The 72,089-nt window shown below is 39.7% G+C and overlaps 1 protein-coding gene and 1 long non-coding RNA gene across 13 annotated transcripts; both read right to left on the reverse strand.

Moving 5' to 3' along the window:
• Positions 1–6,452: 6,452 nt before the first annotated feature.
• Positions 6,453–48,693, reverse strand: LOC131243239 (uncharacterized). 12 transcript variants are annotated; one of them, XR_009169954.1, is made up of 11 exons: positions 48,393–48,693; positions 47,704–47,770; positions 44,683–44,794; positions 43,551–43,628; positions 21,144–21,220; positions 16,518–16,573; positions 10,406–10,463; positions 8,902–8,985; positions 8,555–8,657; positions 8,021–8,098; positions 6,453–6,660 (listed from the first exon to the last, which is right to left on the reverse strand). It is a non-coding gene; the product is annotated as an uncharacterized LOC131243239 (long non-coding RNA). The 12 variants fall into 12 exon arrangements; XR_009169953.1 differs by lacking the exons at positions 16,518–16,573; positions 21,144–21,220; positions 47,704–47,770 and adding exons at positions 10,584–10,639; positions 11,196–11,272; positions 14,867–14,929 and having other exon boundaries at positions 6,454–6,660; XR_009169956.1 differs by lacking the exon at positions 47,704–47,770 and having other exon boundaries at positions 6,455–6,660; positions 8,902–8,964.
• Positions 48,694–64,765: 16,072 nt separating this feature from the next.
• LOC131243240 (signal recognition particle 43 kDa protein, chloroplastic) lies at positions 64,766–66,319 on the reverse strand. Its single transcript, XM_058242437.1, has one exon. The coding sequence runs from the start codon at positions 66,207–66,209 to the stop codon at positions 64,971–64,973; it is 1,239 nt and encodes a 412-aa protein (XP_058098420.1). The 5' UTR covers positions 66,210–66,319; the 3' UTR covers positions 64,766–64,970.
• Between the last annotated feature and the right edge of the window lie 5,770 nt (positions 66,320–72,089).

Consider the following 72,089-nt stretch of genomic DNA (forward strand, 5'->3'; position numbering starts at 1 on the left):
TGCCAAGTGAACTACTAAACTACAGGAAGCAGTGAAGATTGAACACTCACGGTGGAAAACTTCTTGAGGTCATACAAGGTTTGGATCAAGCTAATATTTATGTTTTCCCTTCATCCAGATCTATGTGACCTTAAAACTTCTTGAGGCCATAGAAGGTTTGGATCAAGCTAATATTTATGTTTTCCCTTCATCCATCTCTATGTGACTTTATGAACAGGTTGGATGGAAAATAAACATAACGATCGGCAGCCCTAGGAAAGTTTCAACGGTACGCACCACATTGTCACCATTGCTTCCTGTGGTGTGGTCCACTTGAACCTTTGATTTGCCTTCTTTTTAAGCTTGTTAACTAAAATGATCTGTAAAACTGGATGAACGGTGTGGATAAAAAAAACACAGCCAGTCAACAATAGCCAGTGGTCCACATTCAAATTCAAAGTTTGCCCCCAAAATTTCTACACGACCATCCTTTTCTAACGGCCATCGAACGCCTAATGAACACTCCAGATGTGAGCAGAGAGTGTTGGGCTCTCTATCATTCTTAGGCGCTGGACTCAGTTTTATTTGTTTTGGCCCATCTTATTTAGAAATCATAAAAGTTAGTATGGAAGACACAGGAGTATTCAATCCAATAACATGAATAAAAAATCTACAAGTTTAAATCAAATTACCAAAGATAAGCAGGTCTTGTTAGACATCTCTTGAGAGAGATTGATGTGGCTCACATAGCCATGTCAACCCACTGCATATGGTTTTTGAATTTTTTGAAATAATGTAATAGTTCCCTCTAGATTTTAATTGGTTAAGACTTTATGGATAATGTTTATTAGACAATTATCCATCCATCGACACACCACCACATGATCCAACCTGGAAAATGTGTGCAAGATTATTTTCAGCCATTGATCAGGTGGTCCCTCATAATACCCATTCCAAAAAATAATAAGGTCATGTTCCAACATGTAATGTGGGTACAAGATTTTAAAGCCATCGATCAGGTGGTCCCTCGTACCCATTCCAAAAACTAAGGTTGGACTACTCATCAATTCAAATGCTTGGGCCTACCTGGTGGACCAAACTGATGATCTTTTGGTTTGGGGATTTACATGGTAGGACCAAACTGATCATTTTCTTTAGTGTGGCCCACTTGAATTAGAGGTTAGCCTAATTGTTTTGCTCCGGTCCTAATGTGCGATTACACATCTAATGTTCTGAGTGGATTACACATCACCCTTGAATTCTTATGGGGCCCACCATCATGTGCATGTGAGATCCACTCGGACTATTAGATGTGTAATCCTACATTAGGCCTATGGCCAAAAAAAAATAAAAAAATCATGCTGCCTGTGATTTGAGTGGGCCACACCAAAGAAATAGTTGGGAGAGTGTAATCCCACATTAGGCTCGGGGCAAAACAATATAAAAATCATGCTGCGTGTGATTTAAGTGGACCACACCAAAGGAGTTGTTGGGAGACACATCCATCCTTGATTTTCAGAGGGCCCACCGCCATGATTATATGAAATCCACTCCAACCATTGGACACCACATCAAAATTTAGGCCGAGCCTGGACCTTAGGCCCATCTGTGATTCAAGTAGGCCATACACTGTTTTCAGTCATGTGGTTCACATCAATCATGAATGGGGTTGATTTTGGGCCCTGGGCCTAACATGGGGGTGACACGCCTTGTTGTTGGGATGGATTCACATAAAAATCATGGAGGGTTCAATATGCATGGCTAGCTAATCCCTTTGTTCCCACAGCCAACAGAAGGTACCCATTGATAATTACTTAAATTAATACCATACTTTATTGAAAATCTTTTGAAAATGGTATGGAAATGTAATTATATAGTGCCCAACCCAAGGTTCCTCTACACCTTGGATTAGGAATTCTCAACCCAAGCCCAATCAAGCGGGCTTAGTTGGGTTGGTCGGTTGATACATGCTAATATTTTCATTATTACATTAGTCTATCATACTTTCAATACATGTCTTAATTTTTTATACCTATGATTTTATTAATTATAGATGTAGTTATTTATTATAAATAACTTTATTTTTTCTAAACAAACAAGCTAAAATATAGGACTACTTTAAAAGCCGTATTGTGTAGCACACAATCTATTTGGAAGAGAGAAGTCCCACGTATCTCGTTAACTTGAGTCATCGGAAGTAAAGTTGTCCAATGAAACCCCATGGCATTGGAATTTCTTGTGCCTTCAACACAAATGATCCACACTGAATTATAATTTATAAGTAACTTATATATCAATCGGGTTCGGGTTGGGTCAGGCAACCCGAGACCTCAACTCGAGCCCGACCCAAGTTTTATTGGGTTGGTGTTTGTATAGCCCAAGCCCGAGACCGAACCGATACATCGGTTGAACCCAACCTTACTGTCAGCCCTATTTAGTGTGGAGGGTGTGGCTCCTGAGCATTACAGATGTACACCACACGGACGCGGATTGCATACTAACCCCGTCTGTCTCTAGCCACGAACAGGCAATTCTGTGGGCGGGCCCACCGTGGTGTATATGCTTATCAATGCCGTCCAACCCTTTTCTCATATCATTTTAAGGTATGAGCACAAAAATGAGGCAGATCCAATGATCAAGTGGTGCAGACCTGACCACAGATGACTCTTGCATTTAATGCTTAGTGCATTTAATGCAACCCAAGCTTATTATTTGGTGTGGTACACATGAGCGTTGGATCTGTTTCATTTTTGTGCAAATATGAGATTAGGGATGAACGGGTAAACAGATACTTAACGGTGGGCCTGCCCACAGAACTGCCCATCCACACGGGAATTTATTCTACACCATTTATACAGTATTTACTGCTTTCTTTTCAAAAAGTTTTAATAAACTACCCCATTCATGGAGTAATTTTCATTGGAGGTTTGGGTAGGCCCCAATTTAAAAGTTTACGAGAAATCCACCCAACTATTAGGTATGTCATCCCATGTCAAACTTAGGGCCCAAAAATTAACCCCATACATGATTCGGGTGGACCACATGATTGGAAATAGTGTGCAGGCAATGCTCACCCTCCACATTGTTTCTCGTTAATGTGACCCATTTGAATAACGTATAGGTTTGATTTTTGGGCCATGCGCCTAAATTTTAGTGTGGAATCTAAAGGTTGTAGTTGCAGTGGGCCTTATAAAAATCAAGGGTGCATGTCCTACCTCAATCATACGTCAAACTGATTTTTTGTCACTAGGCCTAACATTGGATTACACTTATAATGGTTGGAGTGGATCTCATGCGCACCTCAAGGTAGGCCCCATAAAAATAAATGGGTGAGCGTATAGGTAAATTCTCCCTTAATAGTGAAAATTTAGGAATAGTTGGGAGATAGTAGCCTACTATTGGGCCACCATAATGTACATGTGAAATCCACTCTGTCCATTACACTCAATGCCAAAAAATCAGGTGGGCCCGCTAAAAGGAAATCCGCCCTTGACGTTTATAGGGCCCACAGAGGCCTAGGCCCAAAAAACCAATAGTTTTGAGGGTGAGCCCCAATACCCTGTTTTCAGTCATCTGGTCCACCTAATGGAGTAAGACTTTTGATCCCTGGGCAAACATTGGGTGATGCACAGGTCCTCTTAAGCCACCCGCTCCTTGCTTGCATGTTGAACCTCAACTTCTATTCAAGAATCTTCCAAGTGGGCTCGGTCCGGTGATACATGCTAATATTTTATTTATTAAATTAGTCTATTATAATTTTTCAATACACGTCTTATTTTTTGTACCTATGATTTTATTAATTATATATGTAGTTATTTATCATAAATAACTCAAATTTTTTAAACAAACAAGCTAACATATAAGAGAAACGTTATACACTCAACGTATTTGGGAGAGAAATCTAACATATCTTGTTAGCTTGAGTCATTAGACATGATGTGGACCAATGAGACCCAACGCCACTGGAATTTCCTATGCCTTCAACACATATACACACTCAATTATAATATATAAGTAACTTATATATCGATCGGGTTTCTGTTCAGGTTAGGGTTGGGCAACCTGAGCCCAACCCAAGTATTTGTATAGCCCAAGGCCAAGACCAAACCCAATACATCCTACCCAAGCCCAACCCAATGTTGGGTCAGGTTTAATCGGCCCAACTTTCAGCCATGGACTTAAAATCCAGGCCTATTTTTCAATTGGCCCCACCATGAGGATCACCTATAATCTTCCTATCCACTCTAAAAATCACGGTGGGCCCAGATCAGTTCCATAGGTTAAAAATTGTGAACACCTATTTGGGGGTGAGAAAATCGTGAGCCGGTGTCATCCTTTTTCTTCTCTCACCTGTAAATGTACTGCACCAGCAAGCACCTAAATTTCTTGACGTGTGAAATTTACATGGAAGCTTTATGGTGCCATAGAAACCTCACTGTTGGCCCTAGGAAGGTTTCAACAGTAATTCCTTCGACGTGGATCAAAGATAATGGACGGCACAAAATACTTAGATGGGTATGGTGAGGCAGGCAGGCCTCACCGTGATGAGTCTGTGGAATCCACTCCAAACATTAGGCATGTACTAGAAATTTAGTTAAGACCCATAAGTGATTTATGTGAACCACACCTAGTGAAAAAGTTTTGATGGTGGCTGTCCACTACACTATTTTCCCTCATATGACCCACCTGATGGCTGATTTTTTAGCTTCATACCAAAAATTTCGTCACTCACCTTACATTCAGAGTGGATTTCATATATATTCATCAACGTGGGCCAACCCGCAAGCAGGGACCTTGCTAGTTGGTGCTCGTGGCCCCCACAAGGATGTATTTGTTTCATTCATGCTGTCCATCCATTTTTCCATCTCATTTACGCCATTAGCCCAAAAAAAGAGAGGAAGATCCAAATCTCAGGTGGACCACACCACAGGAAAACAGTTGGTGATTGAATGCCTTCCGTTAAACACTTCCTAGGGTCTAATGTAATGTTTATTGGCCATCTAATCAAATTGATTATGTCATACAAAACCTGGATTAAAAGGGAAATACAAATTATCAGCTTGATACAAAACTTTTTATGGCTTCCATGAAATTTTAAATGGTGGTAGTTCAATCAACACTGTTTCCTGTGGTGTGGTCCACCTGAGGATTGGATCTTTCTCATGTTAAGGCTTATGCGCTAAAATTATATGAAAAAATGGATGGACGTCATTGATAAAACACATGCATCATGGTGGGGCCCACATTGCACTTCCAGCACCAATCAGTATGCTCTGCTGGCAGGACGTCAGGTCGGCAGCAGGAGATGGGCCGGGAGAACCAAGAAGGGCTGGCGGTGGGCCCCACCGTAATATGTACGTGAAATCTGCTTCAACCATATCGTGCATGATTGAGACACACATTACCAGAAACAGTGAGGGACCCACCATCCAAACTGTTTCACTCTATGTGGCCCACAAGAATCAGTTATGGGCATAAATAAACTTTGGTTCCCATATATGAATTTTCACAATGTAGATACTGGTTGGAGTGAATTTCACATAAACATCATGGTGGGCCCTATATAATTTCAATGGTGGTCATCCCCCTCCCACTGTATGGCACACTTGAATCAAGAATCTGCCTGACTTATGAGCCCTATGCTAAATTTCCCTCATTGACCTAGTGGTCGGAATGGATTTTTTAACGCAACATGGTGGGGCCCACCGCTAGCCCTTCCAAACTTTAATTGACTGGGCTGGGCTTATAATCCATTGTAAATGGTCCAGACCAGCTCCTATTTGAAAATGAGGCTTGAATTTTAAGCCTAAGCCCCACCCATAGTAGCTAGACCCAAAAGCCCGACGGGTAAGGTTGCAAATGGGATCGGTCAGGTCGGGTCTAGGGGCACCTTGTATCTAGACCCGACCCATATAAGAATCCACAGAGTTTTGAATTTACACCTGACCCATTAAAATTAAGGGCCAATTTAGGTCAGGTCGAAATTAAATAATGCACTTGGAGTTTTGGACCTAAACTTGACCCATTAAAATTCAGGGCCAATTTAGGTCAGGTCAAAATAAAAAGCAACCGACTCACTAATTTAATGGGTCGATACTGGCCCTCTATCTAAATCTGACCCGTTTATTACACGGGTCGCATTAAGGTCGGTAGGGATCTCAATGGGTACGTGATGAACCCAACTCAATTTTAAGGAGCTCAAGTTCAATATATTGGACCCAAGAAATCAAGTAGAGTCCACACTCTGTTTTTGGTTATTTTATTTTGGGTTTTGGGTAGAGTCAAGTCGGGTCATTTGGCTCAACCCATTAAAAACCTATGGGTAGGCAGGGTTCAACCCAAGCCCAGCTCGAACACGAACCACTACCCAATTAGTTTGGCCTGAACCTACCTCAAAATTAGGTTGGGTCAGTTAACCTGGAAGCCAGCCTGACCTAGGTCCAAGGCCAACCCATTTCAAATCAGAGCTAGGCCTGTCAATGGGTCTATATTAGACCCAAGCCCAACCCATTCAAGTCAGGAGCCAAAGCCCACATGATAATTTGGCTTATTGATTGCCTAATGCAAGGTACAATTCTTGTAAGCAAAAAAAATAGCAGGCAAAGTTCAAAAGTAAAATGTTTTCCTTACCTTCGTTAATTATTTCATATCCCGTTGTCTTCATGTTCTTTGGTAGAGTAGCTGGAAAAGAAAAAAGGAAAGAACGCGAGAGTTAAGCACGCAAAACCAAGAATATAATTTGGTAACTTTGCATGAAACTTCTTGGGCAATTATAGGGCTCCAGCTCTCAACAAGTGCAATTTTCTCATGTGTACACGTGGAGCCCATGTTTTGATGATCTAGACCATCAATCTGATGAACCCCACCATGAATTCCAGATAGAGTGAGCAAACTGGATTATGGGTCATTGCAATTCACATTGCTATTTTTAGTGACCCACTATCCAAAGAACCAGGATCTCTCCATTTGGAAGACAATCAATGGCCTAGAAATTGTATAATGAAAAGCTACAAGAAAGGTCCAAATTCAATGAAAAATGGACCAACAATTGAACAATTACAAATATTCCAATATGGGAGGCTCTCGGGGTGCCCCAAATCATGGCCTCACACAAGGAATCTTGATAAATTTTTAAAAAAATAAAAATAAAATAAAAACTGTATCTTGTGTGACGTGTTTTAGGTGAGAAATGTGTTTTAGGATAAAGAGAATCATGCATAATCAATGCATCATCTTTAGGACTTGCACCATATCCTTAGCTTATAGTTTGTGCAAGGGGAGCCCACTGATCACTAACCCAAAACATTCATCAAAAGGGGCCCAATGTGTATATGAGATTCCCAAAGCATCAACTTGATTGGGAGATTGTACTCATCCAATCTTTGGCATTTTTTGTTGAATGCGGATCACCACAAACAATGTATTTTCTAGACACTGATCAAGGGTGAAGAATATTCTCATCAAAGGGTGTTTTGAGGGGATTACTCATCCATGGTGGGACCCATTAGATGAACCATCTGGATAACCGATCAATGCACTACATTTTTATAAACTCAAGGCTCAAAGCATATGGTACATGTATCATTGCCCGATGATTCTATAATTCCTCAAATTTTCATACAAAAATAAGAAGTCAATTGATCATTTACCTCTTTTCCATGCCCTAATCTTACAAGCAATCAAGTGATTAGAGAGTGCCAAAATCATGTGTGGTTGTTTCTAGAAGCCTATAAGATGGTGCAAAACTTTCAACAAAAGAAAGTCGGGAGTGATCAAGATCTCACTAGGAAGAGTAGTGTTGTCAATAGACTGGGCTTGGGCCACGTGAAATCAAAATTTTGAATAGGTCCAGCCCGTCAGGCTTGGACCAAACAGTTCAAAATTCAAGTTGTAGCCAACCCCAAGCCCAGCCTGTTGATAGTCCTAAGGATGAGTAGGAAGATTGTAATAAAGGAATTTCATAGATGGGAGTCTCCAAATAGCATCTGCCTTCATTACATGAGGGTAGATACAGTCAGTGCACACAATGAATCATTTGTACCTGTGACCGTAAATGTTCAACTTCCAAGAGTTGCTTCTCAAAATTACGCTTTTGTTGTGATGTTTTTTCTTCTTTAGTCTGCATACAAAACAAAGCTATCATCAAAATACAGCGTGGATTTGTAATAATTTTCTGAAATAACCTTGCAACCCAACAAAAATAACAAACAACATAAACAATTATAGAAGGAAACTATAAAGCAGGTCCAAACTCATTGTAACAAAGGTTGGCATTAAGTTCATCAAACAATAGTTGGTTTTAGCTCTCCAATGTACTTGGTCAATAATTTTACTTCCTGAACATGAAAAATATAGTTTTATTTATTTTTCGGTTACAACCAATCAATTTATTGAAAAATGATATGTATAAAAAATATCCATTTAGGCAATGGATATGGATCCCCATAAAAAGCAAACCTGATGAATGCTTCGCTAAGATGGCCAAGGAGTCTCTTGACACATGCTTAAAAGGAAAATATAAATTCAATTGGACTCTTATTTGGTAAAAGGATATCCAATTGACAAAATAACTCACCCCACGCCAAAATCCTATCAAGGCACCATGACAAATAAACAACTCCTCAATCACCCGATCAAAGATATGTGCCAGAGGGAGATAAACAAACATCCTCATTCATCTGTAACAAATTCCGAGAACAAAAATATAAGATACGCTATCAAGACCAAAACAGTGAATAAGCCATACATATCTTTACACTAGTAATGATACAAGCACCACTTAACGCTACAAGTTCAAGAAATCATAGTAAACATACTGAAAACCCGTGAATCTAGATATTTTCCTACACTAGGTAAAGACATCATCAAATTAATAGCATAATCAAATTGTCAAAGATGACACTTATCATGAAAGAAACATACCAACTCATCCTTATATTAGTTATTAGGAAGGCTTTCCTGTTGCCAACATCCACCATCTTCCACCTGCTCCAACTCAGGAGAAAACTGTTGTATGAAGTTGGTAAAAATTCCATCAACACAAAATATAAAACATAGAAAAAAAAATCACTTTGCCATTTGGAGGAAAGTGCAAATGACAATTTTGCATGCTTTAAATCCAACTCTAATACACAATCTCTACCATCCCTCTCTCTCATCCATCAAGTTTTAATACGAAAGTTAATGAATTCGCTCTCTCTTTTATCAGCTTTTCTCAGGATGAGGAGGTGGGGATATAACACTAATAGAGTTGTCAACGCGCCGGGCCTCAGGATGGGTTTGAACCAGGTCTATTAGAATTTCTTTTGCATTTGCTAGGCCTGAGCCAATCGCATTCAGTCCTAAACAATAAGGCTGTACTAAGCAAGGTGAGGGGAAGGGAAAAAACAGAGTGAGAAAAATGGGAACGAATAAATAAAATGGCCTCATTTAGAAGAACTCCGAATCATTATTGGCTCCACAATTTGAGCGAAACCCATCCATCCACTTGGTGTCTAGGTCTGAACATAATACAAAAAGAGCACTGAGAAGGATACTGTTTTCCAGATTTTGGTGCATAGTTAATTCAATTATCATAAAAATTTGGATGTTGCTTTATTCAACATGCACAGCAAGTCCAATGTTCCATAAGCTGGTAAATAGTACAATTTTCTAAAAAGCTTATACCCATGCAATGGTAGCAATCACAAGCAATAGGGTGCAAAATCACATGCAATTGTTTCTAAAAAGCTTATAACCATATGAGATTATGAGATGTTGAATATTCCTCCTTCAAACTAGAGAGATGTCGACTCTAACATTTCCCAAATCGATTCCTATACCGATCGAAGACGTATAGCAGCTCTAAAAAGAAATCACAGGTTTCTGAAAATCTATTCAAGAGAAAATCAGTTTTTATGTTAATCTGAGATTCCTTCTGCAATTTTAATACAGCGGGGGGAGTTGGAGCAGAGATATGAGGGAGATTAGGGCACAGGTTGGAACAAATATTACAAATATGCCCTTGCATGCCCTAATGATAAATAAAATACAAGTTCAGTCCACTCAATCAGTGAAGGGGGCTAATTTTTGCACAAAGGGATCCTCATAATGGAGTGAACCTAATGGATGGGTTGGATGTCTCGCATACATGAAAAGTTGAAAGTTGTCCACTACGTTCAACCACAATATGGAACATCAGAAGTTATTCACTAGGTGTTGGACCACAAGTTACGGTTCATGTGAATGCGAAATACAACCCTTCTAATAGGTTGGGCCTCACCATAAGAATCACCCATTGCCAAAAGTTAAACCAGGCAAGCTACATATAAAACAACATCTAGCCATTGATAAATAGCAAAATACGTGCGGATACGGCTGGTTTTTAGGTGATTGTTATGATTTGAGCAACCTACTGGATGGGTTGGACATTAAGGTTGGAAGTTACCTGCTGGGTGTATGTTAACTACTGGCCCCCACAGGTAGCCTTCTCATTTTCCTCTTCACTGCATCAATTAACACATACCATCATCAAAGGAAAACTTCCAAAGGATAGGCCAAAAAAAAAAGAAAAAAAAAGGATAGAAATATTAAAGACTTTGAAGATGGGAGGTATAAACGCATACTGCATTATTTAGAACAGATTCTCCAAACACCAAAGGTTCATATATGTACCAAGTTCCTGCACATAGAAAGCACAATCCCATGTTGAGATGGCTCACATCAAAGCTAAATCCATGTGATATGCGTCATGAACAACAAAGGTACTTGACAAGACCATCATTCTCAACCACCTAGAGAAAAGCAGAACACGGCTCTCAGACTTATCTAAATGACAAAAATAAAAATAAAAATAATAAAAAATAAAAATTCCAATAATCAATATTCCAGGTAAGTATCAATAACTCCTCTTCAGATATGGAATGAGTAACTCCACTTGGTATATGGCATGAAATTTCAAGTGGCTCAATTCAGATATGTAGATGAGTTTAGTGAAATTGATAGATGCATAGATACATAGGAAAATAGGTTATGTGAATGGGTATAGGTGCACATAACTAGTAGCTCTCAAATGTTTATATATATATAATGTCTATGCGATGTGCCATTTTTCTCATCTCTGCAACCTTCAACAACAAACACAATTAGATTGATACAAGCACATGTAAAAGTAGACATATTAGACAAATAAAAAGACCAAAAAACGAATTGTTTAGGTGAAAAGTAGAAATAACCACCTGTCTAGATCTCTCAACTTCACGCTTTCGCCCCTTGATTGCTTGATTTTCTTGAGAAAAATCTACTTTCTTTGCACCTATACTTCTAGGACACTTAATCAGATATCATGGAATAGTATATTACAAATATGCACATGAAAATTGTAATGTATGGTTCTCAACTCTAAAGCATATGGGTTTTGTAATAATGTATGGTTTTGTTTCCACCTCTAGGTCAAGTCGATGTCGAAATCAAAGCAATCGCCCCATACATTTAATGGGTTGATAATGCCCCCCTAACCCATATCTCACCCGTTTATCACATGGGTTGCATTAGGGTAGTAGGGATGTCAATGGGTACCCAACGCAAAGGATACCCCATGAACCTAACATCAAACCATATATGATTTTAACGATTTCAAATGGGTTGTCTAGTCGAGGAGTGCCTCCTACTTAACTCATGTAAGAATCTAATTGGATTTTTGAAAATAGGTTGGGACAACTCGAGGGACACCTCGTGATCAACCCATGTAAGAATCTAATTCGAGTTTTTGACCTAGACCTGACCCATTAAAATTTAGGTCCAATCAAGGTTAGGTCAAAGTCGAAATCAAAAGCAGCCAGCCCATACATTAAATGGGTTGATAATGGGCCCCTGACCCAAATTTGACCCGTTATCACACGAGTCATGTTAGGGTTAGAAAGCCTATTACCCAATGAACCTAAGTAACATCAAACCCAATACAATTTTACAAAGTTCAGGTCTAATAAATTAAACCAGATTAGAAATTAGGTCTTTTTAGGTCTAGACAATGGATTTATCTATAATTATTTTATTTTATTTTGGGTTTCAGGTTGGGTCAAGCAAGGTAAATTCTCTCTTAGTACTGAAAATTTAGGAATAATTGGGAGATGTTTTTTTTTTTTTTAAAAAAAAAGGGGCCACCATAATGTATATATGAAATCCACTCTGTCCATTACACTTAATGCCAAAAAAACGGGTGGGCCCACTAAAAGGAAAAAAAAAGTTAAGAGATACATCCACCCTTGATGTTTATAGGGCCGACAATGATGATTATAAGAAATCCACACCAATCTTGTTAGGCCTAGGACCCAAAAACATACCTATACATTGGGTGATGCACATGTCCTCTTAAGCCACCCACTCCTTGCTTACATGTTGAACCTCAACTTCCATTCACAAATCTTCATGCGAAAGGTACCCAATGATAATCAATTAAATTAATGGCGTGGCATATTGGAAAACTTTTAGAAAAAAAAAAACTTGCACGCTTTCTTAGTAACCGGACCAGGCAGTATTGCTAGGACTGTCAATGGGCTGGGCTGGGCTGGCTTTGGGTTGTGGTATTTGGCCTGAGGGCCAGGCTTAGACTTAAATAGGGCTGAAAGTCGGGCGGGTTGGGTTGGGTTGGTGCTCAACCCTAGCCCAACCCAAGGTTCCTATATCTCAACCCTAACCCAAACCCAACATAACCTCGGGTTGGGAATTCTCAACCTAAACCCAACCCAAGTGGGCTCGATCAGGTGGATACATGCTAATATTTTCTTTATTACATTAGTCTATTATATTTCAATACACGTCTTATTTTTGTAACTATGATTTTATTAATTATATATGTAGTTATTTATCATAAAGAACTTCATTATTTTTTAAACAAACAAGCTAAAATAGAGAACTACTCATTTAAAAGTTGTGTTGTGTAGCACACAATGTATTTGGGAGAGAGAAATTGACTCGGAAATGACGTGGGCCAATGAGACCCAACGGCACTGGAATTCCATGTGCCTTCAACACAGATGATCCACACTCAATTATAATTTATAAGTAACTTATATATCGATTGGTTTCGGGTTCTAATTTATAAGTAACTTATATATCGATCGGGTTCGGGTTCTAATTTATAAGTAACTTATATATTGATCGGGTTCAGGTTTGGGTTGGGCAACCCGAGCCCGACCCAAGTTTTATCAGGTTGGTGTTTGTATAGCTCAAGCCCAAGACTAAACCCAATACATCCTGCCCGAGCCCAACCCAATGTCGGGTCAATCAGGTTAAATCGGCCCAACTTTCAGCTCTAGACTTAAAATCCAGGCCTATTTTTCAATTGGCCCCACCATGAGGATCACCTAGAATCTTCCTATCTACTCTAAATCATGGTGGGGCCAGAGAAGTTCCATATGTTAAAAATTGTGTTGTGTGGCACCTATTTGTAGGTGAGAAAATCGTGAGCTGGTGTCATCGTTTTCTTCTCTTACCTGTAAATGTACTGCACCAGCAAGCACCTAAATTTCTTGATGTGTGAAATTTACAATGGTGCCATAGAAACTCACTGTTGGCCCTACAAAGGTTTCAACAGTAATTCGTTCAATCCTCAACAGCAATGACGTGGACCAAAGATAATAGACGGCACAGAATACTTAGATGGGTATGGTGGGGCAGGCCTCACCGTGATGAGTCTACGGAATCCACTCCAAACATCAGGCATGTACTAGAAAGTTAGTCAAGACCCATCAGTGATTTATGTGAGCCATGCCTAGTGAAAAAGTTTTGATGGTGGCTGTCCACTGCACTATTTTCACTCATATGACCCACCCGATGGCTGATTTTTAGCCTCATACCTAAAATTTTGTCACTCACCTTACATTCGGAGTGGATTTCATATATTTGTCAACGTGGGCCAACCCGCGAGCAGGGACCTTGCTAGTTGGTGCTCGTGGCTCCACAATGATGTATTTGTTTCATTCATCCATGTTGTCCATCTATTTTTCCATCTCATTTACGGCATTAGCCAAAAAACGAGTAAGATCGAAATCTCGGGTGGACCACACCACAGGAAAACAGTGGGTGATTGAATGCTTGTCGTTAAACACTTCCTAAGATTAAAAGGGAAATACAAATATCAGCTTGATCCAAAACTTTTATGGCTTCCATGAAATTTTAAATGGTGGTCGTTCAATCACCATTGTTGCCCGTGGTGTGGTCCACATGAGGATTTGATCATTCTCATGTTAAGGCTCACACGCTAAAATTATATGGAAAATGTATGGACGTCATGGATAAAACACATGTTGGGGCCCACATTGCACTTCCAGCACCAGTCAGCATGCTCTGCTGGTAGGACGTTAGGTCGGCAGTAGGAGATGGGCCAGGAGAACCAAGAAGGGCTGGCTGTGGGCCCCATTGTAATACGTACGTGAAATCTGCTTCAACCATATCGTGCATGATTGGGATACAGTAGCAGAAACAGTGAGGGGCCCACCATCCAAACTATTTCACTCTATGTGGCCCACAAGAATCACTTATGGGCATAAATAAACTTTTGGTTCCCATATATGAATTTTCACAATGTAGATACTGGTTGGAGTGGATTTCACATAAACATCATGGTGGGCTCTATATAATTTCAATGGTGGGCATCCCCCTCACTTATGGGCATAAATAAACTTTGGTTCCCATAGAGAATGCTTCATTTCACCTCTCAATCTCATTCATAACTGTATTTATTTCAATGAATTATTGAGTGTAAAATCTAGTAATGATACAAGCACCACTTAACGCTACAAGTTCAAGAAATCATAGTAAAATACTGAAAACCCGTGAATCTAGACAATATCAAATCAATAGCATAATCAAATTGTCAAAGATGACACTTATCATGAAAGAAACATACCAACTCATCCTTATATTATTTATTTGGAGGGCTTTCCTGTTGCCAATATCCACCATCTTCCACCTGCTCCAACTTAGGAGAAAACTGTTGCATGAAGTTGGTAAAAAATTCCATCAACACACAAAATATAAAACATAGAAGAAAAAAATCACTTTGCCCTTTGGAGGAAAGTGCAAATGACAATTTTGCATGCTTTAAATCCGACTCTAATACACAATCTCTACCATCCCTCTCGCTCATCCATCAAGTTCTAATACGGAAGTTAATGAATTGTCTCTCTTTTCTTAGGATGAGGAAGGTGTCAACGTGCCGGGCCTCAGGATGGGTTTGAACCAGGTCTATTAGAATTTTTTGTTTTTTGCATTTGCTAGGCCCGAGCCAATCCCATTCACAGTCCTAAACAATAAGGCTGTACTAAGCAAGGTGAGGGGAAGGGAAAAAAACAGAGTGAGAAAAATGGGAACGAATAAATAAAATGGCCTCATTTAGAAGAACTTTGAATCATTATTGGCTCCACAATTTGAGCGAAACCCATCCATCCACTTGGTGTCTAGGTCTGAACATGATACAAAAAGAGCACTAAGAATGATACTATTTTCCAGCTTTTGGTGCTTAGTTAATTCAATTATCATAAAAATTTGGATTTTGCTTTATTCAACATGCACAGCAAGTCAAATGTTCCATAACATGTCCCATTTGAGACAATGGTAGCAATCACAAGCAATAGGGTGCAAAATCGCATGTGATTGTTTCTAAAAAGCTTATACCCATATAAGATTATGAGATGTTGAATATCACACAATTTTCTCCGTCTTCAAACTAGAGAGATGTCGACTCTAACATTTCCCAAATCGATTCCTATACCGATCAAAGATGTGTAGCAGCTCTAAAAAGAAATCACAGGTTTCTGAAAATCTATTCAAGAGAGAATCAGTTTTTATGTTAATCTGAGATTCCTTCTGCAATTTTAATAGAATGGAGAGAGAGAGAGAGAGAGAGAGAGAGAGAGAGAGAGAGATTAGGGCATGGGTTGGAACAAATATTACAAATATGCCCTTGCATGCCCTAATGATAAATAAAATACAAGTTCAGTCCACTCAATGAGCGAAAGGGGGCTAATTTTTGCACAAAGGGATCCTCATAATGGAGTGAATCTAATGGATAGGTTGGATGTCTCACATACATGAAAAGTTGAAAGTTATCCACTATGTTCAACCACAATATGGAACATCAAAAGTTATTCACTAGGTGTTGGACCACAAGTTACGGTTCATGTGTATGCGAAATACAACCCTTCCTAGGTTGGGCCTCACCATAAGAATCACCCGGTGCCAAAAGTTAAACCAGGCAAGCTACATATAAAACAACATCTAGCCATTGATAAATAGAAAAATACGTGCGGATACGGCTGGTTTTTAGGTGATCATCATGATTTGGGCATCTTACTGGATGGGTTGGACATTAAGGTTGGAAGTTAGTTGCTTGGGTGTATGTTAACTTCTGGCCCCCACACGTAGCCTTTCTCATTCTCTCTTCACTGCATCACTTAACAAATACCATCAACAAAGGAAAACTTCCAAAGGATAGGCAAAAAAAAAAAAAAAGGATAGAAATATCAAAGACTTTGAAGATGGGAGGTATAAACGCATACTGCATCATTTAGAACAGATTCTCCAAACACCAAAGGTTCATATATGTACCAAGTTCCTGCACACAGAAAGCACAATCCCATGTTGAGATGGCTCACATTAAAGCTAAATCCATGTGATATGCCCCATGAACAACAAAGGTACTTGACAAGACCATTCTCAACCACCTAGAGAAAAGCAGAACATAGCTCTCAAACTTCTCTAAATGACAAAAAAAAAAAAAAAAGAGAAAGGGAAAAAAAAAAGAAGAAAGAAAAAAGAAGAAGAAGAAGAAGAAGAAGAAAGAAATTTAAAAAAAAATTAAAAAAAAAATCCAATAATCAATCTTCCAGGGAAGTATCAATAACTCCTCTTCAGATATGTAATGAGTAACTCCACTTGGTATATGGCATGAAATTTCAAGTGGCTCTATTCAAATATGTAGATGAGTTTAGTGAAATTGATAGGGAAATAGGTTATGTGAATCGGTATAGGTGCATATAACTAGTAGCTCTCTAATGTTTATATATATATATATATATATAAACGCTCAGTTACGCACCGATTCGCACGTCATTACATGCGAACCTTGCTATCAACCGTTGGATAAGGCTAATGGTCTGGATGAAAGCGCTCTTAGCACGAGTTTGAAAGAACGAGTTTCCTTCTCTCGCACGTCTCTTCACCATATTCTCTACCTCTCCGAAGAACGCGGCGGAAGCCTTTTCACATGAAATTCTTCCGTTAGGATGCCAGTTGGGTCCCACTAAGATGTTAATGATAAATCCACGTCATCCATACATTTTAAAAAATAATTTTATGGTATGAACCCAAAACTGAGGTAGATCAAAATCTCAAGTGAGCCACACAGTGTTGATTGAATTCTCACCATTAAAAACTTCCTGGGGCTATCAAATTTTTAGATCAAGCTAATATTTGTTTCTTTCCATCATCCAGGTTTGTATGACCAAATCTACAGGTTGGATGTCAAATAAATATCACGGTGGGCTCTAAAAAATATTTAACGATGAGAATCATTATCACCGCTGCTTCATGTGGTGTGGTCCACTTGAGATTTGGATCTGCCTCAGTTTTGGGATAATGCCCTAGAATGATAAGAAAAAACAGATGGACGGGGTAGATTTCTCAAAAAATATTATGGTGGGCCCCACCTAGGTTTTCAACACGCAAAAAGCTTAAGGAAATCCGCTTTCGAAAAAACCTCGCTAATAATAATTCTCACCATTGAAAATGTTTTAGGGCCCACCGTAATTTATATTTTCCATCCAACCTATTTATAAAGTTACATAGATCTGGATGAAGAGAAAACACAAAAATCACCTCCATCCAAAACTCTTTGGACCCATGAATTTTTCAACGGTAAGGGTTTAATCCCCACTGCGTAGCCCACATTTGTCTTGGATCTGCCATATTTTTGGGCTAATAGCTTAAAATGACGAAAAAAAAAAAGGATGGACGGGTGTGGATAAGACCCCTACATCATGGTGGCCAGTCAAAGCTCCCGCATGTTCCCAGAGACGGGCGGAGGTAGGACGCAATCTGCGTCCCTCACCTCCCTAACGACGTGCACAGCTTAGCTACTGACAGGTTGAGTAGCTAGACTCCCTAACGAAGTGACGTCACCAAGTTCTTTGGGCCACACCCATGATGTATGTTTTGTATCTACTCCACCCATCCATTTGGAGAGATCATATTAGGGCTTGAGCCAAAGAATGAGTCAGATCCAAAGATCTAGAGGACCCCACCACAGAAAATAGTGGGGAGAGTGACCCCCACCATTAAAAAGTTCCAAGGGCCACAAAAGTTTCCGATCAAGCTAATATTTGTGTTTTCCCTTCTTTCATGTCTGCGTTAACACATAAACAGATTGGATCTCAAATAAAAATCATGGTGGACCTTTTAAAGGTTTCGATGATGGGCGTCACTCTCACCACTGTTTTCTATGGTGGAGTCCACCCCAGCCTTGGATCTACCTCATTCTTTGGGCCATATCCTAAAATGATCTCTCCAAATGTATGGACAGTGGGGATACAACATTTACATCAAGGTGGGGCCACAGAACTTGGTGACGTCACTTCAGTAGCGAGTCTCGCCACTCAACCTATCAGTATCCAATTCGCATCCCATGATGACGCACGTGATTGCCTCCAAGACGGGCGCAGATTGGATACTAACAAGGTCAGTAGCCAAATCGTTACTGAAGTGACATCACCAAGCTCTGTGGACCCCACCATGATGCATGTGTTGTATCCATACCGTCCAACCATTTGTAGAGATCCTTTTATGGCATTACAAAGAGAATGAGATAGATCTAAATTTCAAGTGGACCCACCACAGAAAACCGTGGGAGCCGTCACACCCACCGTTGAAACATTTATAGGGCCCACAGTGATGTATTTTTGAGATCCATCCTATTCATAAGTTAACATAGAGATAGATGAAGTGAAAACAAAAATATCAGCTTCATCGGAAACTACCGTGGCCTCTAAGAAGTTTTGAACGGTGGATGTCATTGTCCCCACTATTTTCTATGGTGGGGTACACTTGAACTTTATATCCATCTCATTCTCTTTGTGCCATAAAACGATCTCTAAAAATGGTTGGACGGTATGGATACAACACATGCATCGTGGTGGGGTCCACAGAGCTTGGTGACGTCACTTCAGTAGCAATTTGGCTACTAACCTTGTCAGTATCCAATCCACGCCCCTCCAAGACGGGAAACAGACTGGTTACTCCCCTGCCACCAGCCAATGGCTGTGGTCAGTGCTCTGTGGGCCCATCATGATGTATGTGTTTCATCCATTCCGTCCATCTATTTTTATATATCATTTTATGGTATGAGACCAAAACTTAGGTATATCCCAATCTCAAGTAGGCCACATGACAAGAAACAGTGTTGAATGAACATCAACCATTCAAAACTTTTTGGCAGGCATAAAAGTTTTGGATCAAGCTGATCATTGTTTTTTTTTTTCCCTTCATCTAGGTATTTATGACCTAATCAACAGATTGAATGTCAAATAAACCTTACAGTGGGCCTTAGGAGGATTTTAATGGTGGATATCCAATTACTATTGTTTTCCTGTGGTGTGTTCCACCTGAGATTTATATTCCTATCATTTTTTGGATCGAGCCTTAAAATGATCGGTAAAAATGGATGAACGGAATGGATGAAGCACACACATCATGGTGGGGCCCACAGAGCACCGACCACTAGCCATGGGGATGGTGGCGGGAGAGTAGCCAATCCGTTCCCCTCCAAGACATCCAGGTTCTTGCTAAGTTCACTAGAAATCTTGGTGGGGCCCACCATGATGTTTGTGAGAAATCTATCCCGTCCATCCGTTTTTTGAGCTCATTTTAGGATTGTAGACTAAAAGTGAGCAGGATACAGTACTTAATCGAGCCATATTGAAGGAAAAAGGGGTAGGGAAATTCCTACCGTTGAAACCTCCTTGGGGTCGACATGGATGTTTACATGCCATCTATATCATTCATAAAATCATTCCTACTGGGACTAGCTGAGAACACAAAGATTATCCTAATTTAAAAGTTTTGTGACCTACGAATATTTCAACTGTGTAAGTTTAATCTTCACGTTTTCAGCCCACTTGAGTATTAGATTCGGCTCATTTTTGTACAAATGTCCTAAAATGATCTCATAAAATGGATGGACGGATTGGATTTCTCAAAAACATCACGGTGAGTCCCACTTAGGTTTCCAGCGTGTGAAAGGCTTTTACAGGAAATCCGCAGCACGGTTTTTTCGAACGCGGATTTCTTACGAAAGCCTTTCGCGTGCTGGAAACCTAGGTGGGGCGCACCATGATGTTTTTTGAGAAATCTACCCCGACCATCCATTTTTTCTTATCATTTCAGGGTATTATCCCAAAATCGAGGTAGATCCAAATCTCAAGTGGACCACAACACAGGAAGCAGTGGTGATAATGATTCTCATTGTTAAATATTTTTTAGGGCCCACCGTGATATTTATTTGACATCCAACCTGTAGATTAGGTCATACAGACCTGGATGATGGAAAAATAAATAAATATTAGCTTGATACAAAAATTTGGTAGCCCAAGGAAGTTTTTAATGGTGAGAGTTCAATCAACACTGTGTGGCCCACTTGAGATTTTGATCTACCTCAGTTTTGGGTTCATACCATAAAATTATTTTTAAAAATGTATGGACGGCGTGGATTTATCATTAACATCTTGGTGGGACCCAGCTAACATCCCGGTGGAAGAATTTCATGTGAAAAGGCTTCCGCCACATCCTTCGGAGAGTTAGAGAATATGGTGAAGAGGCGTGCGAGAGAAGGAAACTCGCTCTTTCAAACTCGCGCTAAGAGCGCTTTCATCCAAACCATCGGCCTTATCCGACGGTTGATAGCAAGGTTTGCACGTAATGACGTGCGAACCGGTGTGTAGCTGAGCGTTCTTATATATATATATATATATATATATATATATAATGTCTATGCGACATGCAATTTTTCTCATCTCTACAACCTTCAACAACAAATGCAATTAGATTGATACAAGCACATGTAAAAGTAGACATATTAGACAAATAAAAAGACCAAAAAATGAATTGTTTAGGTGAAAAGTAGAAATAACCACCTGTCTGGATCTCTCAACTTCACGCTTTCGCCCCTTGATTGCTTGATTTTCTTGAGAAAAATCTACTTTCTTTGCACCTATACTTCTAGGAAACTTAATCAGATATCATGGAATAGTATATTACAAATATGCACATGAAAATTGTAATAAGGTGTTGCACAAATTAGACCACAAACATACCTCCTCGCACTTGGTAGGTTTTGTTTTTTTTCCACCTCTCTCTCTCTCTCTCTCTCTCTCTCTCTCTCTCTCTCATTCTAGGTCAAGTCGATGTCAAAATCAAAAGCAGCCGCGCCATACATTTAATGGGTTGATAATGCCCCCCTAACCCATATCTCACCCATTTATCACATGGGTCGCATTAGGGTAGTAGGGATGTCAATCGGTACCCAATGCCAAGGGTACCCCATGAACCTAACATCAAACCATATATGATTTTAATGAGCTCAAATGGGTCGTCTAGTCGAGGAGTGCCTCCTACTTAACCCATGTAAGAATCTAATTGGATTTTTGCAAATAGGTTGGGGACAACTCGAGGGACACCTCGTGATCAACCCATGTAAGAATCTAATTGGAGTTTTTGACCTAGACTTGACCCATTAAAATTTAGGTCCAATCAAGGTTAGGTCAAAGTCGAAATCAAAAGCAACCAGCCCCATACATTAAATGGGTTGATAATGGGCCCCTGACCCAAATTTGACCTGTTTATCACACGAGTCATGTTAGGGTTGGAAAGCCTGTCGATGGGTACTCGAAGTCGGATACCCAATGAACCTAAGTAACATCAAACCCAATCCAATTTTACAGAGTTCAGGTCCAATAAATTAAACGAGTTTAGAAATTAGGTCTGTTCAGGTCTAGACAATGGATTTATCTATAATTTTTTTATTTTATTTTGGGTTTCGGGTTGGGTCAAGCAAGGCCATCTAGCCCATCACATTGAATCTATATGGGCACCTCGTGATCAACCCATGTAAGAATCTAATTAGAGTTTTTGACCTAGACCTGGCCCATTTAAAATTTAGGTCCAATCAAGGTTTGGTCAAAGTTGAAATCAAAAGCAGCTAGCCCATAAATTAAATGGGTTGATAATGGGCCTTGACCAAAATTTGACCCATTCATCACACGGGTCATGTTAGGGTTAGTAAGTCTATCAATGGATACCTGAAGCCGGGTACCCAATGCTAACATCAAACCCAATCCAATTTTTAGGAGTTCAAGTCCAATAAATTAAACCAGTTTAGAAATTATGTCTATTCAGGTCTAGACAATGGATATATATATATATATATATATATATATATATATAGGTTTTGGGTTGGGTCAAGCAAGGCCATCTAGCTCATCCCATTAAATCTATATGGGCGGGTAGGGTTTTAATAGTTAAAACATAGATGACATAGCTTCTGCTTTAACATTTTTGCTATTTGGAAAAAAAAAAAAAAGTTAAAACATTCCTTAGCCCTCCAGATCTGTGAAGTGAGAAACAATTGTCGGTTAGTGAAAAAAGGAGTGTCACAATGCAACAAGAAATCATAACTTTATTATTAGAAAACTAAACATGTTGAAGTAAGTTCTAACATGAGATGTGCTTTACATAATCGATATTAACGCAGATGGTATATATATATATATATATATATATATATAATAAAAATAAAAAAATTATAGAAAATTGGAAATGGTACATTTTAGTTAATTATGAAGAAACTACAAAAAAATAATAATAAATAATAAAATAAAATACACACCTTCAAATCATTTAGCCAACAACAATCATTCATACCCTCCATTTTAAGATGAATTAGTAATGTCCAACAAACCAATAGTTTCGATTAATGAACCACAGGTTGCCCTTGTTGGGACCCAAATGGCTAGGTTTGGTCAGGTCGAGGGGCGCCCTTTACCTGACCAATTTAAGAATCCATTTGTTATTTTGGACATAGATCCAACCCATACAAATTTGAGTTTCGTATAGGTCATGTTGAAATCAAAACTAGCCGACATATTAATTTAATGGATTGATACTGACCCCTTACCCGAATTTGACCTGTTTATCACACAGGTCGCGTTAGGGCCAACAGGATTGTCAATGGGCACCCTACGCCAGGGGTACCGATAGATCCAACAAACAAAATTCGACCTAATTTTAACGAGTATAGATCCAATAAATTGGACCCATTCAGAAATCAGCTCAAGTTACCATGCAACTAGACAATTGAAGTACAAGAACAACATCACACAAACAAGTTCCTTGAGGTACGTAATACTTTTAGATGAACTCATTAATGGACCATGGGCAGCTAATCAATGCAAAAAGATCATAATTGATATGCATCTTTCAAATAAACTCATTAATGGACCGTGGACAGCTACTCAATGTAAAAAGATCATAATTGATATGCATCTTCCAGATAAACTCATTGATGCACTATGGACAGCTAATCAATGCAAAAAGATCATAATTGATATGCCTGGAAGATGATTTTGGGGTCATTTGAGAGCGTCCATTTGATATGCTTTGGAATCCATATGAATTGGAATCGATGTGAATTCGAATTACAGGGTCTTGGGTGTGTTTTCAAAACAAGAAGCTTTTGGTGTATTTGGTGTGAATTAGATTCCAATTCACACCCAACTACACCCTCCCAAATGCGCTAACCCCTTGGTAAATGGGTCCACAAGCAATAGCATGATGATTTTGATGGGGAAATGGGACATTACAATATAAGACATTGTTCCGCATCCTCAAATAGATTAATAATATACCATGTGAGGTACATTAGCTTGAAGATGTTCAAGCAAGTTAGGGTATTGGGGTGACAACAAATTGTGGATTACGGCCAATCGAGCAGAAGCATAAACAACCCATGTAGTTCTCTATTAGAAGAAATGCCAGTGGTGAAGTAAGTGAAATAAACCACAAACCCATTGACAAACAATGTCATAGAATGACCGACCAAATGAAGGTAAGTAAAATAAGCCACATATCCATTGACAAACAATGAACGTAAGTGAAATAAACTACACAAGGATAACTGACCTACCAAATGAAGGTAAGCGAAATAAACCACAAATCCATTGGTCATAGAACGGCCGAATTGAGAACTCACCTATGCCTCTACCTTTTCAAAGAATGGTAGAGTACTTTTCAGCTAGTAAAATTACTAAAAGGCCCATTTACCCAAAACCTGCAACCCGACCTGACCTGAACTCTAACCCAAGGCGCCCCCCAACCCAAAGTCCTTCATACTTGACCCAACAACCTCAACTCGATTGTGATTACTCCCAACCTAACCCCAATTTGCTCAACATGAACCCAACACGAATTCAAATCATGTTAGTGTTTTCCAACCCAAACAAAACCCCTCACCTTGACAACCTAACCTAACCGGACTAGATTTGGGTAAGGTTACCTGAGGCAAGACAGGTATAGAATCCTAGGCAAGGCAACCAACCTAACCCCAATATCTCCCTTTTTGTTTTTTAAATCCACCTTCACATGCAAGTGTTATAGATCCACAAATAGGGCGAGGTTGGCCCGAATGGGTTTATTTATAGCATCAAACATGCACCCGAATTTAAGCACCCAAAATAAATTTGTGCACCCAAATAATCAGGCCGATCAAACTGGCACATGCACCAACACGTGAATTTACATTTTTGTCTTGGGTTAGTTGTCCATTGTTTTCTATGATAGGCACACCTAATGATTTTACAAGCTAAATTTTTTTGTGCAGGTGTGCTAACCTAATGAAATTGCCGAGGAGTTTTTTCACCAAGTGTGTAAGTAGCATATCACTTCTCCTAATCAAGCACCATGTGGGTCTAACTTTCATGAGATCCACCCCATCCCTTGGGCCTCATCTTTACCAAGAAACCCAAAAATCATGATGGTTCACTATTAAATTTACCCAACTAGACCAACCATAATTTAAGCAGGTCTACTAATATGACCTAATTTCTTAACGAGTAGTAGGGAATCCTTTCTGTTGGATTAGAACCTTCAAACAGTTAAACATCTACCGTTTATATAAAGAACGCATGCCAGACGGATAATCAATATGATCCCCCATGACACCTTTCATCATTATAACTTGGGCCATTTTGGACTTACAAGTAGTAGGAAATCCTTTATGTTAGATTAGAACCTTCAAACATTTAAACATCCTCTGATGAGCAAGAGGAAAAAACGGTAGAGAAGATGGTATATTTAAGGAAAAGATGGAGCATGGAACCAACAATGATTAGAAATGGAATAGAGGAGAACTTGAAAGACAATACCTGCCATCTTTAGACCATTTTTGGCAGGCAACACATCCCAATTCACAAGGCTTGCCTTTCTTTTGACTTCACATGTTGGCTACAAGAAATTTCTGCTAGTCTTCCCCCATGACACCTTTCATCATTATAACTTGGGCCATCTTAGACTTACAAGTAATAGGGAATCCTTTTTGTTGGATTAAAACCTTCAAACATTTAAACATCATCTGATGGGCAAGCAGAAAAATGGTAAAGAAGATTGTGTATTTAAGGAAAAGATGGACTATGGAACCAACAATTACTAGAAATGGAATAGAGGAGAATTTGAAAGATAATGCCTGCCAATGTTTAGACCAATTTTGGCGGGTAACACATATCCCAATTCACCAGGCTTGCTTTGCTTTTGACTTCAAATGATGGTTGTAAGAAATTTCCGATAGTCTTCTCCCATGGCACATTTCATCATTATAACTTGGGCCATCTTAGACTTACAAGTAGTAAGAAATCCTTTCTGTTAGATTAGAACCTTCAAACATTTAAACATCTTCTGACGGGCAAGCAGAAAAATGGTAGAGAAGATTGTATATTTAAGGAAAAGATGGACTATGGAACCAACATTGACTAGAAATGGAATGGAGGAGAACTTGAAAGACAATGCCTGTCATGTTTAGACCAATTTTAGCGGGCAACCGATATCCCAATTCACCAGGCTTACTTTGCTGATGTAGGACATGAAATTCAAGTATGATGTGCAAGATTTTCAAGCTTAAGATCATGTTAGTTCAAAAACAATTACACAAATTTCCACATCCCACATAAAAGTGCAAACACTCGATCAAGGGGAATCTTATGCGGATCCAGGCCTACACATGCTAGGGCTGGATCAATCAAAATTATAAACCAAACAAGAATTAAAGGAGGGTAAATTCATCCACACATGCACAGAAATAATTCCCCGGTCCAAGGGGTTCATAAATTTCAATTCAGGGAACCTTAAGGTTGAAGAAATGGCATGAAATTGGGTTTTTGAGTAATTTAGGGTTAGGTTTAGAGATTTTGGGTGAAAGCGGAGTGAAAGAGAGGAGAGAGACAAACCAGAGAAGTATCGCACATGTGGACAACAACAATGGCCCAGACGCACATGCATGTGATCTCGGCCGCACGTGTGTGGGGCCCACTATTTAGAAAAAGGCCACCTTGGCCTTAGTCGGCCAGGGATAGACTCCAAAACTCCCAAATTGCAGTTCGATCCGATGCACGGTTTATGCGTGGTGCTCCACCGAAGTTTCAACCCTCCTGCAGGGCTAGATTCTGAAAATCTGTTGAAGAGAGGGAATTTGATGCAATAAAGGACAGATTTGTAGCGCAGATGATTATGGGAGATGAGAAGGGTGGATGGTATAAGACGGGGGCAGATTGGGATAGATGTGGCTTCGCACCACGGTAGTTAACCCTTCGATGAAGGGAGGGCTTCGCATCCAATTAAGCTTCACAACTCAGAGAGTAGGAAAACGTAGAATTTTTATTAATCTTCCATCCCTCAAAAAAGATACAAGGGGTGCCTATTTATAAGAAAACCCTATACCCTAAAACTCGCGCCATGTGTGCAACCTATTACTTGGTGATGAAGTAAATCAAAATAAAAACCAAACAAAGAAATCTAAAACGTTCATGATGTTCTAAATAATAATAATAAGCAAAACCTAAAATATGAAATCAATCGGACTAGTGGGCCAAGATCATGAGATCCCATGATGGGCTTTTCTTGACTATCAGGCCCACTCTTTTGAACCAAACTTCGTCTTCTAGCTAGGGGGCCCTCCCTGGACGTCGTCATTGAGCCGGATCAATGGTGGAACCCTCCTACTCCGTGCGTACGTGCATAGGTGGGGCGGCATGCGTGCGCGTGTGTACGAGATGTCCCCATCAACTCTCCTCGGCTGCAAAGATTTTGCCACTGCCAAAATAAAACTCCTGAACCGCTCCAGGATGTCAGGATCAAGTCTCTGAAGCTCCTCAGTGAACCACGTGCTATCTGAAGCTGAGCATGACTTCCATTTAACCAGGCACTTCTTAAACCCGCCGTTCGACGTTGAAACTATCTGATGGTCCAGGATATCCTCTATTTCCTCTCTGGGTGTGTGAAAGTTAGGTATGAGAGGCAGAGGCTGGGAAGAAAGGTCAGGAAGAGTAGGTATAGGAGGTAGAGGCTGGGAAAATGGGTCGGAATGGGTGGGTATGGGAGGTAGAGGCTGGGAAAATGGGTCGGGACCGGTAGGGATGAGACGTAGAAGCTGGAAAAATGGGTCGGGACCGGTAGGTATGGGACGAACAGGCTTGAAAAATGGGTCAGGAAAGGGTAGGTATGGGAGGTAGAGGCTGGAAAAATGGGTCGGGAGGGGGTCATGGATCAAGGGATAAACTGGGAAATCAGGATGGGTAGGCGAAGGTCCGGACAAAGTATCATTGGTCCCCTGAAAAGTAAGTAGATCCTCCGCATCGAATGTGGAACTAATTCCCATGGAAGGTGGAAGATCTACCTCATACACATTGAGACCATTTCGTTTGATAATTTTGAAGGGTCCAGCGCTACGCGCGTGTAACTTACGAACGACCCCCAGAGGATACCGCTCGGGCCTGATGCGGACCATCACAAAGTCCCCAATATTGAATTCTTTGAAACGTTTATGCTGGTTTGTAGAAAATTTGTAATGTTCATTACTAGTAGTGATCTTCTGCCTGATTTCTTGATGCCATGAATGAATGTAAAGTGCAAAAGACTCTGCAGGCTTTGACGCCCTATGGGACTGACATAGGGACAAGATCAATAGGTTTCCTAGGTTTATAAACAGAAATGACTTCATAAGGACTGAGACCTGTGGACCTATCGACAAAACTATTAAACGCAAACTCGGCTGTAGCTATTACGGTGTCCCATGTTCTGGTGTGCTCTATATCCCTCCTAGGGGGAGGCTCATCAGGTAGATCATCAGGAAAGACATCATGTAACTCATCTATTACCGAAATGGCCTCAGTGAGTAACTCTACGCTAGCCTCTGGTGCACTCTCTCCAGCTACAAGGCCGCACATGTTGTACCCCTCAAAAGAGTGGTCTTGATGTCTCTCATGGGGTGGGTGCATGGGTATTACGGTGTCCCATGTTCCAGTGTGCTGTATATCCCTCCTAGGAGGAGACTCATTAGGTAGATTATCAGGAAAGACATCACGTAACTCATCTATTACCGAAATGGCCTCAGTGAGTAACTCTACGCTAACCTCTGGTGCACTCTCTCCAGCCACAAGGCCGCACATGTTGTACCCCTCAAAATAGTGGTCTTGATGTCTCTCATGGGGTGGGTGCATGGGTGCACGCCCATAATTGATTCCTTGACCAACTCCATTCATTGGTCTATCCTCCAGGCCACCTGCCTGAGATTGGACATCTACCCCAATGGTAGGGCTTGTCCTGGCGATGATCTTTAGTAGAGTAGTGCGCACATCAAGCTGTTCAAAGCATTGGTCCATTTCCAAGCGCTTAGCCAAAAACTCGATCTTCTGGGACAACTTGTTTAGTGACTCTAGCAGTTGTTTCATGTTTAGTGTAGGGTGCAAACCAAAATTTAGCAATATAGTTGTCAAAATATAAGAAAGTTATTTATTTATTTATTTATTTATTTTTAAGAAACAACCTAGTTTCTAAAAACAAAAAAGGAAAGTTTCTGAAAACAAATTAAGGAAGTTTCTAAAAAAGCAACCTATTTTCTAAAAATGAAAAAAGGAAAGTTTCTAAAAACAAATTAGGAAGGTTTCTAAAAAAACAAATTAGGAAAGTTTCTAAAAAAGCAACCTAGTTTCTAAAAACGAAAAAAAAAAAAAAGAAGGAAAGTTTCTAAAAACAAAATAGGAAAGTTTCTAAAAAAACAAATTAGGAAGGTTTCTATATATAAAAAAAAAATTAGGAAAGTTTCTAAAAAAACAACCTACTTACTAAAAAAAGAAAAAGGAAAGTTTCTAAGAATAGAAAGTAAGTTTCTAAAAAGAAAAAGGAAAGTAAACTAGTTTCTAAAAAGAAAAAGGAAAGGAAATTAGTTTCTAAAAACATATTAAGAAAGTTTCTAAAAACAGATTAAGAAAGTTTCTAAAAATAGAAAAGGAAAGTTTCTAAACCTAGAAATAGAAAGCCAAGTTAATTTCTAAAATAATTCAAATAAGGGGATAACAGAAAATTTCAGCAGCTTATGTCAGGGTATATGGACCTCTAAACAGCCATATATGATGAGAATTGATGCGTAATGGACATAAACAACTAAACCCTAAACATGTAATGCATTCCCCTATAAGAAGCTTAAGCTCTGATACCAAATTTGTAGGACACGAAATTCAAGTATGATGTGCAAGATTTTCAGGCTTAAGATCACGTTAGTTCAAAAACAATTACACAAATTTCCACATCCCACATAAAAGTGCAAACACTCAATCAAGGGGAATCTTATGCTGATCCAGGCCTACATATGCTAGGGCCGGATCAATTAAAATTATAGACCAAACAAGAATCAAAGGAGGGTAAATTCATCCACACATGCACAAAAATAATTCCCCAATCCAAGGGGTTCACAAATTTCAATTCAGGGAACCTTAAGGTTGAAGAAAGGGCATGAAATTAGGTTTTTGAGTAATTTAGGGTTAAGTTTAGGGATTTTGGGTGAAAGAGGAGTGAAAGAGAGGAGAGAGACGAACTAGAGAAGTACCGCACATGGACAACAACAATCGTCCATACGCACATGCGTGTGATCTCGGCCGCACGTGTGTGAGACCCATTATTTAGAAAAAGGTCACCTTGGCCTTGGTTGGCCAGGGATAGACTCTAAAACCCCCAAATTGCAGTTCAATCCGATGCACGGTTTGTGCGTGGTGCTCCGCCGAAGTTTCAACCCTCCTGTAGGGCCAGATTCTGAAAATCTATTGAAGTGAGGGAATTTGATGCAATAAGGAACAGATTTGTAATGCAAATGATTATGGGAGATGAGAAGGGTGGATGGTATAAGATGGGGGCGGATTGGGATAGATGTGACTTTGCGTCCCGTATCGGTATCGGTTGGCGTAACGGTGACCTCCAAAACCGATACGGATACGGGGCGTAACGGCGATACGGGGGTGTAACGGCGCACGGTGCAAAATTTTTTTTTCGTCAAAAAAATATGAAAAATATGGATTAAATCCGGAATATTCTAAGCATTCCAAATATGCATTCATTTATAAATTGGAACATGTTTATGGTGGTGTAACGGTCCACTCTTTGGTGAGAAGTTGTATCGGACTATCTGATGAATTTATGAACCAGATAACCTGAATTTGACTACAAAATTCATATATTTAATTTTCTAACTATCTACTATCAATGATAGATATATTAGAATGAATGTAATATGAAAATATCTTACATTTAGGTGTTTGCAATTATTTTTGAGGGCCAAAATTCATGCGTAAATAGAAAAAATATATAAAAATATATAAAATGGCACCCCAAATATGTAAAATGCACATTAACATGTTCTACTATGATTAACACATCATATGACATCATTAAAACAGCAAAAGAATCATTAAAAATGATTTTTCGAATTTTCAAAAAAGGGCCGAAATAAATGCGTAAATAGAAAAAAATATAAAAAAATATAAAATGGCACCCCAAATATGTAAATTGCACATTAACATGTTCTACTATGATTAACACATCATATGACATCATTAAAACAGCAAAAGAATCATTAAAAATGATTTTTTGAATTTTCAAAAAAGGGCCGAAATAAATGCGTAAATAGAAAAAAATATAAAAAAATATAAAATGGCACCCCAAATCTGTAAAATGCACATTAACATGTTCTACTATGATTAACACATCATATGATGTCATTAAAACAGCAAAAGAATGATTAAAAATGATTTTTCGAATTTTCAAAAAAGGGCCAAAATAAATGCGTAAATAGAAAAAAATATATAAAATATATAAAATGGCACCCCAAATCTGTAAAATGCACATTAACATGTTCTACTATGATTAACACATCATATGATGTCATTAAAACAGCAAAAGAATCATTAAAAATGATTTTTCGAATTTTCAAAAAAGGGCCAAAATAAATGCGTAAATAGAAAAAAATATTAAAAAATATAAAATGGCACCCCAAATCTGTAGAATGCACATTAACATGTTCTACTATGATTAACACATCATATGATGTCATTAAAACAGCAAAAGAATCATTAAAAATGATTTTTCGAATTTTCAAAAAAAGGGCCAAAATAAATGCGTAAATAGAAAAAAATATTAAAAAATATAATTACGTAATTTAGGGATTTTGGGTGAAAGATGAGTGATAGAGAGGAGAGAGATGAACCGAGAAGTACCGCACGTGTGGACAACAACAATCGTCCATACGCACATGCGTGTGATCCCGCCGCACGTGTGCGGAGCCCACTATTTAGAAAAAGGCCACATTGGCCCTAATCGTAGGGATAGACTCTAAAACCCCCAAATTGTCTTGATTCAATCATCTTGATGTAAAACGCAAAACAAAAATTTAACCCTCCTGTAGTTGGCAATTTATGAAAAATGGCCAATTTGATTCAACAACAATCGTCCATATGCACATGTGTTTTCTCTGAAATACCAGCTAAGGTTGTCGAAATTAGCCCAGTATTTAGAGAAAGAGACCAGTTTGGCAAAGGTTGTCAAAGAAGACTCAAAACCCAAAATTGCTTACCTACCGATTCACGGTTTGTGCGTGGTGCTCCGTCAAAGTTACACCTCGTAGGGCCCATACGAAAATCTATTAAAGTGAGTATTGCGATAGGCCAATAGGAAAGGTTCGTATACTGCATATGTTATGGAGAGCGATACGGGTGGATGTTATAAGATCGGACGGATTGGATAGGTGGCTTTACACCACGATAAGGTTAACCCTTCGATGAAGGGAGGGCTTCACAACTCAGAGAGTAGGAAAACGTAGAATTTTTATTAATCTTCCATCCCTCAAAAAAGATACAAGGGGTGCCTATTTATAAGAAAACCCTATACCCTAAAACTCGCGCCATGTGTGCAACCTATTACTTGGCGATGAAGTAAACCAAAATAAAAACCAAACAAAGAAATCTAAAACGCTCATGATGTTCTAAATAATAACAATAAGCAAAACCTAAAATATGAAATCAATCCGACTAATGGGCCACGATCATGAGATCCCATGGTGGGCTTTTCTTGATTGTCGGGCCCACTCTTTTAAATCAAAACTTCGTCTCTTAACTAGGAGACCCTCCCTGGACGTCGTCATCAATCTAAATCGACGGTGGGGTCCTCCTTCTGGCGTACATGCGTAAGAGGCGGCGTGCGTGTGCGTGTGCGCGTGATGTCCCCATCATTTGCTTTTGACTAAACATACTACTGGCTACAAGAAATTTCTAATAGCCTTCTCTATCAGCTTGATAATTATGTTGAAATGGGGAAGACCATGAAATTGTGAATGAGAATGCTAGCAAGAACAATCTGGACAAGGATAAGCCATCCATGTATCTTGTTGACAATACTTTCTCCCGAATGATAAAGATAAGAGTTATTGGCTTGTTTTCTATTTAGAATCATCCTTCCAAAGAAGAGATCGCCTTTCTGGGTGTTAATGGATTGGCATGAACTGTTGTGCTAATCAACGAGGACTTGAAGCTTTCTTAGCTCCCTTGATTGAGGGTTTCAAAAAGAGAGAACGAATAAGAAGAAGAAGAAGAAATGACAAGTTGGATTAGAGAATTTGGGGTAATAGAGGGGTGTTGCTCCTTTTGATGGAACTGATTGTTGCATGAACATTTCCCTCATCTACAATGGAGACTAGGGAGTGGTTTTGAGAAGGGAAAATGTAAGGGTCACGTGATTGTTATAAGCTTAAATTATCTATCATATTTGAATATGGTAGCTTGTGGGGAGTTCAATCATTTGCCCACCTAGACCCATATTACTAATTTTCTTCAAACCGTATTCCAATCCCCTTCATTATTTATTTTTTTCCATCTCTTTTTAATTCTTTTTCTCTATTTGAACTTTGTGTTTTTCTTTTTCTTTCTTTTAAAGGTAAATCCAATAAATTCTTTTCAAATTTTGGGCAATTAGCATTTCTCCTTTGTTTGACATTTTAGGGCAATACTTGGAGTAAGCCATTTTATATAAGAAAATATCTACCCAAATGTGGGACTGTGAATGTTTATGCTTATGCTACTAGTAAGATTTTAACTAATTTGATCTAGATTTGCCCATTTAATCCACTATTGATAGATACCATAATCATTTTACTCGAATTCTAATGTTTTCCCCTAGCCACTTTGACAATAGAAGTTTGGATTGGAATATAAGGATCAAATATGCTTTTGATGTATTGATTTTATTTCAAAGTAGATCGTCTTTTGGTATTCTTCTTATCAATTTATTTATTAATTGTTCAAATTTCCCCAATGTTCGCAAAATCCATTTTTAGATGATACATAAAATGTCTATTTAAATGATGACCCAATATTTTCAACTAGAAAAACATTTTGTTATGAGTAATTTCCTAATCCAAATAGTGTACTTATCCGAGCCTAGCTTCATCTTTGGGTAAGAGTCTATTCATTCTTATTTGTCTTAATCCTAATTAAGGATCGACGGTTATCACTTTGATTCCACGGCTAATCAACCCTTGTGTAAAGTGGTGTGTGATTTTGCCTATTGAAGATAGTCCAATAAAAAGGAAGGACCTTACCCCAACCCTTCCGTCAATGAACATAGATAATGAAATTGAGAGTTAAGATTTCAGGAGTCTTCAGATGTGAGGATTTAATTTTTTTATTTTTTTTTTCTAAAAAAAAAAAAAGAAAAAAGAAAAAACTTTCCTTAATACACTTAAGGTGTTTTAATACTAATGCACCCTTTTTTATTGTTCTTTTCACTTCATTTTGTTACTCCCTTTCTCTTTTTATTCGATACACTTTGCAATAGTGGAGGATCCAAAAGGCTCACTTCACACTAAAGCATAAAATCATAATGGTAACGACATGGGGAAATACCCCTGTCCCAGATTACGGTGAGCAAGCTGATCCTTTCTCTCTCTGTTTTTTTTTGTTCTCCATTTCTTCTTCTCTCTTCTTTTCTTCCTTCTTATCACCTTTGCCAATAGTCGAAGATTCCAAAAGGCTCACTTCATACTAGAGAAAAGATAGCAACGATAACGGCATTGGACACAAAAGCCCGCACCAAATTGCACTCATTTTTCCTTTTTCAAGTCTTTTCTTTTCTCTCTTTTGTACTCTTTCTTGCCCTTCTATTTTTTTTCCCTCCATTTCTTCTCTCTTCTTTTCTTCCTTCTTATCACCTTTGTCAATAGTTGAAGATTCCAAAAGGCTCACTTCATACTAGAGACAAAATAGCAACGGTAACGGCATTGGACGCTAAAGCCCGCACCAAATTGCACTCATTTTTCTTTTTTCAAGTCTTTTCTTCTCTCTTTTGTACTCTTTCTTGCCCTTCTAATTTTGTTATAGCAACGATGACAAACACCTTGTAAATTTGGGATGTTTTTTTTTTTATTATTAATTTTATTTTTATATAACAACAGGGTGTCCCCGCCCCTTTAAGGTGAGACCATTCCCTACGGATGCACGCAATCACCCGCCAACCACGTGCATTGGGTAATCCACGGGGAGGGGAATCGAACTCATGTCTGTGGGGAGCAAACCCACGACCAAAGTCGTTCGCTCAAACTTGTGACAAGTAATCCACTGGGAGGGGAATCTAACTTGTGTCCGTGGGGAGCAAACCCGAGATCAAAGCCATTCACCCAAACTCGTGATGGGTAATCCACGGGGAGGGGAATCGAACTCGTGTTTGTGGGGAGCAAACCCACGACCAAAGCCGTTTGCCCAAACTCGTGATGGGTAATCCAAGGGGAGGGGAATCGAACTCGTGTCTGTGGGGAGCAAACCCATGACCAAAGCCGTTAAGGCGAGACCATTCCCTACAGATGCACGCAATCACCCGCCAACCACGTGCATCGGGTAATTCACGGGGAGGGGAATCGAACTCGTGTCTATGGGGAGCAAACCCACGACCAAAGTCGTTCACTCAAACTTGTGACAAGTAATCCACTGGGAGGGGAATCTAACTTGTGTCCGTGGGGAGTAAACTCGAGATCAAAGCCATTCACCCAAACTCGTGATGGGTAATCCACGGGGAGGGGAATCGAACTCGTGTTTGTGGGGAGCAAACCCACGACCAAAGCCGTTTGCCCAAACTCGTGATGGGTAATCCAAGGGGAGGGGAATCGAACTCGTGTCTGTGGGGAGCAAACCCATGACCAAAGCTGTTCACCCAAACTCGTGACGGGTTTTGGGAAGTGAAACCTCACATCTTTCGAATCCTTATATCTAAGTAAAAGGGGAAAAAACGATTAGGGTAGGCTCATCCATGAATATGGATTTGGCTATCCTTCTATTGGAGGTGAATGATATTCAACATTTAGTGAAGATGTGTATTGTGTGCTTGGGGTGTAATCAGTGTATCAATTGTTGACGAAAAATCGATATTATCGCCGATAATTTCAATGTCGCCACACCAGCGACACTAAAACCTACCAATATCGTATATCTTCCAAATGTCATGGAAAATTCGACGAATTTTCTGTTTTCCATGATAAAATGGGTTTTCCGCAACAACGTAAATATGTTTTTTTTTTTTTTTAAAGGTAAAATAACTTTCATTTCAATTTTTTTAAAAGATCTTTGAGAGAATGATTTTCGGTACCTGTACAAGACGATTAGTTGATCTAAAACAAAATTTGGTGGGCCAATCGTAGAGCGATCGGTAGCTGTGGGCCGGTCTTCCATACGTACAAAAAATCTCCAATTTTCTCCTCTCTTTTTTTCCTTCGATTAGATGACAGATTTAGAAGGAAGAGGGTTTTCAAGGATTTCTGCAAATCTTCTAGGAATTTTTGGTAGATTTTTTTGTGGATTTTGGATAGGGATGGAGGGTTTTCAAATTGTGGATTCGGAAACTTCCTTCTGAACCCCTTTTTTACGGAGAAGATGCCAAAAGCCTTTTACTTAGTCACCACTAGGGAGTGGTCCACCTTCATGCTTCGTGGGCTCCACCATGATGTAATGTGTTTCATCTCTATCGTCCATCTATTATGTGAGATTATTTTAGGGCATGAGCCAAAAAAATGAGTCAAATCCACATCTTATGTGGACCATACCAAAGGAAACAGTGGTGATTGAATGTTTACCATTAAAAACTTGTTAGGGCCCACTGTAATGTTTATTTGCCATCCAACCTCTTGATTAGGTCAAACACACATGGATGAACGAAAAACACAAATCTTAGCTCGACTAAAAACTTTTATGGCCTTAAGAAGTTTTTAATGGTGGACATTAAATGACCGTTGTTTCCTATGGTGTGGTCCACCTGAGATTTGGATCTGTCTCAGTTTTTAGCTCATGCCATAAACCAATCTGCCAAAATGGATGGATGACCTATACATACAATGCATGCATCGAAGTGGGCCCCCCACGGTGAAGGTCCCAGCCACCACGCTAGATTGGGTGAGACACTAAGTTGCGTTTGGTGTGCCACTTCGTTGCGGCCCTAAAACCATCTACGTGGGATGGGACCCTGATCATAGGGCCCACATCAATGTATTCATTTTATATTCACATCGTCTATCTATTTTTCTAGTGGACCCTAGGAAGTTTTTTATGGTGGGCGTTCCACCTTAAATTTGTATCTGCTTCAATTTTGGGACCATGCCTTAAAACAAGCTAGCAAAAAAGATGGATGGGCGACCTATATATACAATGCATGCATCAGGGTGGGCCCCACGATCATGGTCCCAGCCACCATGTTGGATTGGGTGAGACACTAAGTCGCGTTTGGTGTGCCACTTCACTGTGACCCTGGAACCATCTGCGTGGGGTGGGACCTTGATCATAGGGCCCACCTCAATGTATTCATTCTATATCCACGTCGTCCATCTATTTTTCCAATGGACCGTAGGAAGTTTTTAATGGTGGGAGCAGTGTTTGAAATATCGGTATCGCATTACGAATCACACCCTTGGGATACAAATACGTATCGGTTATCAAATGGGATATATCAGTTGTATTGCATAATGTATCGTTGTTGTTGGAAACATTAGGAAACAAGTGCACATAATAGGTTTTCTTTGTATGGAGTCCTAATCTATGCGTTGTCTAACTGAATTAGAATCTCTTCATACATCTCGTTCATTGAAATTAGCCTCCATTTAAAAACATCCATCACAATGAACAATTAAAAGGCACTATCATTGTACGTATTGTATAACCTATCGGAAGTTTTTGTAGACCTCATGGATATATTCATGTATTTCTTCATACATCTCGTTCATTGAAATTAGCCTCCATTTAAAAACATTAATCACAATAAGCAATGAATGCCCTATAAAGGGCAAAACCTTGGAAGAAGCATTTAACTGAACATATTTTCAAATCATATGGCAACTAATATAGGCTATATAAAACATTTGCTTGGAGTGTTGAAGATGGGCCTTAACATATCAATTGACTTTGATCATTAAAAATGGCCTTAATAATATAAGGCGTTTGGATCACTAAAATGACTCAAATGAAGGGTTTGGAAACAATAGGATCACTTCAAACGCCACAAGTATTTCAAAAGGTTAATCCAATTGGATCACTTCAAATGGTAAACATTTCAACTGGTTTAGACCAATTCAGTTTGGTTAGTGAAGACGGGACCCATCTTACAAATACTTGCATCAATTAGAAGCAAGCCAAGAGATTAATGGTTTGGATCACAACAAAGGGACCCAATCAAACCAAATGTTTCTACAACTAAAATCGGAATGAGAGAAATTAAACGTTTTGTAATCATTGTAAATGAGCTAATTGTGAATGACTCGTGCACTTAATTCAAATAGGCAAAAACATAATTCCAAATTCAGGCGTTAGCACATAGATGGTTTCGATCACTAGGAACCAGTTGGTGACATTTGTAGTTTAGATCACTAAAAGCAAGCCCAATCATTAAAAAAATGTTTAAACCACTGAGTAAGGGCTTAAACCACTGTTTACAGTAGCGTTGTAGCGTAGCGTGTAGCGTACGCTACATAGCATACACAAGTAGCGTAACTCCCTGGTAGCATAAGCTACAAGGTATGTAGCATAAGCTACAATACATGTAGTGTAGCGTAGATAACGTAAGCTACCTGAAATCTCATTTTTTAAGTGTTTTTTCTATGTTAGTTTGACACTTATTTTAAAATTGTGATGACTTATACCTATGACACATGGAACTACATTAAACTAATTCAGACCATCCAAATTGTGATCTATATTATGAATTTGAGATGTTTTAATAAATGGAAAAAAAAAGAAAAAAAAAAGAGGTCACACTTAGAGATATCTAATAGGGGAGAGAGAGAGAGAGAGAGAGAGATTTTGCATGGAAAAAAGTGGTTGATGATCCAGATTTGTAGTCAAGAACTCATATAATTATATGCATTTTTGTAAATTTTATCATATTTTCTATTATTTTAATTAAAAAATATTAAGGATTGTGTAGCTTACGCTACACACTATAGAGAGCCAAATGCCACGCTATACGTTACACGCTATTTAAAATACTAGCTTAAACCTACAAAGGGGAAGTATCGTAGAAAATTGGCCCAATCATACGAAGGTGCGAATTACTCAGTATAGTGCCAATCATATGAAAATTTCTGAAATCTCATTTTTTAACATGATTGGCCCACGTTAGTGGAAACAGTGGAGGGGATGCCCACAATCTAAATTGTTTCATTTGATGTAGCCCACATGAATCACTTATGGGCAAACTTTGGTTACCAGGCATGAATTTTCACAAGGGAGCCCTATGGCTAAATTTCCATCATGAACCAAATGGTCGGAATGAATTTTTTAACGGAACATGGTGAAGCCCACCCTCTAAGTGAGTAGTCCAAGGTGCGCACAAAGGTCTCCTGCGGTACTGTGAGTAGGAGACCACCTCTCTCTCTTGCTATGTGTGTGTGTGTGTGCGTGTTGCAAAATTGCCCTTCCAAACCCTAATCGGTTGCATCAAGTTGGGCTAAGGCCATTATACATAGTCAAAACTAGGTCCAATTGAAAATGGGGCTTGAATTTTTAGCAAAATTGTTGTTCCAAACCCTAATCAGCTGGGTCGAGCTGCACTTATAGGCCATCGTATATAGTCCACACTAGGTCTGATTGAAACTAGGGCTTGAATTTTAGGCCTAAGGCCAACCCATAAGCAACTAGGCATAAAAGCCTAAAGGGTAAGGTTGCAAATGGGATTGGTTGGGTAGGGTCGGGTCTGGGGGCACATCGTACCTAGACTCAACCCATTTAAGAATCCACATGGAGTTTTGGACCTAGACCTGACCCATTAAAATTTGGGGCTAATTTAGGTTAGGTTGAAATAAAAAGCAGCCAACTCACTAATTTAATAAGTCGATATTGGCTCTTTGTCTAAATCTAACCCATTTATCATCGTACCTAGACTCAGCCCATTTAAGAATCCACATGGAGTTTTGGACCTAGACCTGACCCATTAAAATTTGGGGCTAATTTAGGTTAGGTTGAAATAAAAAGTAGCCAACTCACTAATTTAATAAGTCGATACTGGCTCTTTGTCTAAATCTAACCCATTTATCATACGAGTCACATTAATGTCGGTAGGATGTCAATGGGTACCCGATGAACCCGACCCACAAACTTGACCCTAATCAGCTAGGTCGAGCTACACTTATGGGCCATCGTACATAGTCCACACTAGGTCTGATTGAAACTGGGGCTTGAATTTTAGGCCTAAGGCCAACCCATAAGCAGCTAGGCATAAAAGCCTAAAGGGTAAGGTTGCAAATGGGATTGGTTGGGTAGGGTCGGGTTTGGGGGCACATCGTACCTAGACTCGGCCCATTTAAGAATCCACATGGAGTTTTGGACCTAGGCCTAACCCATTAAAATTTGGGACTAATTTAGGTTAGGTTGAAATAAAAAGCAGCCGACTCACTAATTTAATAAGTCGATACTGGCTCTCTGTCTAAATCTGACCCATTTATCATACGAGTCGCATTAATGTCAGTAGGATGTCAATGGGTACCTGATGAACCCGACCCACAAACTTGACCCATTTTAATGATCTCAAGTTCAACAAATTGGACCCAAGAAATCAAGTTGAGTCCATACTTTTCTTTGTTATTTTATTTTGGGTTTTCAGTCGGGTCAAGCAGGGTTATTTAGCTCAACCGTTTAGAAACCTGTGGGTAAGTAAGGTTCGACCCAAGCCTAGCTAATGGGGACATCATGCACATGCCCCCTCTACGCACGTATTCGAGGAGGAGGCGAGCCCCACTTTCAATTTGGATCGACGACGACATCTTTGGAGGGCCTCATAATTAGGGGGCTGCATTATGAAGCATTGAAGTGGACTTGATCATCACATAGATTCTTCCATCGGATCTCATGATCGTGGCCTACGACTTTAGATGATCTAGGATTTTGAGTTTTGACTATTTTTGTTATTAGAAACATCATGAACTGCTTTGATTGCTTAGATTAGTTATTTTATTTGCTTTAGCTTTGGTATTAGTGCGCGCACATGACGCAAGGATAATTGTCTTTTTTGGGTTTAGGGTTTTCTTATAAATATAGCAATCACATGTAGGTATTGCAATGATATTTTATGAATAAAAAATTCTTGCGTTTCTTCCTCTCTCTCTCTCTCTTTGGGTTGAAGAATCGAATTGGGTGCAAAGCCCTCCCTTCCTCGAAGGGCTAACTACCGTGGTGCGAAGCCACATCCGCTCCAAATCATCTCCACCTTATGCACCACATCCATCACCCTCTATACCCCTTCCACCTTCAGATTCATCCACTTTCATATCCAAGTTTTCTCCTACAGTAGTGCACAAACAGATTTTCAAATTCTGGCCCATCTAAGGGGCTGAAACTTCGGCAGAGTACTACACACACACCTTGCGACGGATCGATGTGAAACTTAGTATGGAGGCAGCCCATCCCTGGCTGATCCCAGCCTAGAAGTCGGTTTCTGACTTTATGGGCCCCACACACATGTGGACGACCTGTCACACACGTGCGTCCAGGCCCATCTGCTGTCCACCGTGCATGGCTCATCCTAGGTTCTTTTTTATCTCTATTTCCTTCTCTTTTGACTAAAAAAACCCCTTAATCCAAATCCCTTATCCTAAAGAGTCCCAAATCCCAATTATCTCCAATTTTCAAAACCTAGATATTCCCCCAAATTGAAACTTAGTGAATCTCTTGAGTTGGAAACAATCCTTTGCAAGAATGGATGATTCTTACACTCCTTTGGGCTTGTTTAGCTTATTATTTTATTTGATCTAGCCCTAAAGTTGTGTAGGCTTGGACCCCTGTAGATTCCCCTTTTTGAATGTTTGATAGTATGTAGGATGTGGAATTTTGTGACTGTTTAAAATTGGTATGATCACAAGCTTGATTTCTTGCATTCCATATTTAATTTCATGTTTTGCATCACTAGCTCAAACCCGACCCACTACCGAATTAGTTTGGGTTGGACCTACCTTAAAAGCAAGTTGGGTAAGTTAACTCACAAGCTAGCCCGACCTAGGCCTAAAGGCCAACCCATTTTCAATCAAGGCTAAGCCCGTCAGTTGGCTTATATCAAGCCCAACCAATTCAGGTCAGGAGTCAAGCCCGCAAGCCAATTTGGCATGTTCATTGCCTAATGCAAGGTACAATTCTTGTAAGGAGAATGAATAGCAAGCAAAGTTCAAAAGTGAAATGGTTTCCTTGATTTTGTCAATTATTTCATACCCCATTGTGAAAAGAAAGAAAGAAAAAAGAGTTAAGCACACGAAACCAAGAACATAATTTCGTAACCTGGCATGAAACCTCTTCGGCAATTATAGGGCTCAAGCTCTCAACAAGTGCAGTTTGCTGATGCGTACACATGAAGCTCATGTTTTGATGATCTAGAGTAGACAATCAATCTGATGATGAACCCCACCATGAATTCCAAATGGAGTTAGTAAATTGGATTATGGGTTATTGCAATCCAGATTTCTATTTTTAGTGACCCATGATCTAGATAACCTGGATCTCTCCATTTGGATAAGGAACATATACAAGAAAGGTCCGAATTCAATGAAAAATGGGCCAACAATCAAACAATTACGATATTCCAATATGGGAGAAACAGTGGTCTATATAGCCAAATCATGGCCTCACATATCTTGCGTGTCTTTACAGATCAAACTATATCTTGCGTGTCTGTGTTCTAGGTGCGAGTGGAGCCCACTGATCACTAACCCAAAACATTCATCAAAAGGGGACCAACATACATATGAGATTCCCAGAGCATCTTCTTGATTGGGAGATTGTAGCCATTCAATCTTTGGCAATTTTTTGTTTAATGTGGATTACCACAAACGGTGCATTTTCTAGACACTGATCAAGGGTGAAGAATGTTCTCATCAAAGGTTGTTTTGAGGTGATTCCTCATCCATGGTGGGACCCATCAGATGAACCATCTCGATAGCCAATCCATGCGCTCAATTTTTACAAACTCAAGGCTCAAAGCATAGGGTGCATATATCCTCGCCTGATGATTCTATAATTCCTCAATTTTTCATACAAAAACAAGAAATCAATTGATCATTTATCTCTTTTCCATGCCCTAATCTTACAAGCAATCAAGTGATTAGGGTGACAAAATCATATGCAATTGTTTCTAGAAGCCTATAAGCTGGTGCAAAACTTTCAACAAAATAAAGTCGGAAGTGCTCAAGATCTCAAGAGGAAGAGTAGCGCTATCAATAGCCCGGGCTTGGGCCATGCAATATTAAAATTTTGAATAGGTCCAAACTGTCTGGCTGTTCAAAATCCAAGCTGAAGCCAACTGCAAGCCCGGCATGTTGATAGCGTGAGGAAGAGTGGGAAGATTGTAAGAAAGGAATTTCACAGATCGTCTCCAAATAACATCTTCCTTCATTACATAAGGGTAGATACAGTCAGTGCACAAGTAAGAGAGCAATGAATCATTTGTACCTATGAGCGTAAATGTGCAACTTCCAAGAGTCGCTCCTCAAAATTATGTTTCTGTTGTGATGTTTTTTCTTCTTTAGTCTGCACACACAACAAGGATAACATCAAAATACAGCTTGGATCTGTAATAATTTTTTGAAATAACCTTGCAACCCAACAAAAATAACAAACAACATAAACAAGTATGGAAGGAAACTATAAAGCAGGTCCAAACTCATTGAAACAAAGGTTGGCATGGAGTTCATCAAACAAGAACTTTTGTTTTATCAACCTATAATATTGAAGTCTCCACTGATGCAAGCACATCTACAAAAAAGGGAGCTACCATAGCTGCCTTAAAAACGGTTCCTTTCCATCTTTGCTATAAGCTTATTATGCAGAGCACCAGTTGGATTGCCACAATCTTTGTTGGACCCGATATCAATGTGCCACATTGTAGGTATTGTTAGTGTTTTAGATGACTGAATTCAGAATCGTGCCCTACATTTCGCCTATGAATCTTGAACCATCCATCCCAAATATTCATGGAGAGGTTGATATATTCAGACCTCTGCTTCAATGTACACCTTATTAAATCAACACCAATCAGTCCACTAATCCATTTATTGATCTACCATCAACATCCACAAGTTGACTATCTTCATCCTCTTGTTTATTGTCTGTGATTGTAATGGCATGACCTAAAATTTTAGCCCTTAACATTACCTAATTCAAACCATTTGTTTTTTCCATAAAAACCTAAAAAAGCTATAGAGAGATACTTGCAGATATCAATGTGCCACATGGTAGGTATTGTTAGTGTTTTAGATGACTGAATTCAGTATCGTGCCCTACATTTTGCCTATGAATCTTGAACCATCCATCCCAAATATTCATGGAGAGGTTGATATATTCAGACCTCTGCTTCAATGTACACCTTATTAAATCAACACCAATCAGTCCACTAATCCATTTATTGATCTACCATCAACATCCACAAGTTGACTATCTTCATCCTCTTGTTTATCGTCTATGATTGTAATGGCACGACCTAAAATTTCAGCCCTTAACATTACCTAATTCAAACCATTTGTTTTTTCCATAAAAACCTAAAAAAGCTATAGAGATACTCGCAGAAGGGTGAAGAAAGGCTAACCTGGTAATATTTGAGCAATTGTTCCCGCTTCTTCTTGTAGGTTGGGGTGAGAAGGTCTCGCTTTATGTCAAATAGTACCGGGTCAAGATGGACGGAATTTGAAACCTTTTAACTGCCAAGCATGAATTATGATTCAACCTTGAGTGGACTTCAAGATAGTTGAAAAAAACCTTTCAGCTTCTAAACAAGTAAAGCATGTGAAATGGTATTGAAAACCCGAGCATGAGCAAATATCACTTTAGACTGCATTTAACAGTCCCCCTCTCTCTCTCTCTCTCTCTCTCTCTCTCTCTCTCTCTCTCAAGTTCTAATACAAAAACTAATAAATTCTCTCTTTTTTCCACCATCCAATCCTATCAACAGTTTGTATCACTAGAATCGATCGAAGTGCTTAATGGTTTGGCTTATTAAGAACAAAACCATCTTAAAGGACTCATGTGCAATAGTCTCTCAAACAGGACTACTTACAGCTACATATCCAACAAAGGTTGTATGATATTGACCAATTGGATTACGAATCTTAGCATATTGATGGGTTTGAACATTGGAAACAGACCAACTACTTGCACAGGATCACTAAAACTGGTTCAAATCATGTAGCGTCAGTATCACCAAAAGAGCCAACTCATATAAACGGTTCAGATCATAGAACATGCTCAAAAAATTTCCAAAGCATATTTATAAAAATAAAAAATAAAAAAAGAAGAGAGAAAAATGACAACCACTCAACCCAACTTGACATAGACAACAAGCTAGACATATTAGGGGTGCAGTGATTCTTTAAGGGAGAAATGAGGATGAATACAATAAAATATTGATGATTTGGATCACTTAGTTCAAGCCTACTCATATGAATGGTTTGGATCATTTTAATGAGATCAATCATTTGAAGAATTTCATCACGAAAAAATGGGCCTAGTCATATGAATAGTTTGTATCACTAAAAATAGGCCAATCACATGAACAAGTGGCAAACTTTCCAACCATATTAAAGATTTGGATCATAGAAAATAGGTTAGGCCATATGAAAATATTGCATCACTAAAAATAGGCCCAATCATATGAACGGTTTACATGAAAGACTGGCCCAACCATATTAATGATTTAGATCACTTAATGCTAGCCTAGACATATGGATCGTTCGGATCATTTTAATGAGCTTAATCATATCAACGATTTGATCATAAAAATATTTTGAGTCATACAAAAACAATTTCAATCACTATATTAAAGATTTGGATCATAGAAAATAGGTTAGGCCATATGAAAATATTGTATCACTAAAAATAGGCCCAATCATATGAACGGTTTACATGAAAGACTAGCCCAACCATATTAATGATTTAGATCACTTAGCGCTAGCCTAGTCATATGGATCGTTTGGATCATTTTAATGAGCTCAATCATATCAACAATTTGATCATAAAAAATATATTGAGTCATACACAAACAATTTCAATCACCATAATTAATCATCCCAATCATATGATTGGTTTTTGGATCTCAGAAAACTAGCCCATCAAATGAACGATTTGAATCACTTTGTTTGAGCCTAGTCATATAAATAGGCACCGGCCTATTTTCATGAGCTCAATCATATAAATAATTTGATCATAAAAAAATGGACAGAGTCTTATGAATAGTCTGGATTATTGAAATGGGCCCAATCATATGAATATCTTATATGGAAAACTAGCAGAACTATATTAACTATTTGGATCACGTAATAATAATAGGGGCTTGTCATATAAATGGTTTGGATCACTTTAAATAGCTCTCGTATGAATAATTTGATCAGAAAAATGAGGTGAATCATATAAATAGTTTGGATCACTACAATAGTCCTAATCATATGATATTTTTTATCACTAAGAACTAGTATACCATATTAATGATTTGGATTACTTTGCACGGCCCAAGTAATATGAATGAGGTATGGATCGTTTTAATGAGCTAAATCATACCAATAATTTAATAATAAAAAATGGACTGAGTTTTATGAATCATTTAGATCACCCCCACCATGTAAACAACTTGGATAATTGACAACAGGCCTAGACATGAATGGTCTTGATCACTTAATTGAGTTCATCCAAACAAAGTTCATAATGCATAAAATGGCCGAATGATATGAATAGTTTGAATCACTGAAAATAGGCCCAACCATGTGAATACATTGTATCGTTGAAAACTAGCAAACCAGATAAACAATTTGGATCGTGTATATGGATCTAATCATATGAATGATTTGGATCACTTAATATAAGCTCAATCATATGAATGGCTTAGAACAAAGAAAATGGGCTGAGTAATATGAACTTGTGTCAACAAAAATAGGCTCAATCAAACGAACAATTCGGATCATTAAAAACTGGCTGAATCATATTAATGATTTGGATCGAGTATAAGCTTAGTCATGTGAATGGTTTGGATCATTTAAAATAAACTCAATCATATCAAGGATTTAGATCGCAGAAAGTGGGCCTAGTCAATCATATTAACAATTTGGATAATGAGAACAAGTCACTGCTAACTGTTTGGATCATTGAAAATAACCCAATCATATTAATGCTTTGCATTGCTAAGTACAAGCCTAATTAAATGACTGTTGCATGTGGTTCAACCTATTATTTTAATATTGGATCCCTAAGAATTTTCTAAACTATAGATTTTGGTGCATGTGGCATTGAACAAAGGTTGTAAAACACCAATTGATCATATCGACAAATGCATGTTGTCGGTTGTCAATGCTTTGTATCATTGGAAATGACCCTGATCAATATAAAGAGTTTTGAATTATTGAAAATGGGTTCAATCATGTGAAGGGTTCTTCATAAAGAACCTTAGCATGCCCAAAGGCAGTCAAAAGCAACCAAAAGCAAACCAGAAAAACCAGCAGCATTATGTACAAGAGTGAAAGCAAGATGTTGCTAATATGATCTTAGTTACTTAGATTATATCTTATTCTTAAGGTATAAGTAAAACTGTAATGTGGAGATTCTAAATCATGCTGAAACTGACCGTTCTGAGTAAGTCCATCACAACACTCATCCCACATAAGAGTAAACAACCCATTTGTCGTAAAATTCTGACACAACCAAAAAACAAAAAGAAAGAAAAATTCAATAAGTAAAACAACCACTAACATAATACATTAAACAAGGACAAAGACCATGAATTAAGATTACTCAACGCAGCAAAATACATTAACCAATTGACGAATTATGAATCTAAATCACTCAAAACAACAAATTACACGAAAAAATGGGATTCAAGATTCTCAATCAGGCTGACACAAAGCAGGGTATTACTACATTGGTAATCTATGAATCTAAATCAATCAAACAGCAAAAGGACAATACTCAACCGATAACCCATGAATGCATACCAATCAAAAAGCAAAATAATAGTAGAAGAAAGAGTAAAAGACAATCCTTAACATTTATCAAAAGCAAACAGGAGTAATACAAAGGAAACCATGAATCTGCAAATCATTGAAGCAACAAGAGAATCATACATAGAAGAAGAAGAAGAAGAAGAACCTATGCATCCATTTCGCTCAAACAGGAAAATCATCAAAACCACTCGAACCCTATGATTCCAATCACACCCAACAATAAAAATGCCAATGTAAACCCCTCAACATGAAGAAAACAGGAATCTAAATTATCAAACAACAACATAAACCAGTTCGTAACAGAACAAATCACCTCAAAATAGACCATTCATAACCACAGAGATGCCGCTGGTTTTCGAGACCCCATCTCTACTCACATGCTCTAATCCAGATGCCGGCGATCGAGATCTGAAGGCTAGGATTGGGAAAGATGCATCGTATTTTAGGGTTCAGAGAATCGAGGATCAAACGGAAGCGAACAGATGGACAGGCAGATGAACGGATAGGGTGTCCTTGGAGGAGGGGTGCGGCCACGGACAGAGAGGGTAGAGAGAGAGAGACAGAGAGAGAGAGAGAGAGAAACAGGGGTTTACTGCTTGCTTCAGTATTTTAGGGGGAACACTAACAGACGTAGAGAGAGAGAGACAGAGAGAGAGAGAGAGCTGAGCTGTTGTCTTGGGAGAGATTTAAATGGGAGAAAGAGAGAGAGAGAGAGAGAGAGAGAGAGAGAGAGGGGAAATTCGACCATTAGAAGCAGACGCGGATCTGTGTTGGGATGCTAGGTGGGGCCCACAGTAATGTTTGTGAGAAATCCACACCGTCAATCCATTGTGGGAGCTCATTTTAGGGCATTACTACATTGGTAATCTATGAATCTAAATCAATCAAACAGTAAAAGGACAATACTCAACAGATAACCCATGAATACATACCAATCAAAAAGCAAAATAATAGTAGAAGAAAGAGTAAAAGACAATCCTTAACATTTATCAAAAGTAAACGGGAGTAATACAAAGGAAACCATGAATCTGCAAATCATTGAAGCAACAAGAGAATCATACATAGAAGAAGAAGAACCTATGCATCCATTTCGCTCAAACAGGAAAATCATCAAAACCACTCGAACCCTATGATTCCAATCACTCCCAACAATAAAAATGCCAATGTAAACCCCTCAACATGAAGAAAACAGGAATCTAAATTATCAAACAACAACATAAACCAGTTCGTAACAGAACAAATCACCTCAAAATAGACCATTCATAACCACAGAGATGCCGCTGGTTTTCGAGACCCCATCTCTACTCACATGCTCTAATCCAGATGCCGGCGATCGAGATCTGAAGGCTAGGATTGGGAAAGATGCATCGTATTTTAGGGTTCAGAGAATCGAGGATCAAACGGAAGCGAACAGATGGACAGGCAGATGAACGGATAGGGTGTCCTTGGGGGAGGGGTGCGGACACGGACAGAGAGGGTAGAGAGAGAGAGAGAGAGAGAGAAGCAGGGGGTTACTGCTTTCTTCAGTATTTCAGGGGGAACACTGACAGACGTAGAGAGAGAGAGAGAGAGAGAGAGAGAGAGCTGAGCTGTTGTTTTGGGAGGGATTTAAATGGGAGAAAAAAAAAAGAGAGAGAGAAGGGAAATTAGACCGTTAGAAGCGCACGCGGATCTGCGCTGGGATGCTAGGTGGGCCCCACAGTAATGTTTGTGAGAAATCCACACCGTCAATCCATTGTGGGAGCTCATTTTAGGACATGGAACCAAAAATGAGTTGGATACAAAAATAAGTGGGGAAGACGAGAGGGAAAACCGGAGAAAGAGTTTTCTACCGTTGAAACCTTTTTGGATTACCTTGATATTTTGATATTTATGTGCCATCCAAACCGTTAAGAAGCGGAAACGGATTGGCTACTGAACCTACCACTAGCCAGTGGTCGGTGCTCTGTGTGCCCCGACATCATGTGTGTTTCATCCATGCCGTCCACCCATTCTTTCAGTTCATTTTATGGTATCAGCCCAAAAATGAGGTTGATCCAAATCTCAAGTAGACGGCGCAAATATATTCCCTACATCCAAGTTTGTATGACCTAATCAACGGGTTAGATGTCAAATAACCATTACAGTGGGATTAGGAGGTTTTTAATGGTGGACATTTAATCATTACTATTTTCCCATGGTGTGGTCCACCTGAGATTTAGATCTATCTCATTTTTCGAATCAAGCCCTAAAATTATTTTTCAAAATGGATGGACGGCGTGGATAAAACGCATACATCATGTGAGATCCTCATACCACTAACCAGTAGCCACATGGCTGGTGGCAACGGGAAGCGGATTGCGTACTGAGTTACTCAGTACCCTCTTATCGTACTGAGTAAACTATGTTGGCCCACCTCGAATGCATTTGGTTTATCCACACCATCCAACCGTTTTTTCAGATCATTTAAAATTGAAACATATCCAAAGCTCAAATGGACAGCTTGATATAAAACTTCTGTGGCCACCTAAAACTTTTCAATGGTAGATATGAAATTCACACTGTTCCTATTGGTGTGGACCACTTGATATTTGGATATGGTTCATTTTTGGGTAAGCCACCTAAAATTAACCAGTAAAATGGATGGACAGAGTGGATAAAATGTATAAATGATTTCGGGCCCATACGGTTTACTCAATACGGCTAAGCGTACTGAGTTAATCAGTACGCAATCCGCTTTGGTGGACGGCACGGGACGCGGATTTCCTGCGAAAGCCTTTGGCGGGAAGTTCCTGCGCAAGGATTTTGGGTGGGGCCATCGCCATGTTTGTGGGACATCTACCCCGTTGATATTCTTTGCGAGATCATTTTAGGCTATGCTACCAAAAATGAGAAGGATCCAAAACTCAAGTGGGCCATAGGAGTTGAAACAGTGGGGAAAGGAATGCCTACCGTTGAAACCTTCCTAAGCTCCACCTTGCTGTTTATATGCCATCTAAACCGTTTATAAGGTCATTTTCACTCAGATAAAGTGAAAACACCAGAAACGTGGACCGTTACAAAACTTTTATGGCCATATAAATGTTTCGACGGTGGTCACTAAATATTCACCTTTTCCTCTTGTGTGGCCCAATTCAGTTGTGGATCCTCCTTATTTTTGGTATCCCGTCATAAAATGAGCTTAAAAAATGGATAGAGGGGTTGGATTTCTCACAAACTCAGTACGGCTAAGCGTACTGAGTTAATCAGTACGCAATCCGCTTTGGTGGCAGCGTCACAAGCCAAACCGCGTGGAAGCGGATTGGCTGATGTACCACACGCCACCGATCTGGCTGGTGTGTGTACGTGTCGTGCGAAGACGATCGGTGACGCTCCTCCGGCTTTGAGTTGTACAAACGGTTCAAAAGAGATCAAAGTTATATAGGTCCGAAAATTATATATTTGTTATATCCGCACCGTTCATCCATTTGGTGAGATCATTTTAGATTATTATGAAAAAATGGAATAATACAAAAATCTCAAGTGGACCACACCACTAATAGCAGTGGATAAAATGATTCACACCGTTAAAACATTCGTAGTAGCCACCATAGCTTTTATTTTCCATCCGATTCGTTCAAAAGATCACACAAACATAGATGAAGAGGAAAAACAAATATGATATTGATCCAAAACTTACTTGACCCTCAAAGGCTTTCAATGGTAGACGTTCAATATCCCATTGGTTTTTGCAGTGTGTTCAATTTGATATTTGGATCTGTCTTATTTTCCGGTTCAAGCCTTACAACTAGGTCGCCAAATATAAGGACGGTTTGGATATAACACATACTTCATGGTGGGACCCACAGAACTTGGTGACATAAACGCACTAACCAGTTCGGTGGAGTGTGGTACACCAGCCAATCCGCTTCCGGGTGATCCGCGAGATGCAACAGGTGCCATATGATGCATGCCATATGTTTTTTTTCCTACAGAGGCACTCACACCCCTCACACACTCACATACTCGTAATGCTGTATATATAGGCCACTGTCGATCTACTTATTAGTTCATTTTAAGAGGATAAGCCAAACATGAGAAAGATCCAAATCTCAAGTGGACCACACCTAAGCAAAAATTAGGTAAAATGACACTAGCCATTGTTCAAACCTTCCTAGACCCACCATGATGTTTACTTTCCATCCACCTGTCAAAAATAATCTTGATACAAAACTTCTATGGTGCCCAAAAAGTTTTTAATGGTTATAGTTCAATCTCAACTTTCTCGTGGAGTGGTCCACTTGAAATTTAGAAGGTATTGTGGGTGAAATGGATACTTATCCGTATCCTAAGGGTGTGATACTGATATTTCAAACATTGGGTGGGACAACCTTTCTGGATGAGCGAGATGTCGTGCAAACACCATGGTGGGTCCCACATGCCAACTACTAGTTGGCATACAACTAGTTGTGTGTGAATATCTCTCTCTCTCACATATTTGCTATGAATTCATCCTACTGTTAAATATTGGGATAGTTTCATGCATTCTCATGATGGACAATTTGTTCAATTGTCTTGATAAAATAATCAAACATAAATTGAAAAGACCCCTTATAAATTTCTTTTGTAGGTATCTTTTGGAAAATTTCAATTTTGAATGTATTTCTGTATGTTTTCAAATTTTATTTGATCAACATTTTTTATAGACAATAGTAAGGAGGCAAAAGGAGTAGCAATAGATATAGATCTCCTAATATGATCCATTGATTTTCTGCATACTGTTAATGCTTTACATATGTAATGTTCTTCAAATGCCTCTGCAGCTAAAATGAGCAGAGCAATATGCAACTTTGGGTAGGACCAGAATAATAAATGGTTCAATTGAGAGACTATCTACAATAGAAAACTGCAAATAATAATTCTCTAAATGCAAATGCTTTAAGTATAGAATGGTCTTAGAATATGTTATGGGAAGATCCGAGCCCTTCAACTCCGAGGTCCGACGTCACACTAATCGGATCAGAAACATAAGAGTAAAACAAGACTGATCTGAAGGATGATGCTCGGCTCGGCCTTAGCGGAACTTTAGCACTGAGGTTGTTAGTTCGGAGTAATCCAAGACCAAGACAATCTGTACGAAGATCGTACCAAAATCTACTTGTGAGATCTCGGACCGCTCCACTACTGCCCGACCAAAGACTGATCATTCGAACATTCACGTCTGTGTTATCCGCTGTGAGGAAACTCAACTCGACGGGTCAAGTCCGCTGCCCACCTTGAAGCCCGGAGGGGAGATCTCCGGAATACCCAACGGACATGTAAGGCCGAGTCCGCCATAGGGCCGAGTCAGAGCTCAGCTCGGACTCAGGACATGGTCCTCGCTTAACAACCCAACAATGAGAGCCCATGCGCATGCTAGTCTATGTCCAAGGCTCAGGGTCAGGGTCTCTTTGGCTAGGAGTTCCGATCCGAGGCCGAGGCGGGACGTGGACGCTCCATACACTAAACTAAGAAACTACCTTAAGTAGACATGACCGATCGTTTCGCCCGCAGATACGCACGATATGCTACACGATCCCCAGATTACGAATAATATCTCCATGATTACAGTATCCCACTGATTGAGTGAATCGTGCCGAGACTAACGAACCCAGACCGTCCAATAGTCAGGTATAAATACAATGAGATTCCATTGCTACAGGTACGCAACATCTCACACCCTCTCTCTACAATCAACTTAGACCTAGATTCCCTTGACCTGACTTGGGTATCGGAGGGTCCCCCGGCCTAGCCAGGGTCTCCTTTGCTCACTCTTTGTGCAGGACCAGGGTTCGTCGTAGGTTTGCTGTGCCGAGTGGAGGGTGATCCAGATTTTGACCTCAACATTTTTTGGCGCCGTCTGTGGGAATTTGATACTAAAGGTTAGGTTCCTACTCTTAAGCATAATGGTGAGAGGAAAGAAGAAAGTGGTAGCTGCGGAACTGGAGCAGAATGATCAGACCCGTTCCTCTTCGCTACTTCACGCCGAATCGGCCACAGGGCCTTCCCAGCATTCTCGAAATCGGGCTAGCAAGTATCGAGCTATGCAGAGCGAGATACAAGCCCTACGCGACGAAATTAACCAGATGAAGCAGCAACAAGAGCCGCAGCCACATCCTGCTCAGGAAAACCCTATTCCAGAACCGGTCCTTCCGGTTGTGGAAGCCCATTCCATGCCAAGGAGTATGAGACCCGAGGGATCTCAACGTCGACCCGCTCGGGTGCCAGCTTCGGTTCAGAACGCTCCCCCGACCCAAATTCAAGTTTCAGCCCGGAATACAGCAACTCGGGCTCCGATGAATGCCTCGGTCACCTCAGCCCTGGCACCGACGGATCTCCGCCACGAGCTATAAATAGAGAAATATTGGAAACTATTCAGTCGAAGGAGGAAGAGCTTGGGAGCCAGGGGCCTGATCCAGGCGAGCATCTTCAGAGGGCTTCTCTCACGCGTCTTCAGGCAGCAGAGGCTCAAGGTTAAGGTCCAGATACAAATCCTGGACCACTTCAATGCAAACGTCGAAGCCACAGTTATAAAACTTGATAGCTTCGGTGGTCCTCTCCTCTGAAGCCTTAAAGGCATCCACTGCAGTAGCCACCGCCACAGCTAGGGAGGCCTCGTCCTCAGCTCGCTGAGCCTCCTTTGGCCGAGAGATGGCTTGGCTCTGTTCTTCCACAGCCTCGGCTCTGGTCCGTTCCAGCACTTCCCCCAATCGGGCTTTCTCCTTTGCAAGCGAATCCGTGTGAGCCCTGGCCCCGGTCAGCTCGGCCGCAGCAGCACTGCATCGGGCTTCGAGATCACTCACGACCCCCTATAGATGAAGCTCTCGAGCCCTCCCGTCATCAAGCTGCCGACGCAGTTCCGCCTGCTCCATCCGGAGGAAGGCGACCTCATCTCGCAAGGTCCCGACCTCGCCCCTGAGGGTTTCCACCTCGACTTCTTTCTTCGTAGGCTCCCTCAACCTCTCCCAAGTAAGAAGAAGCCTTGGGACGGACTGAATAAAAACAAGAGAATAAGCATTTGAAAGCAGTAAAAACTGAAGGAAAGGAAAGCCGATAGAAGTACCGGGTAAAAGACGAAAGCTATATCATTGATGAAGGACTCATCCGATTTGGTGAAAAGGCCGGCAATCTCCTCCTCTAGGGCGTGTTTGGAAGCCTAGTGGACCAAGCAAGACACGTGATAGCCCGGTTGGAACCTCTCCCCACTCGTTCTCACCTGAGCCGACCTGGCCGCTTCCCCGGCCCCAGTCCTGCTGCCCGTTGAGGCCTGAGCCTCAACCCTGAGATCATTCTCGACTTCAGGAGGGGAGAGCATGGTGTCAGCCATCCGAACGGCCTCCTCCTGTTCGGATGAAGATAGGACAGCTATGCAGGGCTTAGGGGCTGCAGGAGGCACTTCAGCTACCTGAGGGGCGATGGCGGGGGGAGAGGTTGGAGCCGGAACGTTGACAGCAACAACCTCAGCTGTGACAGGCGCTGTAGCTGGAGCTGCAGCAACAGAAATTGAAGCTGCAGCAACAGAAATTGGGGCCGAGGGACCCTCGTTGCGAGGAGCCGCCGACCTCCTCCGAACAGTTATTTTTGTTTGGGGTTCAACCCTCAACATCTCGTCGACAGTCGGGCGGCTTTCCTCCTCAGGGACCCAGAAGCCTCAGCCATGCCTGCGTTCGGAATAATAAATCAGCAATCAAGTTAGGAGATTCAACCCTTTCAAAAGTAAGGAGCTAAAGAAAGACTTACTGAAGGAAGTGGGGAGTGGTTTGGACTTGCAAAGTTCGGACCAATGAAGGTTGGCGGCCGTGATCATATCCGACCAGGAGCGGAGATCTCCTGAGCGCGCCCTGGCCTTATCAAACCTGATTTTTCTGGTTCGAGGTAAGGAGAGGCGAACCCCTCGGGAAGTCTGCGAAAATAAAAGGAGATCTTTAGTCCAACTACAACAGAAGGGAGAGGGGTATGAAAAGAAATATGTGCAAGATCCGACCTGGCGTAGCAAATCAGGTGGGAACCCGAGTCATCAAGTTTCTAAGTTCCATCGCCGACACCTCCCATTCACTCGAAGCCTAGAACCATTTGTTCTTCCAGTCCTTGTTAGAGGATGGAAGATTCATGACCAGCCCTCGCCAAAAATCACCTCCCCAAATAACCAGCGACCACACAAGTTTGAAAACGTAGAAATGAAAGGCGTTTTCGGAGATCTAAGGTTTATATAGCCTGTAGAGAATCTTCGCATTAATGGCAATGATGGCCGCAGCCAAACCGTCGCGAGCCGACTCCGGGGCACACGTGGCTGCAGGCCACTGGTTCAAGCTCTACTAGACCACGTGCGTCTGACAATTGGTGGCGAACTCCGAGTAGCGGAAATGGCACCTAGGTAAGGGAAACGTCGCTCAAATGCCTCCCAGGACATACGTGGCGGTTAACCATAGGCCAAACAATTATTCAAAATCTTAACTGTCACCACGCGTCTGATGGAGGCTAACCCACGGATGAAAAACACCGAGGACTCGTCTCTTCAACATAGAAATCATAATGGCAACCGCACACGTGGAAGATATGACAGAGGAAGCGGTTGATCTTCCATATATGTTTACTCTCCGAGTCCGGGTTCAAACTCGAAGAGTAGGGGGCTTCTGTTATGGGAAGATCCGAGCCCACGTCACACTAATCGAATCGGATACATAAGAGTAAAACAAGACTAATCTGAAGGATGATGCTCGACTCGGCCTCAGTAGAACTTTAGCACTGAGGTTGTCAGTTTGGAGTAATCCAAGACCAAGACAGTTGGTACGAAGATCGTACCGAAATCTACTTGTGAGATATCGGACCGCTCCACTACTGCCCAACCAAAGACTAATCGTTCGAACATTCACGTCTATGTTATCCACTGCGAGGAAACTCAACTCGACGGGTCAAGTCTGTTGCCCACCTCGAAGCCCGGAGGGGAGATCTCCGGAATACCCGATAGACATGTAAGGCCGAGTCCGCCATAGGGCCAGGTCGGAGCTCGGTTAGGACCCAGGACACGGTCCTCGCTTAACAACCCGACAACGAGAGCCCATGCGCACATTAGTCTATGTCCGAGGCTCAGGGTCAGGGTCTCTTTGGCCAGGAGTTTCAAGCCGAGGCCGAGGTGAGACGTGGACGCTCCATGCACTAAACTAAGAAACTACCTTAAGCTGACACGACCGATTGTTTCGCCTGCAGATACATACGATACGCTACACGATCCCCGGATTACGGATAATATCTTCACGATTACAGTATCCCACTGATTGAGTGAATCGTGCCAAGATTAACGGACCCAGACCGTCCGATAGTTAGGTATAAATACAATGAGACTCCATTGCTACAGGTACGTCACACTCTCTCTCTACAATCAACTTAGACCCAGATTCCCTTGACCTGACTTAGGCATCGGAGGGTCCCCCGGCCTAGCCAGGGTCTCCTTTGCTTACTCTTTGTGCAGGACCAGGGTTCATCGTAGGTTCGCTGTGCCAAGTGGAGGGTGGTCCAGATTTTGACCTCAACAGAATACACACCTAATAAACTTGGCTTTGATACTAAGATTATAACTAACTTAATATGAGAGGTTCTCTACAAACTCACACTCTAAACTTAGTACTGGAACCTTATTGCAAGAAGCCAACTATAGGCTCACACTAACTTTAATTATAAGAAACTCACTCTCAATTCTCAAACTTAAATTGAAGATAGGCTACAAGGGAAGAGATAGGTTTTAGAATAAAGAAGTCTTTAAGGTCACTTCCTCTTCATGCCATCAAACGAGACTCTTCCCTTTTATAGAGAGAATTTGATATTATTCGTGGGACGGATGTGGTATCCAACAGCCAAGATTCTTTTACTTTGCTGCTTTTGAATGTGAAACCTGATGGTTGCTTTGTGCGTGATACTGAAAATTTCTTTTTATTTTGTAGAGAGCGCGTGAACACTGGCAAATTCTTCTTACTTTTGTCATTTTTGCTCATAGAGTATTCACATAAGTCCTAACCTTCTGCAAGGATTCCTCAAGTTTTCTTTATTATACAAGCCTAATCAAGACTTGAAATAATTATGTTAGTAGTCTTCTAGATGTCCTTCATATCCTAGATAAGTGGAGTTGCTCTGAGGATAAGGGCAGTTTAACGTGAAAGAGTTTTAACTCTGAATGATATAAAAGAATATTAACTCTTGACTAATTAGTCCAACCCGAAGTAATCATTGCCATTTGGTTTGAAGACTCGTCATCTCCTTCAGGAGAATAGTATCATTTTTTATTTCTAGCAAAATCATTTTAACTCTTACTGAGAGATCTCGACTTAAGGATGCATCCTTTTCAGATTGAATTTTATAAAGGATTTTTGTGGACTAGTAGGTCTATTTTCTTGGGGAAAGGCTCAGGAAGGGAAGGATTTGATTTGCTACTGAGGGCTAAGAAATTTGCAGAAGAGAAATGGTCATAACTACATTTGTTCCACCACCTGATGAGGATTTTTCTAGACAGCCATTGTAATGGGGTTTTTGAATCAAATATTGTATGTCCACAAGAAAATCCATGGGATATTATTAAATGTAAAAAAGTGAAGAAATTCATGAGAGAGTTCTAGACCAATTATTGTCTTGAATATCGATCCAACTTGATTTAGTAGAATTTTTCACAAAGGCTCCAAATTTCTCCCACCATAGAGAGAACCAAGTAGGAAAATTCACTTGATTTAATTCTTTAAAGTGAATAAGCCAGTTCTTTTCAAAGAATTTTGTATGGAAAAGTGCTAGCAGAGGAATCGGTGGATCGTTTGTTTATACAATGCTCGTTTGCAAGAGAGTTATGGGATAGTTTTCTCAAGTTATTTGGCGTTGATTGGGTCCCGTCGGATCTATGGATCTTTTTCTCTCGAGTTGGCGTGAAGGCGGTATAGGGAAGATTGAGAGGAAGATTTGGCATCTTTCTCTTTTGGCTGTTCTTTGGGCTTTTTGGCTCAAAAGGAACGATCGTTGTTTTAGGAATCGAAAGAGGTAAGCTAAGGAAGTCTTTCTTATAGCAAAATTTCTGGTGGTGGAATGGTCGCTTTCAACTTCTATCCTTTCCTTTCATCTAGGTTGATGGGGGGTTCTGTTGTTTGTTTTGTTTTTCTCCTCTTGTAGTCTCAGGGCTTCGGCCCTTTTTTCAATAAAATTATCAATTCTAAATAAAAAATAAAAAATTCACATGCCCCTTAATAATCCCAAAAATTGTAATATTTGAAGCATCATTCAGGATTTGAAAAAATTGTAGCTTAATTAGGTTTTCCCTGTTTTTCTAAAGTAATAACTTTAAAGATGTAGAGTTTAGAATAAGTATGTTGTTGCATTTCATTAGGCTCTTTAAAGTAGTGATAGATTAATGCACTTTTAGACTCTTCAAGGATTTTCTTATGAAATCATATGATTTGCCTTTGGTAATAAAAGGAAAATGTTGGTTATTACTAACATACATTTCCGAGACTTGGAAGGTTGTATAAGTCAAATCAGTCTCTTCTAAGGGAAAGAGGGGAATGAGAAATTTCTTGAGATAAGGACTCTTTTTGGGTGGTTTATTAGTTTTTGGAATTTTCTCTCTTTATCTATTTCCATTTTATCTTTTGATGAGGATTAATTTTCTTTCGAGACTTGACAGGTTGGGCTTGCAATCTGCTTATTTTTCTGACTTTGGCTTTCAGTTATTATTTTAGGACTCCTGCAAGAATTCCCTAGTTAGAAAATCAACAAGAGAATTATCAGTTCCTTTAATAAATTCTTTCATTTGTTGTTCTGGTCATACCCTAAGTCGCGTAGAGTTCTACTCATTTTAGGTGAAGGGGCATTTGGAAAGCTTTGTACTCGATCATAGAGTGTTGACAGTAGGCAGCATATCAATGGATCAAATTAGTATATCACTATCTATTGCTACTCCTAGCTCCTCACTTTTCTCTATAAAAAAAATGCTAATCAAATAAATTTTGAAAACATAGAGAAATACATTCAAAATTGGAAATTTTCAAAAATGCGTATCTAAGAAATTTGTAAGAAGGGATCTTTATTTTATTTTATTTTATTTTTTTATGTCTGATTATTCTACCAAGACAATTGAACAAACTACGTCCATCATAGGAATACTTTATTCGAGGTTGTAATCCAATCTTTTAATTTTTTTTGGGTTACATTTAGTTTCAGCTCAGACTTTTTTCTTTTTGTCTTTCAACCAATAATATAAAAATACATTCTTTTTTATTTCTCCATATCTGATTACCATTGGCTTCTAAAGACAGCTTGTTCATTTTTATTAAAAAGTTTGAGGAGCCATTGCCTTTTGCTTCTATTTTAAGGAAAAAATTGAAATCATGTCATAACATTTCTTTTTCTTTTTCTTTTTTAAAAATTTTTTTTTTTTTGGAATGTTTAAGGATATTGTATTTCTAAGGATTCTTCTTCTAGTTCAATTACATTTACTGAATATTCTGATGGTTCATATTCGGCGAACGTAAATTAGGTATCTTACCCCATTCATTTTCTTTTTCATTTTCAGATAAAGGTGCTGATGAGCAAGAAGCCCTAACGTAGTTTGAAGGGTTGAATCTTATTTCGGCTGTTTCGTCTTTATGTTCGATGATTTGATTAACTTGTGTAGTTCCGATATACTTTGGGGTAGTTTCATTACTAGCCAAATTTGTGGCAATTTTACTGATTCCCAATTAATTTGTTTGAGTATATTGTTTTATTTTTAAAATTTGGCTAAAATAGAGTGGTGATTCTCTTTAGACTTTTTAAGGAAATAGAGGGAGATATGGTGTTTGTGAGTTCATAATATATTCATGGCGAGATTTTGTGTGCTTGGGTGCATCTCAAACCCTTGGCATAAGCGATCTAGTATCTCTTAGATCAGTTAATGGCACTGGAAAAAAAAAATGGAAAAGTAGTTGATTTGGCTCGGATAGCTTTAACTAGGCCCAAAAGAGAATCTGCAAATTCATGTTTGCAGTCTCTCATACATATTAATACCGAAGTATTAAGGCTGACACTAGTTAAGGGTTTTACTGCTACTTGTAGAAGTCCTATATGTAAGTAATTGTACTTTTGTTCGTGAATCATATTGTTAAATATTGGAATAGTTTCATGTATTCCCATTATGGATATAGTTTGTTCAATTGTCTTGATAAATTAATCAGACATAAATAAAAAAAGATCCTTTATAAATATCTTTGGCAAGCATATTTGAAAATTTTCAATTTTTTTTAATGTAATTTTTTATATTTTTATAATTTTATTTGATTTGCATTATTTTATAGAGAGTAGTGAGGAGCAAGGAGTAGCAATAGATAGTGATTTCCTAATATTCTGCCTACTGTCAATGCTCGACGAGCATATCGCTCTTCAAATGCCATTGTGGCTAAAATTAGAAGAAGTCTACGCAACTTGGGGTATAAGACTAGAACAACAAACGATTCAATTAAGAAGACTATGTACAATACAAAACTGCAAATAATAATACTCTTAAACGAAAATGCTCTTTAGATAGAATGGTCTTAAAATACACACCCAATAAACTTGACTCTGATATATATATATATATATATATATAGAGAGAGAGAGAGAGAGAGAGAGAGGGAGGAATGCTCACCTGCGCACCAGTTCTCACGATCACACGTGAAGTGGGCCCAAAATCTTAACGGTTCATGTGTTGTAGTACCCCACAAAATCACCAAGGCCCGACTTTCACTATGATCCAAAACTTTGGTGGGCCATGGAAAAAGGAAATAGTTTCCTCCCGTAATTTGTCTTTCTCTCTCTTGCCATGGCCCACCAATGTTTTGGATCATAGTGAAAGTCGGGCCCTGGTGATTTCATGAGGTACTGCAACACATGGACCGTTAAGATTTTGGGCCCACATCACGTGTGATGGTGAGAACTGGTGCGCAGGTGAGCATTCCTCTCTCTCTCTCTCTCTCTCTCTCTCTCTCTCTCTCATGAATTGAAAGATCCAAAACCTAAAATAGTGATATTTGCTAGCAATGACATAATGGAGGCAGTCAATCAATATACCGATCCGAAATCCAATTCAAATCCAATATAGCATGTATCCATCGTGTAGTTGAACATTTAAAGAATCTATACAAATATGTATCTTCTACCTGATTGCACATTGGGTGTATTTACCATGTATATCCCCATTGGAATATCTTTGCCTACTAGGCAAGAGGATAGCTTCTTCTTTCTTCCTTTTTTTTTTTCCATACTTTTCCCATAGGGCTGGAGAAAGCAACACTAAAAACCTATCATAGATGTGGGTGCATTAGTCATATCTAAATCAATCGAGATTGTTTCACTCTGTGATTTGCACAACCCACAGAACATTACCATGTCCTAGCTTGACCATCTTAAAATTCGCCCAAGCCCAAGCTCGACCTTACCCACTTTATTATAATTGGGTGAGCTGAACCGATCCAACCAACCCAACCTAACACAACCACACTTAGGTTTGACGCTAAAACATGGGACTGAAGATCCCGCCCTGCTTGCCCACTTAATGGATGGATATAAACATATATCATGTATACATCTCTACACTTAAATCATCCATCAATTTGTTTTAGGTTTTGGGCTAGGTTGGGTTCGGTCATATGGCCTAGCCCACTAATAAGGTGTATGGGTGGGCGTTGTTTACAATGCCAGATGGGAGAAAAATTGCTCAACCGTACCCTTGGGCTCTTCTATCAGGTAAGCTCATTCGAATGGGAATGTTATGTTGTCGTCAAACACTTGCTGACTAAAGCCCGTGATGGGACCTTATTCCTCATCATGTTGTTGGATGCACCATTAGAAGGGGTGTTTGACGTCAAAACACTGGTTTAAGCCAAATGCCAGCTTATTTGTCCATTTGGATGCTCCTTAAATCTTTTCATTTAAGCTATGTAAACAATTTGTAGTCAGCCTGGGAAACCAGGATTCCCCGAGTCCACTAGCTTAAGTTGTTCGCTAGGTGATTGGGTCCCGAAAACATTGCACATCCTAGTTTATACATGAATTGATGTAGAGCAGGTCGCTGACAATTTCATGGCCAAGATGAACTAGAGAAGGTCTGATCGAAGGCGGAAGTAACCAGGATTGTCAGAACACTAATGCATGTGTATCTCGCAAATTGAAATGAGTTATTCGACATACAAGATATGATTTTGGGGTAGGAGAAGCTACTTTAGCCAACTAACCCTGCTATGCTGGGTTGCCTATGCCGAATTTGCAAGATTCCATTAGTCGATGGTTAAAAGTTCATTTTAATTTAATTTTTACTATTTATAATAAGTTTTAGTTCGATCATAACTCTTGATTCTTTGAGCTTTAGGAGTTGTGCCCAGCATGAAAAAGGTTTAGAAAATTTAAGGGAATAACCTGGTTAGGCTAAATTGGATACTTACTATTTTTGCCGAAATCCATGAAGTCTAGTAGAAATCATAACCATCTATAATAAGTTTACCATCTGCAGTAAGTTATGCTTTTAGGGATTTTGAGTTGGAGTTTGATTCTGAAACTTCTTCCTATGTTTGATATCACTATTTAAAGGGTTGTAATCTTGTTTTTATCATCAATTAATTTATTTTCAGAATTATTAAAAGTTATTTTCTATTTTCTTTTCTCGTGGATTTGAGGAATCTCTGTGAGGAGTCCAGAGAAATTCGTGGATTTGGAGTAGTTATCCTTGAGGAAGATAGTGCTCGACCTCATCACATCTATCCCTGGGTCATGAATTTGGCTGGTTTACCTAATTTTAGGATGACATTATCTACCTTAGTGGGATTTTATGGAGTTTTAGTTAATAGCTAAATTATTGTTACTAGGGGCTAAAATGCATAATTATTTACACTAGAAATGAGGCACATGCAACACACGTGGAGGGAGAAGTGTTTGAAAGTTGTGAGAGAAGGGTGGATTGTACAAGGGAGTTAGTATGACCCTGGATTTAGTACTTGTACAGGATTCAATTTTAACCGTCCATAAATGAAGAGCACGCTATGAATGGATCATTGTTCAAAAATTATATTCTCTAAGCAATCCTAACCTTTAATTGTAGATAGATTTTTTTATAATAAATTCATATGATTAATTATTTTCATTGAACCGTGCATCACCAATCATCTATTTATGTAATCAAATAATGTCATTTTGGGCATTCGATCCTCCTAAATTATGGCTCAAATAATTTCAATAACTTGCATGCAACATCAAACCTATCACATTGGTTATGCCTCAGTGTTATGTTGTTGAAGAGTATCAAGCCATCTATTACCTTTTAAGGTGTCTTTGATAAGAGGGAAGGGATGGATTTTATTTTTATTTTTTTTAATTAGCATAGAAAATAATAGATTTCATACGACAAACATTATCCTTTTTCATATTCAAAATTTCTAACATCAAATGCAAGATAGCCCTTACTTCAAAAAATATAACATTTCCACTTAGCATTGAAACAAAACTGATAAAGATGAAATTTATAGGAATTTATGTTTCAATATTACTCATGAAAATCAGCATATTACATAATTGTTGCTTTTTCTTTATTTTCCGCTAATCAAATAAGTCCATAGTTTGAAAAGGTTTATCAATCCTCAAATAATTCATAGTTTTGGCAATCCGTCCTTCACCCTTAAAACTTGTTGACATACATAGTAGAGCAATTCAGAAGAGAAATAAAACAATAATCTACATTTAACTCAATAATAAAATTGGGGTAAAACTACTTGATAGTATCTTCCAATGTTGGTGATTTCAGAACATGATGATTCATTCATCATCCAACCATCTACATTGGGATGTAACATTTCAATCACAAAGCAATGTGCCCCACCCATCTAAACCCTCACAAACAAAAGGCCCAGCTCCAACATCATGATCCAACCGATTCCTGAGCCTCATACTGCACAACATCCGCTCCACTGATGGGCCCCACAACTCCTTCACCCCCCATCTTCTTCTTCTTCCCACTCTCAAACTCCTCCACCAGCTCTACATCCACATTCTCCTCAGGCTCCCAAGTAGCCTCTTCAATATCCACCCACTTCACCAAAAACTCTCTCTTCCCATTTTCACCTTCCCTCACATCCATAACCCCTTCTGCAATCCCATACTCCAAACCTTCTTCAAAATCTCTAACCAAATCCTCTCCAATCCATTCCTTCCTCACCCACTCATTCTCCCCTCCATCTTTCCACCTCACAAGATACTCCAACCTCTCTCCTTTCCCTCTCTTCTCCAACACCTCCTCCACTTCTACATACTCAAAAACCGCCTCCTCCAACGCTTTCACCACCCCTTCCAACGCCAACCTCCTCCCAAACATCATCGGATTCCCCTTCGGTGTTGCCGCTAGAACTTCCTTTGCCAGTACCAGTGGCGTCCGCCCCCTCGCGTCTGTTAATTCCGGATCCGCCCCAAATTCCACCAGCAGCTTCACAACCGCAGGCCGGCCGTAACCCGCAGCCATGTGAAGTGCGGTCAGCCCTCCTTGGGTGTCGCGATGGTCGAGATCCGCGCCTGCGTCAGCCAGAAGTCTGACGCAGGGCTCGGACCCTAGGCCAGACACGAAGAGGAGGGCAGTACGACCTTCCTCGTCAACTGCGTCGACGTCACGGAAGGAGTCATCGGTGTCGGCGGCGAGGATACGCTCCAGGGCAGGGGCGTCGGCCTTCTTGGCCGCGGCCCACCAGGAGGCGTCGTACTCAGCAATTACGTCCTTCGCGATGTTGGAGGATGGAACCCACGACGGGGCGTGGCCGTCTTTCCATTGGATTAGGTACTCCATGTCGTAGCGGCGGCTGGGCTCATCGCGGCAGACGGATCGGCTGCCGATGATTCGGTCTACTTCGCCGTATGATTCCTGTCCGTCTTCATCAGCTGCTTGTTCGAGGGGTTGGTCTTTGAAGAATTGGGGAGGTGAAGGTGAAGGTGAGGGCGAGCCGTTGGATGCAGCGGCGATTGAGGTGGTTTTGAGATTGGAGCGAGAGGGGAAGGGTAGGAATGTGATGGTGGTGATGGTGGGCCATGGAGAGGAGGAGGAAGTTGGATTAGAGAATTTGGAAGTGAGTTTGAGACGGGAGAGAGAGGGGTTTATGAGGAGGGCGTCCATGGCTTGTTTGATTGGAAAGAAAGGAAGTGAGGGTTTTTTTTTTTCTTTTTTTTCTTTTTTAGTGTCCAAACAGCTTGGATATGGAGATAAGGAATCCCATCCTCTTCAAGTTCTTGTCTCGCTTGAGGGTAGGGATTTTCATTGGAAGATATGCGGATGTACTTTTGATAGAGGATGTTGGTTTGTTTGGCCCACCTGGATAGACGATAGTCACGGTTCAATACACCACAAGTAACAATGGCACCGGCTATCCCAGGAACCACCATGTACCATGGTTAATGATCTTGCCAGATTTGCTTGAGTCATGTGCCGCGCTAACAAAGACAAGTAGTGCTACTTGTAATAGACCAATTAATTTTAGTGTATGTTTTCAATTAATGTATTCGTATGTCCACACGGTCCAATGACCTTTGGTGCCTGTAGCTAAAATCAGCTGGATCACACCTTAGGTGGGCCGCACAAGAAGGATTAATTTCACCATAGGTTTGTGTGGGGCCACTATGTTGTGTGTATTTTATTAAACCCATTCATTAGGTGTGGCTTAGATGGGCTATATGATATGAACTTAGATTTTAGGTGCAATTTTTACAGTGTTCCCATTGGTGTGGCTCATTTGAGTTTTGTAGGAATGATCTTTTTGGTTTGGGTCAACATAATAAGGCTTCGTTTGGGAGCATGATTTTGAATCTTGGATTTTCAGATGTGTTTGACAGCATAAATTTATAAATCCGTGAATTTTAGAAATTGTGTTTAGAAGCTTGGACTTCGAATCTTAGAATCACTGAAATTATTTTGTGGTTTATTTAAATAATAACAAATGTGATGAGTTAAATGCTTCCAAATATGGTTAAACATGACTTGTGTGTGTGCAACAAATGAGATAATCAATTGTAGCGAGCCATTATAAGACAACCTTGGCTCAAAAAGTAAGCAAATGTAAACATCTAATGGCCCACAAAAGTGGACCTACTAATTTCATAAGTGGTTGCACAGGTAGCCTAAAATTCTTATATTTCTTTTTGGATGATTGCTACCTTTTTCATGGTGTGGCCCACTTTGTAATTGCATGGGCTTGATTTTGTAGGGTACCTTTTATATCCAATGCTATGAGTGTGAATACCTTAAAGAGATGAGATGAGGGTAATTATGATAGTTAGAGAGGCTTGAAAATTCATGATCTTGTAAGTTAAGGCCTACCTTGGAATTGAAAAGGGGTGAAGATCTTGGATTTTAAAATACCTTGAAACTGAAATCCTAGGCTTGTAGGAGTCCCAAAATGACCCTACTTTTCGAGATTTCAATTCTCAACCGTTTAAAATTTAGGATTTATTTATTTTGTGAGGGGCTAAGGGTTCCTAGAGGATGGATGAAGTGAATGCCATACATGCAACACAGACAACATGATGGACCTTAGAGCTTGGGTGTTATGCGCAGGTTCTGTAGACTATTCCAATCCTCTCGTCTAGATCTAAAACTTACAGTTTAGATCTTTCATCTTGCATTTTTTCTTAATTTTTTAAGCATCACCTTTCTATCCACGATGTGGTTTTTTAGATCACCGATTAATCAAATAACCTCCGGCCCATTTGTGGAAAATGAAAAATAAAGGATACCGTCCATATCCTAATGAGGCATTTGGCGCATGGAATTAGGGCCTGTTTGGCCGGCCAGATTGAACAAGATTAGGAGGGATGGGATCAATTTTAAGGTATTGATGGTGACGTCAGTGGATTAGTTTAAGATCCATGGGTTGCTATATCCCGGGACAAGTTCACCGGGTCTGTTTGGCACGTTTAGCATATCCTAGGATTTTACCTTCCAATCCCTTCCAATCCGTCCATCCAAACACGCCCCAGGGTTGATTGAACAGGATTAGGAGGGATGGGATCAATTTTAAGGTAATGATGGTGATGTCAGTGGATTGGTTTAAGATCCATGGGTTTGCTATATCCCAGGACAAGTTCACTAGGTCTGTTTGGCGCATTTGGCATATCCCGGGATTTTACCATCTAATCCCTTCCAATCCATCCATCCAAACGCCCCCTAGATGGGATTAAGTGGGATGGAATTGACAATACTACCAATTAAATCTCACACCATGTTTGTTTTCTTTAACTATTACCAGGTATATATGCTTCAGAAAATGAGTCATGCATTGTGGAGGATTATGAAGAATTCCATGGATTTGTATAGGAGTCTTTTCAAATTCATTTTAAAATTACATTTGAAAGTTGAAATGCAGCATGTCATCATGCTTATGCTCTGTAACGATCCAACTAATGAGTACATTGATGTCAGCAAGCTCTGTGGTCCCACCATGATATATTGATTATATACAAACCATTCATCCATTTTTCAAGATTATTTTAGGGCATTAGCCAAAAAATTAGGCAGATCAAGCTCACATGGACCACACCACATAAAGCAATGGAGATTTAATGCCTATTGTTGAAAAGTTCTTAAGGGTCATAGAAATTTTGGAGCAAGCTGATATTTGTGTTTTCCATTCATCCAAGTCTATCTAATCTTATGAACAGGTTTGATGGTTAAAAATATATCACGGTGGGCCCTAAGAAGGTTTCAACTGTTAACATCATTATTTCTACTGCTTTCTAGTGTGGTTTATGTAAGCTTTTGATTTTCTTCAATTTTGACCCATGCCATATGATGATCATGGAAAATGGATGGACAGTGTGGATATAACACATACATCACAGTGGGATCTAAATAATTGGTTGAAATTAATACAATAGGAAAGCATGCGATATTTCCAAACAGTGTCAGCAAGTGGACGATGGGTTTTGCTATTCCACTTATCAATCCAAACATGATTTTAGAAAAAATCCTAGGATTTAACTTTTCAATATTTACAATCCAAACATAACATATAATACCTATAAAACCATGGGATTTGTAGACAAACTATGACACCATGTCATCATTGCAAAATATCAATTTCATCCCACTTAATACCATTTAATTCCACGCACCAAACACCCCCTAAAGGATACCAATAAATCAGAATCCTTCCCAACACTTGTTTTATGCACCATGTAAAACACCCAAGGCTTTTAGGTCCTACGATCTTTTATATGTGATATCCACTTTGTCCATCAAGTATGTTCCTCAATGTTAGGTATTGGCGCTAAAAATTAGTTAGGACTTTTTTATATGCATATATTATAGAGTATTATGGTGTAAAAGGCAAATTATAATGGGTGGATTCTCTCTAAGCATGATATGTGTTAGGATTGGTGTACAACGGCCCTGGTAAAGGGCTTGTGTGAATAAAATGCCATTTGGATATTGACCTCAACGGAGTATGTAAATAAAAAAATATTAACATTGTGCTCCACCCCTCCCTAAACATGGTCCCAAATTGAATGTCGCCCTTGACTATGAGAAGCTCCCATGGTGTGGACGCTGGAAGGCAGATTTCCTGAGGGAATGGGAGATCGACTCTCTTTTCCATTCGTTACCTCACTCAAGGGCTTTTGTTTGGGAATAAAAAAGTGTTATATTTGACCAGAGTTGTTACTAACCAATTATTACGATCCTAAAGTCGGTTACACCATGTAGAAACGCTTAGGATTAAGAACCTGAGGATCCTTAACCCTAAGATGATTCGTGATTTTACGTTCTAGATTTTCCAAGTAAGGGACCATGGTTATAGAGATGGAATGTGTTAGGCACCCATTCTACCCGTACAGGTGTATGGTCTTTACTTGACAAGATCTGAACTAATTTATGAGGAATATGATTAATTATCGTGTGTAGAAAATATAATGTGATGCAATGACAATGATGATTGATTGATCCAAATTTCTAATGGCCAAGATCTAATTATGTCGGCAAGCCGCAGAGCATACGTTCAAAATGATCCGGTGCAGGGTGCAAAGTATATAGAAATGTAAAGTATCAGATAGTTGATGTTGTATCGATGCTTATGATAAAACGATGGCCAACTAGTTAAGGTTTCTATTAGACTTGCTCCGATTATATTGGTAAGTCTCAGAGCATACACCTGCTAGTCAGATGCGAGAAAATGATAAAATGCAATGTAATGCTGATGTATATGAGTAGCAAGGGGATTGAGAAGGGTATGAGTGTTGTGTGATGGTAATACTTTGATTTAATGAAACTGATTGAAGTTGAACGGTAGTATCGCAAAGATAGATCGAGTGACTCATATTTAAACTTAGGTGGCTCAGGAGGCTCGGACTCTGACTAGGCTAGGCTAGATCAAGGTTAGTCTCTCTCTCTCTCTCTCTCTCTCTCCTTGGCAAAGGGATGGGATGGCTAAATGGCCAAAGCCTTAAGAGATGATAAGGCTTTGAAATGGGAGTGGATCCTTCATGAATCTAATAGGTACTTGAAATGAGAATGGGATGGGCTATTTATACCCTCCAAACTTGATTTTTTAGTAATTCATAGTGATCCTATGGGCAAAAGGTGGTTGAAAGGTTAGGATTGGAGATTATTATATGACATTATCTCAGGGGTTGGATGAGGTGGTAAAAGGTAATTTTGGGTAAGGAGATGGGCATCAGAGTAAATACACCTCAACCGCACACTTAGGGTTTGAAAAAGGAAATTTCCATATGCTTGAGGGATGCAACCCTAAAGAGGGGGAGTGCCACATGGTCGGTGACAACTTGGTTACCGCTAGTCCCCACTTGGACTCCTTGCTTTGGCAGGAAGCCTCCTCCAAGTGTATGGAGGATCTACTGCGAAGGTTGCTGCTTCGAGGTTTTACCTGTTTATTTGATTGGGCTTGGGTTCGGGCTTACTTTTGGGCTTAATAAGGTGAGTTGACTAAGTTGTCGGATTGGGTAAGATAACCAGGTGATTTGACTTAACGAGTTGACTGAGTGAGTTGACTCGTCAAACTGACTCAAGGTTCTAGGGTTTTAGGTTCCTAGGGTTTAAGGTTAGGCTAACTGGGTTGACTAGGTTGACTGGGTTGAATGGGCTTAGTTTAGGGTTTAGGATTCTAAGATTAGGCTTTAGGATTGAGATTTGGTTGACCATCCATTAGTTCAAACTCAATCAACTTATCGCATGGGGAGGGATGTCTACACATGGTTTAAGCTTATATGGGGCCCACATACCTTCACGTGACAAATCATCTTCATCCATCACTTTCTTGCCACTAGAAAAGAATACGAGTACAAAAAAATAGGCAGATCCATAACATTTGATAGCATCACTAATCACTCACCATTGGAAACTATGTGAAGGCCACATAAGTTTTTTAAGAACGTTCCGATGGTGGAAGTTTCCTCTAGATTTTGTTTTGAACATTGTAGCTCATTTGAGTTGTGGTTATGCTTAATTCTTTTACTCCATCTATAGTGGTCTTGGGAAATTGATGCTCGAAATGGATTTGTCACCAGAATCTCTGTATGGCCTAAGGATTAGCATATATCATGTATTTAGCCCAACTAACCACCATTGCCTTCGTCTACACACTTGTTGTCACTACTTTAGAAGGGGTGGATGCCATGACTCCAATGGAAGTAGTGTTTTCGTAGACAGAGATCAAGTTGTAAACATCTGCTATCGCTGCTCTAAAATCAGTTGGGTGGTGGGCGACAGGTCATTGTGATCATCTTCACTTGCCAAATGAGAACTCATCCCCTAGCTTCTTCATATGATAGCCTCTACATGCATGCATCTTTATAATAAGAAGAAGTACGAGTTTATGTATTACACTCGGTGGAACCTCATGTATATTACTATGCAACAATCATTTTAAAAAACCCTAAAAAAATTGTTGTGTATCTAGGGTAGATACACCATTCTCTACAAAGATTTATGACCATTTGACTACCCAGAGATTGGATGACTGAAATCCATTGCGCAACTTCTATCCAAATA

The sequence above is a fragment of the Magnolia sinica genome, chromosome 4, assembly GCF_029962835.1.
Source record: "Magnolia sinica isolate HGM2019 chromosome 4, MsV1, whole genome shotgun sequence".
Taxonomy (NCBI): domain Eukaryota; kingdom Viridiplantae; phylum Streptophyta; class Magnoliopsida; order Magnoliales; family Magnoliaceae; genus Magnolia; species Magnolia sinica.

Bases quoted from the DNA above. Each gene is read 5' to 3' on its own strand.
- LOC131243240 (XM_058242437.1), bottom strand. From the start codon at position 66,209: ATGGACGCCCTCCTCATAAACCCCTCTCTCTCCCGTCTCAAACTCACT.